Genomic DNA, 54,362 nt, shown 5'->3' on the forward strand with positions numbered 1-54,362 from the left:
AACGCCACTTGCCATCGGAAGGACCCCTTTCATTTGAATGAAGAATCTTGCGTCAGTTTGGCTGGCACCTCCAGTTTTCTACATTTTATTTCCCATCCCCAAAACCGGACGGACAAGAAGGGAGCATTTTTTTCTGAGACTTCTCTTGAAAAGAGTGATGTCTTTGAGCCAGCCTTGCAAAGACACGTCAGTGAATAGCACTGACTATATCTGAACGGGAAGACCGGAGACAACCCCACCAAAGTTGGGAATGTGCCTCAGCTGCACCTCGATCCCACCCTGGAGCACACCTTTGCTGCATTGCTGATTCAAATTGGGAAATCAGGACTTCAGGGTATGCTGTAGAAATCACCCATCCCTCCAAATAGGCAGAGTTGCTGTTACCAAAAGTCCCATCAGACTGAGTGAACCTATTCATGATGGTACATTTCAGCATGAAAGTGAAAGCCTTTCTGCGACTGGAGGATCTGCACAGGACTTCTTCCCCCTTCCCCTTTGTAAAATGAGATGAACACTGTCTTTTATGACCCACGGCATTAAGAGGGAGCTGTAAAAGGTGATAGACTGTGAAAGCCCAGGAGACGTCATATAATGTTGCCATAAATCTCTACGGAGAATGGAATAATGCGACTGTGAAGTAAATAAAAAAAATTGCAGGGGGTGAGAGTAAGCAAGATTTATAGATTTAATACATTTTATGATGAAAGGTTTTTTCCCCCTACCTTAGTCCCATTAAGCTATTTGAGACCACTTATTTAATTAAAACTCTCTTGGAAAGAAAATCAGTTGCTGCCACTGTTTGCCTTTCTTCTTGTTGGCAATAGCAGAAGGAAGACACTTTGATGTCAAAGCAGGCGAGACATTAGACTGTGGCATGTGTGTGTCAGGCAGTGGCCTGTGGCGAAAGATGACAAATCATTTTAGCATTCAGTGACTTGGCATGAAGAAACATACTGCCTGATCCTATTACAGTCACTGGCCTCTGCAAGGAAAACTCCTAACAACAGGGATATTTTAAGGTCACTGGTAAAATAATTACTTAGACCTAAAACATTTTTCTTTGCTGAGTATAATCGTTCGCTGGTCTCGCTGAGCAGTAAATAACAGCACCCCTCTGTGTCAGTCAGTGGGTATCAGGTGGTTTTCCTGGAGGCTTCTTCAATCTTTGGTCTTCCTGCAGACTGAAGCAGCTGAGATTGCTCCACTGGCTCTGAGCTGTTTTGCAGAAGACACGAGATTTAGAGCTCCTGTGTGTTCAGAGGCAGAAATAAATACAGGTTTCCAGCCACGTAACTCCATTGTGACCGTTTCTGTAGGAAATACTCCTCTTTTTATCACTAAGGTGCCCCTAAGTCCTTGCTGGATTTTTCCCAAAGACAGGCGATGTTTTCATCTCTTCTCCATTTCCCCCCTCCCCAAGAGAAGCAGACTTGATTAGTGTAGAGCCCTTGCTAACAGAGGCTGCTGCATGGCTACACAGCAGCCTCTGACTTGGCTGGGCTTTCCCATCCTTTCCCAGCTAATGGTCCTCCCATTTTAAGCTGCCCAGACCCATAGGTTGCTTGGATTCACCTGAATAGGGGAGGAGGGGGGAGAGAGAGTGATAGCTCGTAACTGCTACTGCAACGTCCCCAGTCAGTGAACTTACTACCTTTTCTAGCTGATGCCAATACCGGTGTTAGCATGAGTGAGTGGAGACCTTTACTGTAAATTTTAAGGCAGTCTTACATTTTGATTCAGCTTTTCAGTTTAGCTTTATATTGATATTTTGAATCCAGAACATTAACAACACATTGGTGGTGGGCTCCAAAAGCCCATTTAGAGAAAGGCTGTGAAAGCCATCCCAATAATGTCCATGGTTCAGTAAGGACTAGCTACAGAGCTCTGCAAAAATCCTTTTTTTGAAGACATTAGAAGCCGCCTTCTGCTTTAGAGGCAGAGGATAAAGACGGGGACTCGGGAGGAAGAAAACAGCAGCAAATGCTTTTCCCAGTCTCTGACAAAAGTGGCAGCTAAGGCTAAGGCCTGAGAAAATATTGGTTAATGACAGTCACACCCCTTTGCTTCTGGGTGATGTTGACACGGCCGTGACAGTCCTGCTGTGTAAGAAATGCCTGCTGGAGCTTTGAGAGGGCTGATGGCAAGGAAGCCGCGCGCAGGACATGGCTGCCGCGAGCGCACAGCCAAGCAGAGCTGTAGGGAGGCATCGGGGCAAAGGGAGGCCTGTGGCACCTCTTCCTCGGCCCCTCCACCGCTGGGCTGCCATCTCACAGGAGTGTTACCGCACCGGGGATGGAGAGACGCTGAGCACAGCTGTCCCACCGCCTCCTCCTCCTCCCCCCCGTTATGGGCCACCAGATGCCAGTGGCCAGAGACAACACGGCTGCGGTGGCAGTGGAAGCAGGGTGCCCAACAGCCTCTTTGGGGAGAAGAGATGGAGCTGGCAGACAGCAGGACGAAGGGAGCGGTTTCATGGGCACCGCTGATCGCCCGGCCTCCTCCCGGGTAGCAGCAGTGACCGGTCGAGGTTGGGTGGGGTTGCTCCCTTATGGCAAATCACCCTCCAGAGCAGGGCTCTTTCACGCAGCCCCCCTCCAACTTGCCTAGCAATAAATCCCCGTTGCTGCACGCAAGGGGATTTTCAACAAGGCTGGGACAGATACGCTGTGTTGGGCCAGTAGGCATTAGCTGGGCAAGGCAGCCTTGGGCAATTTGACAGGAAAGGGGACAGGGCTTTTTTGGAGCATTATCTGCCTAGAGTTATCATGGAACGAGCCTGGACTAGTTCCCAGAGATTCAAGAGAAAGAATTTTTAAAATAATTTTGATGCTTTCTTCCAAGCTGGTACGGTAAAGACTACTCCATCAAACACTGAGCTTGGGAACAGACTGTGAAGAACAGAGAGACCTGCAGTCTGTGACCTGTTACTAAGAACTGGAACTCCTCTCTCGTACTTGCTCATAACCCTCTCTTTCTGCCAAATTTGTTGAATGAGCAAATCTATGCTACAAAGAGCCACTTGGGCAATCTGAGTGATCTCCTAGCACTTTAATACACTATTTGGTGAAGAAGCACATTCAAAAAGGTGCCAACTGATTAATGGGCAAATAGGCAGTTGATGTGTACAACATAATAGAGGAAATAAATAAATATATATTTTTGAAGAAAAAAAAAAGAAAAATTTCTGTAAGGATTTGCCTTTGTATTGCCTCCACTCTGCTATGTGACTGTTTCTACCGTAAGATGTATGGATAATTATGACCATTTATCAGATCTTTAAACATAATTGAGTCCACTGCAGCAAGTGAAGTTTTATAGCAAATTCTTAAAATCTCATAACAATGAGCAAGGACCTGCAAACTGTTGCTAGAATTCCAGTGCTCTTTATACTATAAACCACTAATTTTTCACCTTCGTATTTAAGAAACGATTTTGCAGATCTTGGAGAACATTTAAAATCTATATCGAGTCTTGTTACAGACTATTAAGCCAAATAAAGATCTCTTCAAGACATGGTAAGTAAGTAATACTTTGTTAAGATATTCACACCTTTGCTATCACATGCAATTATCTCTAACAGGTGTTATATTGCAGATAGCATGCAGAAATCCTGTTTGTATACACTATGTTCCTAAAAGGTTACCAAAAAAGGATGGATTTGAAAAGTGTGTAAAATAGTATTTCACATTTGCAATAAATAGTTTAATTTTATCACTTCTTGTCCTTTTTCTGACCTTTCCTAATGGACATCCTCAGCAAATGTTGTTGCATCATCATCAAATAGGAGCAAAAGAGGTTCTTTTGCTTTACAAGTGTATATGGTAGACAAGAATTTGAGAGGTCTTATCTACAAAAATAATTTTCAGAAGTCCTTCTGTACATGCAGCTCTACTAATGATCACTGCTAATGGTGTATTTTGCATTCATGTTCTCTTGATGTGCTTTGGGTACATAAAAATCACACAGAGGCAAAAACATTTTAGCACTGTGTAACTAGACAGGTTTCTGCTAATGTCATCCACGGGCGTTTAGCAAGACAGTGCAGTGCAACAGATGGTAGAAATCCATCAAGTACAAGTTTTTTCATTTATTTGTGCTTCCTGCTCCTCTTTCCTCTTGATTTTTGTGCCCATTTATACTGGAAGAGATACTAATTCATATTGTGTGCTACTGAAGCTTCAAGCAAACACTTCAGTATCTTTAACAACAACAAGGCATAATGCCAATATCCAAAGAAATGCCATAATAACTAGGCTAACATGTGGTCTGAACAACATGAAAGAATTTTGTTATTGAAAAGAAGTGAATAATTAAAATATTGGGAAGAGGGCAGTATTAAAGAAGCTGCTGTCAGATTTTCTCAGGCGAGAATATATTGAGTTTTGCTTTATTTTTCTACTTACTGTCACTTGCTGCTGGAATTCCTGTATTAAATAAATGAGTAAATTAACATAAAATGTCCTCTGCCCATAGAAAGAACATGTAGAGAGCTGCTGTGATATCTTACAGCCTCTTTCATGACAGAAATTGCAATAATTAAAAGTTAATCTAGTGAAAGAGATGCTACCCTACTTAGCACCGCTCAGTGTGGGTTGTGGAAATATACTTTAAAGGAGGCTCTTTTATCTCTGGAAGTCACATGGCAGAATACTTCAGAGGATTACAAATGAATTTGTCTGCAGGATAAAGCCTGCTGCCCCGACAGATTAATTCTCCGAGTACTGTAAAACTGTATTCAGAAACACTTTGCTTTGCAACTTCCTTGTAATGAAATAAACATCATTTTTTATGTGGTAGTGCTGAGTTTGGTATTAGAAATATTATTATTACTGTGGCTGTTATCAGCCTCAACAATCCTTTTATTGCCGGAAGGCACAGACACACAAAAGCAAACTGATGTCACAGCGCGGGACTTGTCAGACGGAAGATGGGATCAACAAAGCAACCAGGAATAGGGTGTCCAGGAACCGGGCTCAAAAGCCAACGCCTGGATTGACTGGGAGCGCTTACTCTTGACTTAAGACCTACCTCTCCAAAGTGCTGCTTATCTTGTTCATCTGACACGGGCTGGGCGGGTTAGTTAATACATGCTAACATAGCTTCAGCTTAAGTGGATGCTAAGTGGTCAAAAGGGCAATGGCAGAAGGAAAGGTGCTTGATTTTGCTCTATGGACTGGTTCTTCTGAAGTGAGTGTCATTCTGTTTCGCAAGATGACCAGCGTTTCAAAACTTCTTGCACAATGTCAAGCATTCGATATTAGATAATTTCCTTGCTTGCCTAAAAATGCAGCTGATTGCGCAGCCATTTGCATAATCATCCTTTTATACACGCAGGATGCTGCAAAACTGTAATTTCTTTTCTTTTTTAATGAAGAAGTTATGTTAACAGAATTTTGTATTGTTGTGGACATTGAAGAATATTGACGGTTGATAAGTAGTCTGTACTTTATAATGTCTATATTAATGTCTCCTGCACTTCTTAGGGAGTTAGATTTGAGAAAGAGGGATCTTTTCTCACACCAGAATGTTTCTTTTATAAGAATACCAGAAGTGTTTATTTGTGTTAGAGTTAATAATGCATCTTGTTTGTACAACAGGCATGTTTGTCCTCTCAGTCAAGTTTTTTGAGGTATTGCTGGAAGCATCATAAACTCATGTTCTTTATGGCCTATGGGGGTAGGTTTTCAGTGAGTGGTGTTACATCTCTGAGAGTAGCAAACGATAACTCTTGTTCCCTGTGTGGAATAATAACAGCAATAATAGCAACAATAACAATAACAACAACAATAATAACAATAACAATAATACACGGCAATGGACAATACACATAACAGTACAACCGAACCATTCTGTTTCTCCCATTTAATAATTAATGAGGGCAGCTTTGCTTATTCTTTGTATTAAAGAAATTGAAGAAATTCTCTGTATGAATGTATTTTGATTTGTGTATATGAAAAACCACCTGTAAGAATGATGATCCAGATTAGTGCACGACTTTAAGAGAATAACACAGTGCGGTAATGACTGATGCAAAGCTGTGGTGCAATTTACCATATACAGCACTGTTAGAGGCATGATTAAACCATGCTGCAACTGATGGGAGAAACTATACCCTTCATCATCTGTATTCAAACTAAAGGGGGCTTAAAACCAAAATGTAGAGTCATGTTACCACTGAATGCAAATGGGACTGTAAGGATGGAGGATTTTCTTGAGCTGTGTCCTGGGCAGAGAGATTTGTGGGAGTATCTGCTTGTACGAGAGAGAAAGGGAAAGATGACAGAAGAGATTCAAAGAATGAGATGGAGACTAAGAACAAACAGAAAAGCATTTGCAGGGAAAAGGGTTTAGAAAAGGCAAGTTCTTTTGAGTTAGGTCTTGCCTGGAACAGACTTGGAACGGTTGTTGTTGCGTATTTGTGTATTTGTGAGAATAGGATTATTGGTATTTTTGCGTAAAAAAAGATTACATCGGGATGACCACCATCCGTTTCTTTTTATAAAGGGAACAACTCACATGAGTTCTTTTTCTTATTTAGCTAGTTTTAGTTCAAAAAAACCCCTAATAATACTTACTGCTTAAAAATGGTACTTGATACACACGTGAAAAGGATAAAACTGAGGACTTTACTCCGTGACCCAGGTGATCCTGCCAGGTCTGTATTAAGTCTAAGTCTGGCTTTCCTCCATTGCATACTTCAATGTTAAACATTTCCCTCAGAACTTCATTTGTTCTCTTTGCAGATATTGATTAAGAGGGGAAAAAAAGAGTATAAAAAGAGAAAGTAGCATCCAGGAAAAAGAATAGTGAGTTTAGTGAACCAACAGAGATAAACAACTAGCCTTGCCTTTTTCTATGGACAAGAAGTCCAATCACATCCACCTGAACTGCAACAAACCCTCTCATTCTCTGCTTTCTGCAACTTTTCACTTAGAAAAAATGCCTAAACAGCTGGGTAGCTTTTGCAAAATTTGCACTACGCTGTGTTTGTTTAGCTTGGCTCAAAATCAAAAGTCTCATTGCTCCCCCAGACACGAGGTTTAGTCTGTGAGCCAAGAGCAGATGAAACAATCCCTATGCTCGTCATGCTGCTGCTGAGCCAGTACATGGCCCAGAACACACACGGGCGTCGAATGGTGCTAGCCGGGGAATTTATCCTTCACATGCCTCTGGGTAAATCCATGCTTTGACTATTTTAGTGAGGTGACGGAAAACATTTCCTGCCATAGTGAGTACGGGCACATTTCCAATCAAGGTAATGCAGATGTAAATGCTAGTGGAGACAAGACTCCTGGGGGACCTGGCACTTTTAAGGTCACTTTGGGAGGTGTAAGAGAGTATTCCCTCTCTTTTGTGGAACTAGAACTGCTCTGGTTTCAATAATACTTCAGCATTTTTCACCATCTATGCAAGTGAGTAAAGGATTCGGATTACTTTTCAGAAATGCCTCTCTGCTGCACTGAACTTGCAGAGCATTGCCACAATGAGTGTGCCAAGCTGGAGAAGACAGAAGGAGACAAGGAGAAGAAAAGGCCACTCTAAACTGGGAGGCATTCCTATGCCCAGTGGAGTGATGTTCATACCAACTAGGTAATGCTGGACAGAAGATGAAGAAAACAGTATTTCTATCACATAGGGAAATGGTTGGTACCTGCAAAAACTTTTCCGTAAGACCAGCTTCACCTCACAGAGCAGAACGTAGCAAGAACTGGCAGCCTTGACTGAAGTCTGGTTTTGAATCTCTGTGCCCTTGAGCAAAAATAAAGAAAAACCAACCCATTAAAGCCACATCTTCCATTTTTATAGCAACTTCGGTCTGAAAGAATGAAGACCTTTGAAAAATCATTATTTAAACTTTCTCACGTGATCACATATTATGGGGAAGGAGGAAGAAGTCTCATGAATTTCAGTTTAGAGATGGATAAATTAAGGCACAGGGAAGGTACCCAGGTCCAAAGCAGAATTGTGAATACAACATAGGATTCCTGAATCCTCACCCTATGCTTTTCACTTATTATTCACAGTATTTGGTGGAGCTATTTTTGAAGTCTCATCAGGTAAAAGGATTCTTGAGTTTTATCTATAGGTTTGTCAGGGCTACAAAGTTTGTTTGGCTTTCGGGGAGTTAATTTTCAGGTGAAAATGTATTTTGTATTTTTATTTTCTGATTTCTGAGTTCAGGTTTGGCATCTCTGCCGTATTCCAACTAGGGATGAACATGTTGTACTATTTTTAATCGCACTCTGGATCCGTCCCTGGCTTGCTTCTAAAGATAAACGAAACCACATGCCAGTCCTTACATAAGTTGGTAAGGCCATTTCAGTTTTTTTGTTTCTCCCACTTAGTATTAAGTTACACACATAAGCACCTTCAAAAAACCTAGAAGCATTATTTATTTTATATGCAACAGCAGAATCTGCCTAGTTGGGCAGCTTGTTTGCAGAATCAGTTTTACTGTCAAACTGGACAATTGTAAACTAAAGTGCTCGAAGAGGAAATTTCTTTTTAATCCTTGTCATTTAATAGTTGTCATTTAATAGTTAATAGAGAATTTATATCCTTTATTCATTTGTATCTTCCCTGATTAGGCTGTGTTCTGAGTAGTCATATAAAGGTTGTTGTTTTTTTAACATGGTAAAGAATTCGCCATTCTTGTTATATTGTGTCAATGAGTTCTGCAGGTTGTGTATAGATATATGCTGTGTATATTCTGATGCTAATTTAGTCTAACAGAGGAGAAGACTATGAAGTGGTTTGAGGTTTTGATGCCGCCACAGATTTGTTGCGTGATTTGAAACACATCATTTGAGTCATTCCAAGACAAATAGGAAAGAATCAATATATGTGATATAGATAGAGTTTGGTAAGGCTTTTGAAATTCCCTCCTATGACATCTCATAAAAAAGGGAGGGACACACTGTCTAGCATAAACTACTGCAAAGACGATACAAGACTGGTATGAAAACCATGCTCAAACTATGGTTTTGGATGGCTAATTGTTAAAGTAAAGCATCTCATCTCAGAGGATCATTCTGCTTCTGATAATGTGCAATACTTTAATTAATGACTTGGCTGATGGAATAGGGAGTGCACTTATCAAATTCGCAAGATATGAAGGGTCATAGACATTTTTTTCAGAACAAGATTAGAATTCAGTAAGAATCGATGGACATGGAAGAAAGTCCACAAGTGAAGTCACACACAAGTTGGAGAAAGACTGGTTAAGCAGCATTCTGCTGCCATAAGAAAAAAAGCAAGGGAACTTTGCTGGGACGTATAAGCAGGTATGTGATATGCTAAAGGCAGTGCTGTTCAGACCTCAGCTGGAGTGCTGTGCCCAGACTTGAGCACTGTTCTTCTACAAAGATGAGGACCCACAGGAAGAAGCCCAGAGAGAATAATAGAAACAAATGGAGGTCTAAAAACCATCACCTATGAGGAAAGATTAAAATAACTGTGTTTATTCTTTGAGAAAACGGAGGGGATAGATGATGCCATCAAATACCCTGAAGATTGTTGTCTCCTGCATCCACTGAGATACGCTCATTACCTCTTGCCCTACATTGCAGCAAAGGAGATTAGGTTAGTCTCTGGAAAATATTTCTAACTCCAAGGTTAGTTTGGCACTGGAATGCACTGCTTAGGGAGGCTGTGCTGTCTTCCACCACTGGAAGTTTTGAGAAAGAGCTTCAGGAGCGGTTAACATCAATCCTGTCTATTTGCTATTATTTTGGGGTTTTTTAGTGGGTAGATTTGAAGAAAAACACAGATCTTACTGGTTTTAACGTTATATCAGTTGAATCAGAGAAAGCAACAAGAAGGTAAGAGCTGTAGTTTTAGGACTCCCATAAGCTGGATGCTTGTTTATGCCAATGTACCAATTAGATTTGCTTTCCAAATGCTTAGCTAAACATTGAAGAAATATGCCTGACTGGGGAATTCTTGTCTATGCTATGGTTCCCAAAACTGCTAGCACTGGTTCAGCTGAGCTAGTAGAAAGGGTAAAAAAATTTCTAAAATAGATAAGATTTATAGTCTCTGTACCTTTTTTTTACATAGCGGGTCATTCTTTGTTTCTTTTCACTGAGCTATGGGATTGCAATGCATGTGTGACTTCTATTAATAGATTCATCCTTTGGTTTGCTTGAGTTTATTGTTTTATAACATCTTCATTGAAAGGGAGGTGATAATTACAGTTTATTCAATATTAAAAAAAACAATAAAAGAAACAAGTAGGAAGTACCACAGGCAAGTAGAAAATAAGATTTAAAAGTTTATCTGCTTTATTTATCCATGAAATTGTTGAGACATCCTCCCCTACCACACACTTGAACATCTTCTATAAAGAGAACAACCATCTCATTCTTTTATTCCTCCCAATCTGTAGGAGGAAAAATTTGATTAGCTGGCATTTGTGTTTGTGCACATAGATGAGAAACTCTAATTAAAGTCACATCAAAGAAAAACGCTGCATTTGGCTTCTTTAAAGTCCTGCAGCCATTCTTGCCTTCAACAGAGAAGACTGCCATGGTCTGGGGCTACCTTCTGTGAAACACCTTCGTCTCTTGTGCTTTTATCTCCCTGAAACAGACTTCTTAGGTCCAGCGGATTGCCGCTCTTAGTAATAAAACAGCCACATTTGAAGACACGGTCTCTCAGACAGATGCAGTTCAGGGGGACTCTGTGCAGTGAGGGAACTGTTTGCCATGGTGTTTACCACATTTTGTACCAGTGTGACTGGAGAGAAGCTACGCAAGGGAGACTCTGTTGTTAGTATATAGATTGCTGTGGCCAAGTCTGTGCCAAGATACCTATCCAGATTTCTATCTAGCTGAAGAATGGAAATTTCTGATTTGGGGCATTTAACCACACCGAGGGGTTCAAAAGGAACAGATGAACTGATTTAACAAGCTGAGTGAATAGATTTGATGGGAGCAGCAAATACTGGTATTCATTAGAAACAATGCGGTTTCAGCAAAGTCCATCCTCCAGATTTTGTACATTGTGCAGTTTTGTTGAATGGTCCTGTCAGATTACACCTTTTTAATCAGAGATGGCACCCATAGCATATGTTATTTCACCAAAAGTGTAAACTGTACATCACTTTCCACTGGCAACAGTGACTTTGCTCATTTAGAACAATAGTGATGCATGGTTTTGTTTCTAAAAGGACTTCAGTTCTCCTGATTGCCAGGGACCTAAAAGCACTAAAAGGCCTTAATTGCCCTGATCAGCCTCATCTGGGACCCCTACTCAGGCACCTTCTTCCCATAGTGGGAAGGGACTCCAGGGCTCCACTTAAGCTCAGGCCCAGGCCACCAGGATTTGCCTGTGCTGTGTCTTGGGTGAGCCTGTCTTGGTTGGTCCCTGCTTGGATGAGCCTCAGACCTACATTATAGGTGTAGGCCTACATATAGGTCACCAGTTCTGTCTCTTGCTCTTCCTGACAAGACTTCCTGGATGGATCCTGGACTTGATTTGACATGTCATCTTGTGTGATGGTCACCAGGTGTATGACAAAGCCTGTTGCTATCACCAACCTAGTCCTGCTCTTGACTGTGCCCTCATTGGTGGGGTTATGCTTGGCTCCCAGCTCATGATGCCTGGAGGAGTAGCCCTGCTCTGATGTGCAGCTCAGGAAGGAACCAAGGGGTGGATAAAAGCACTCTTTTAAAGTAGATTTCTCCCTCCTCCTCCCCCTCCCCCCCCCCAAAAAAATGCTTACTTCTCTTATTTATGTCTCTGGATTTAATCCAAATTGTTTCAACTTTCAATTTTAACCATGTAAGTTATATTTTCTGTGGTTTGTTGCTGCCTGACTTTTAAAGTACTACATACAGCAAAATACAGGAGCACTTTGACAAAATAAATCTGTTGGTGATTAATTTTAGCACAGTCAAATGTCTTGGAACCATATTGCTTTTATTTCTTGAAATGCAAGATGTCTAATCTGGTTAAGACAGCAGATTGTCATGCCAAGTACAGTCATTGTACAGGATTAAGAACTATAGGATTACAGATCCTAATTATAGACTCTTGTCAGTTTACTATGTCTTAATACATTGTTTTCAACTTCTGATTGCACTTGTCATGTCTCTTTTGCAATCATGTTTTTAATGAACTTTCTGATGCATCTTCTAATTTGGCAAACCTGTATTCTGATAGCACTGCCTGGGTTCTATTGCATGTCAATATTAGCGAATTAAATAATTTTAAAGGTCAGAGCTCTTCAAACTGAGTATCTCTGTTCTATGAGGCTTTTCACAACAAACTTCAAATTATACTGCTATTTGAATGCTCCACTTCTTGTACTGCTTGGTTTCTTGGCTTTCAGATTGCTTCCAGAAAAGCTGTGGATGATGATTTTCTGTAGCCATTTTTGCTTCTTGAGCCACCTTGTAGTCAGTGTAGATTTACATAGTGAAAAGGAATTTAGAAGATATTACTATTTATAGGCAATATATTTACTTCACCATGAATGGCATTGATACGTTTGTCTTTTGACATCCTCTTTGTCATACTTATTTGCCCTCACTGAACTTCTTGCTTGGCGGATGCTATGGGGAATGTGCCACGGAGAACATTATTTGTCTGTGGCTATGTCCTGCAGGACTGGCCAAACAGGATTCTTTCACATTCAGTGGAAAGCTGTCAAGACAATTAACGCTTCAATTATTGACTGGAATGTGGCCTAGATTCCTTAACTGATGAATGGGACAAGATCTTGTTTACATTAGTTTTTTCCTAAAGTTCCTCACCATTGGAGCACATGTTTCAGTTCAGCTGCACTAACAACGATGAAAGTACATTGTCCAGCTAAGACTGCTGTCATGCGAAGAATATTTTTTGGCAATCTAACCGGACCAGTGGTAAAATGGACTCGTTTATAGTAGCTTTCCAACATTTTGCCTGCTGCTTTTAAAGACATAGGCATAGAAAACACAAAACAGTACAGATCAGGACTTCAAAAGGAAAAAAGTGAAGGCTGCACGTTAACTTCTGAAAAGCTGGAAAATTGCCTGAACTACCCTGGTTGTGTCAGGGTGGCAGTAATGATGGCTTAAGGACATAGGCAAGTCAAGATGAGAGATCGTAGTAGTATCCCTTTATCAGACAAACTGGTAGAGCTGGAAAAACACATCTTTTTAGCAGGTGAGCCCTATTTTAGCTCTATATGTGGCCTTATTTCACAAGTCTTGTGCATATGAATTACAGCTTAGTCTTTAATTATTACATACATTAGGCAGGCTCGACACCTGATTTGGGGCAGTACATGCCCCACGAGTGAAAACCACTGGATAATGATCTGGCATAAGTCTCATTTTCTAATTTTTAATTGTGTAATCCTGTGCCTTTGTTACTGTACACCATTAAATACAGAATTATTAACTTCCTTGTGTTTTTCAGGGTAACAAAACATTCAGACTTTAATAGCCCTGTCCTCGTCTGCCCTTGAACAGAAGCAATGTTTTAACCCTCTCTTCCAGGTGATGAGTGGAGGCACAGAGATGTTAGCTGATCTCTCCTGATGCCACGAGCGTTTGCAGCCTGTCCGTTTGCAGCCTCCCTTCTTGTGAAATGTGGTGCCTAACAGCACTCCTGCCCTGCGCTGTGTCAGCCGTGAGCCTCTGGTACCTTTCCAGCCAGGCCCCGAGGAAACGATCTAACAGCATTTCGTGGTCAGAGCGTTCACCACGGGCTGCCCTGGCGCTGCTTGGAGCGGAGGGATGGAGGCTGCCCCTGACCCACGCGTCCCCGCTGTGTAATGCCTCTGCCTGCCCTCAGCCTCGGGCCTCCTCTTGCCAGACCTTCTAGCCCCTGAAACCCAATTGTCTGTTGACTACCAGGAGTGTGAAGGAAAGGCCTCCCTCAGACTGCCTCTCAGAAGTATTTTGGGTCACTGGCAGGTGCTTTGAGAGCAGACAGCGAGGCCTAGGCGTTGCCACTGACTGGAGGTTGCCTGGGCTGGCCTTGCACCCCGGCTCCTGGGGTGGGACCCGGCCTCCAGAGGGGCACAGCCTCTGCCCCGGCCGCGGGGAGGCTGCCGTGCGCGGGGGGCCTCGCCCGCCCCCGCTCAGGGCACCTCACGTACCCCTGGGCCGCCGCTCGGGGGCGGTTACCCCCACGCCCGCTAGGGGGCGGTGCGGGTCGCGCACACTTGCCCCCCACCCCCCTGCGGGCGGTGCGTCCGCGGGGCGCATGCGCGGCGGCTGCCCAGCGCCCCGCCCCCCCCCCAGGTTGGCTGAGGGGACGCGGTGCGGCGGCGGCGGCCGCTCTCGCTGGGCTCGGCAGGTACGTGGCGGCGGGGCTCGCGGCCCCGGCCCCGCTGGCGGGAGGGGGGTGGCCGGACGGACCGCGACTCCCCGATAGCGCCGCCGCACCTGCCCGGTGCCGCGCTCCCGGGAGCCTCTGCCCGGGCGGGCGGAGCCGGCGCCGCCTGGGAGGGCTGCCCCTTGCCGGGGCGCGGTGGCTGGGGGCGGGCGGGCTTCCCCGCGCCGGACCCGCCGCCCGCCCGCTGTGGCCGCCCCGGGTGGGGGCCCCCCCCCCCCCCCGGAAGAGCGCGGGGGCAGGTGGCGGCCCGGGCTGTGCCGTTGTGGCCGTCTGCGGTGGGAAGGCGCCGTTGGCCCGGGCGCCCCCGGCTCCGTCGGGGTTGGCGTGGGTGCGGAGGGAGCAGCCGGCGGCAGGGATGCGCTTGGCCCTAAATCCAGTCGGGGTCCAAGCCAAAACTGGGCAAAAGTAGTTCTCGGGGGTCACCCCGGAAAGCGTCGGGCGCACCTGCCCCGGGAGAGCCGGCGGCGGCGGTGGACAAAGAGCCGTCGCACTCCCGGAGCCGGCGGCTCGGGGCAGCCGTCCTCGCCTCAGGGCTGCCTGCGCGGGCGCGGCGGCGGCGGCCCTTCCGAGGCGTAGTAGGGCCGGTGGGGAGAGCGTCCGGGGAGGAATGACTAAAATTTGGAGAGGGGGGTTGCGAGAAGAGGCTGCGCTGGTACTGAAGTCTTCTCCCCCGCTCAGAAACCTCTCGGCCGGCCGGGCGGGAGGCGCGGCGGTAGGGGAGAGCGCCGAGAGAGGCGGAGGGGGAAGGGGAGGGCAGGGCAGGCCCCCTCGGTGGGTTCGCAAACTTCGCCCCCCTCCGCCGAGGCCCGGGGCGGCGGTGCCGAGGGGTGCGAGGGGGAGCGCGGTTGGAGAGCGGAGGGGAGTTCTGCTTCGCGGGACTGTGGAGCTGCGGTCGCCTGTAGTGTCTCTGCTTGCTTTAAGTTCTTCGAGCAATATTGAGGTTAATACCTGGTCACCGATAAGTAGCCTTGTAAGCTATAGTAAAGTAGCAGGGATTTCGGTGAACCTGCATTTCGTAATGCAGTTACGTTAGAGAATAAGGCGCAGAAAGGAAACTCTGGTTACAAGTTGATGGCAAGTGATGAGCTGTGCAGAAATTTGTGTTGCCAAAGTGCTGGTGCTCCACTAGTTCCCCGAGAGTCGCAGGGCTCTGGAAGCAGGAGAACACCGAGTGGCCAAATCCTTAATGATACCCTCAATGCTCGTCTTGCTGACAAAAAGCAACAGTGTTTTCATTGGTTTGAGAGTGTTGTCCGTTTTGTTTGCAGATAGTGTACTAAGCTTTATATTGCTTGATTTGTTCACTGTGTTCATTTGTAGGCATGTTCTTCAGAAGTCTCAAAAACAGTGATCTAGATAGCTAAAATAATTAATCTTCCACAGACTTGCCATAACTGAAATTATCAGCTTCTCTTTTGAAGCAGATGTAAGGTTATTCAGTCTAGAAGCATGTATTGGCAGCTACCATCTGTTCAAATATTTGTATTCCTCAGTGAAATATAGGGCAAAACCTGAGGTCTTGTCACTTTAATTTTTTGTTTGTTTTTATTATAGATATGTTTAATGAGTTCTGGGGAGGGTTAAAGTCAGGCCTTCTGTATTTGTATCTTGGCAGTCATTCTTCTGCTGTGCCTGCTTCATGTTACCTGGTGAGCAAAGAAGGATAAATAATTTACCATTCTCATTATGCTTTTAATAAATAACAAATGGGAGTGCACCTCACAGCTGTGACTGAAATAGCCTTCTTGTTACACAAAATTTAAAAGGGAATGTTTTTTTTCCTGTAGGAAAACAGTCACAATAAGCCTTTTGATTATAGACTGCAGCTATCTTCTTAGCTTTTATTGACTTGATTTAAAATTCATGTAAAATGCCAAATGAGCTGGTCTCTCACTGTTCCACTTACGTTTATGGATTTTCCCAGAAAAGAAATGTGTACTTTGGATTTTTATTTTTAAGACCCTTTTTAATATGGCATTTAAAATCTTGTCCACTGTAACTTGACTAAAACTTGTGTTAGACACTTTAATTACGCTTAATAATATGCTAACCATTTTTTTCAGAAATTAAGAAAATGTTTCTTTAAATGCATTTGCAGATACATTTAGAAAGCTTTATATACCATGAAAATTGTGATAATTTTTACTTAAGTTTACTAATCGAATATTTTCAGTGTTAACTGAAAATGAGAGGGTCTTTAGGTCCAAGTCTTGGCAAGAATGACACTGCAGTCACAGTCACTTTGATCAGGCTTAAACCTGAGATGGGATTGTGAAGTTGTTTCCAAGATAAGACAGAACAATGCTCTGTCTTAAAAAGAATAGCGTCTGCAAAGAGAATCATATTTTGCAGTTAAATTAACTTGGTTTAGAGAGTCTTTGTGAACTGAACAGCATTCTTTAAATGTTTGTTTACAGTAAAAGTTTGCAGCATTCTACCTTGCAAAGCACTGATTTTTCTCTCTAGTAAGAGGTGTACTATCTACCAGACTCTAAATCACGTTTATTTATAGGTTTTGCAAGCACTTCATAAATATAGGTCGTTGAATCTTGTGTGATGCTTGTTTCTGTAAGAGAGACGCTTGCTGTCTGCACCTGTATTTTTCTAGCTGAAGATATCCCTATAATCAAGTTTTCAAAAGAGATTTTTTTAATCATCAGTTCAGCAAAACAAAAATTCTTTTAACTTCATAAAATCTTACTATCAAATAAACTACGTTTCTTTTAAAACAGTGTGAAATAGTGTTTCGAATGCCTCACATGAGAATAAAGAATAGAAAAAGACCCACATCATAGCATTACATGACAACACTAGTGGGCATGCAATAGAAAAATATTCTCATGTTGAACCAAGTGTGGTTTTGCTAGCTCTTAAATTCTGTAGACTTGCCTAACTTACAATTTACCTTCTATTTATCATCTCGCCTAATTTACCATCTGTGGTAAATATGTAGTGTAAGGTCACTCGCAAATAAAAGTAAAATGTGTAAAGGCTGGAGTAGTTCAATGTTTTCTTTTCTCTCGTATCTTACTGCCTCCAAAAAAAATTTGTTGCATATTTGGGGTCCTGAAGTAGAAAGTTCTATCATAATTGCAAAATTGTTAAGGTGGGAATTGTTTTTTGCAAACCTTAAGGGAATTCCTGTGCCAAATCTTGAATTGTGTTTGTGCAATGAACTGGCATCGATAACAGTGTTTAAATTTGCTTGAATTCTGTGGCTAAGCTTAAATATAAAACAGTTTAGGAAAACAAAAAAATCCACCCAACTTCTTTGTCCCGTGCCAACATCTGATGAATATCTCATACTGGATAGGTGTAATTGAATTGGTTTTGAACTTTAAATTGATGTCCATATACGCCTTACAACAATTTTACTTTTTAAACTGCCTGCTTGCATCTGATAGGTATAGGTATGGAGTAGCAGTACTTAACTGGACTGCTGCTTTAAAAGGTATTTATTAGTCCACTACTCTGATTCCCTACGGAGTTCTTTAGAGCTTAAAACATATTACATTCCAGACTGTATAATACCAAATATTTCAAAACTTTTTTTTTAAACCCACTGAGAAGAATGCAAGCCCAGTGGTGGGCTAATGTCAGTCCTTTGGAGGAGCTGCTACAAAAAATCCACTTTCCTATCCCCTCTCGAATTAACTGAAGCAGACGTTGGAGTCTAATAAATGAAGTACTTGAGACTTTATTACATTTTGAAAGGCCTGCTGTGTGAAGATTAAAACACTATAAGCTAATAGGCACCTTTTTTTGGTAAATGCTAACTAGAATTTACTTTTCATCAAAATGTTTAGAAACAGTAACTTCTTTTTCCTTATGTGATTTTTTTCACTTGAGCAGGTAACTGTTCTGTTGTGATGGTTCTCTTTACTATTGAAGCTAAAAATGAGATTTTTGATGTGCTGGCGTTACTTTTAAATGGGCTGTAACAATTAGGAGATTGTTCAAAGTTGTCATCTTCAACCTGTCTTGTATTTAAAAGCAGTCCGTGAAAGACAAACTCCAGAGTTTGTAGTAGGTGGTTTTCAACAGTACTTTTTTTTTTTTCCAAAAGAAAACAAGCCACAATAAATTACTGATTTTCAAGGAGCTTTTTAGTTTTTAGTTACTGCTTTGATTCAGACAAGTAGCTGAACCCCTCTTAGAGTAATAACAGGAAAATTAGATTAAGCATTTTGATTTGAGTACTGTTGAAAATGTTCACGGTTCTTGATTCCTGTTAGAAGCTATAGAAACGTGTTAAACTGACCGTTGTTAAACTGATTTCTTTGTAGTACATTTTTGTCTAATATTAGATAAAATGACAGATTTGAGCATAGTTTCCTCATGAAGTTATGTCGGTAGTCAGCAGTGCAAGTGTGGCAGTGGAGAGGTAATAAAAAGCTGCAACATTCTGAGAGCTTCCACCAAATTTGCATTATTTCCAGATGAAAGTATAAGGAAATTAATTTATTTTATTGTTTCATCCTGATTTATGACAGTACTTGAATTTTGTACATCATCCAAATTGCATACTATCAACAAAGACAAAAATAATCACGTATTTGGTAGGCACTAATGCTATTCCAAGCGTTCACCATATATTAATGTGGTAGAAGAAGTATTAAGAAAATTCATGATTTTGTTTAATAACTGTACTGCCCTAAAATGTTGGAATATCAGCTTTTGTTCACAGTAGCGGAATTACTACTAAAGAGTGCTGTGTCAACACTGTGGTTTTTTACACACTGTCAGCTTGGCTCCTATTAAAGCTCTTTGCTTACCATGTGCTTCATGTTCCTTCATAGCAAGGCTGTTCATTGCTGCCTTAGTCAATAATATGAAACCCACCCCACCCCCAGCCTTAACCAAGCGTGTAATCTTTAATGACACTGAAATTTAATGTGTTTTTTTTCCCCTCCATTACTTTGAAGAGTTCTTTCCCAAAAGAGAGCTGTTATTTTTAGGACTGACTAGCTTTTTGCATGTACGTTTGGTTTCATTAATGCATAATGTGTGTTCAGCTGACGTCTTGGTAACAACGTAATGGTGTTGCTGAGTCTTGAAACTGAGATATTTAATATGGGCTTCTTTGTCTTGTATGGGTGGTGTACCCAGCTTCTGCCTGCTCGCTGCTAAGTGAGAAGTAATGCTAGGAAAGAAAAAGTTGTGAATGGAACGTGTTTTACGCAGATGGTATGCTTACGAGTGCCCATTTGACAGGCTATGGGAAAAGTTTAGCTGAGGGACTTTATTTTCAGCTCTTCCAGGAATAACTTGTTTAACTTTTTTACTTACTGTATCAGAAAAAGCTTGTTCTTTGATAACTGAGAAGACATGCAAGGATTTATTTACTCATAAATTACTCTTGTCTGTTTAGGCTGAGATTGATATTTAATGTATAAGCAGAATGATAGTCTGGTAAATAAAATTCCATAATGTTTTGGTTTGGTTTTATTTTTTGTGACTATTAAAAAACACTGCAGCATATAGGCAGTTAGGTGGAAAAGCTGTAGGAGAGGAGTTAAGTGGAATATTTCTCATAGGAGTAGGAGCATGTAGGTAGGAGAGATTTCTTTTTTTGTTTGTTTTTTAAATTTTGTGGGGTGTTTTTCTTTTTTTTTTTAACAAACATACTACTTTGCTTATTGTAGATTGATGTGATGGTCCGGAGGGGGAGCTAGAAATGTATTTGAACATTTGGAAGATAATAAGCAGGCTTCTAATCATTTTTCTCTGTGTAAGCCAGCGTGATTTTCTGCACTTCATAACGTAGCTGAATTTGTGTAAATCATCATAAAAGATATGGAATGGCACATCTCCGAGCCTGTCGCTTACTTGATGTACTTAAAGTATTTGCTCCAAACAGATTGCCCTAAGATTTTTACAGAAATAGTAAAATACATTAAAAACTGACAAATAAATTTTTTCCTGAGCCTTTTTTTCTTGGAAATGGCTAAATAGTATTTTTTAAAAATCAGTTCGGGGGAAAAAAACTTTCATAGAAAATTTCAACCCAACGCAACTGAAAAGAACCAGTTGATGCGAAATGTGTGATGCGAAATACTGGTGATGCGAAATACTATGGTACCACTATTGAACGTCAAGTCAGATCGTGAGTTTTCAGTGGAACTATGAACATGTCTTTCAAACTTGAAATGGCAACTAGTCAACAGAAGGGAAGATATAGCAGAAGAGTTGTTCCTGTTTTTGCTCTCAGCTATGTTCTCAATCTTTGCTTCTGTGGCTGGTTTTTGATGCACTTTCTTAGGTGCTGTAGGCATAGAAAAGGCAAGGCATCCAGGCAGCCTTTCTACATCCCTTTTCAGAAGTCTGCATCTTCTGTTAATTGTGGAGACTGGAATCCAAAGAATTGGGAATGTGAAGAGACATCGCGGTGGTGTTGCCAATATAGTAGTATTGGGTATGGCATACTTGGTGGTCGCAAAAGAGGAGAGTGGTGGGAACAATGAAAGCGAATGTGTTTGTGTAGATATGAGCCTGACTTTGAGACTGGTGAGATGGATATTTTTCAGTTGGGCTGATGAACTTTAAAGGACTGTTTCTGCAATTTTATTTTTTCAAGATGGTAGTATTTTACTGTATTAAATGTAAAACAATGACATATAATCGTTGCACTGCAGACCTGAAAACATTTTTGAAATGTAACCTTGAAGAAATGTCCTGTAGCTCTGGCAATCCCTCCATTTATATTTGTTGACTCAACAGGCTTTATCATCACATAGAACATGTAATTAGAACGCTTATAATAGTTAAAAAGAACTATAGGGAAAACAAACAAGAATATTTTTCAAACTTACTTAAACTCAAAAATAAGCTGTTCGTCTCTCTTAGGGTAGAAAAGCTCCGAAGCACAAAACTGTGACAGTGTTTTTCCTGTGTAAATAATGTTTGTGCAACTGCTGTTGATAGTTCAAAATAAAACAAATTTCTGCATAAAACAGAAAAAAAAAACCCCAAACAAAAAACATCCCTTTTTATTCCTGTAAAGTCCTTTTTGTCCCTTAAGTCTGGAAGTTTCTTAAGAGGTGGTTGATTTTTTGTGGGAGAAATTAACAGAGACAGAGGAAAAAATAATAACATATTCTTGCTCTCTGAACAAATGAATTTCTTCCACATGTACCTGATAATGTGGTAAAGCAACTTGTTTAGCACGGATGTATACACAGTACAATACTTGAGACGCAAAATGGTTTTGAACAGTGTTCTTTGAGTTTAAGATGACCAAATAGTGTTGATCTAACTAAAACATTACTGCATATGCTGCATATAAGTTGGGGATTTCATTCTTCATGTTTTGCATGTGTTTTATGAAGTAGCTAATGAACTGGACATACATGTAAGTAGATGGCATCATCTCTTCATGGCTATGACCATCATCTTTCTAGATCTTCTCTCTGCCTTGTCTTTTCAGTTGTAAGATCCAAGCAGATTTCTCTGTAAAATGCTATGTATTATTTCATTTAGATGCTACAGTTCTTTTTTTGCATGTTAAGTACCTTTGCAAAGCTTTAATTTTCTCTCTTCTTTATTTATATAACATGGAAAATGTTTTTTTGCAGTGAATAATCACTGCTAAGTAATTCCTTCACAAATTTCTTCATACTACTTCCAGTTTATAGTTTTGAATCATGCAAAGATTTTTGTGATCTCTGATAAACTGCTGGAAAACAGGAGCTTTCTGTTGGGGCTTGTAAAATTCATGTGTTGTACTTGTTTTCTGTTGATTTTATGAATTAAAAAAAAAAATTAAAGGATATTGTCAGTTAAATTGACAATTCATAGTACACTTTTACCTGTAATATATTTTTGGTATGATACTTACTCACAATTGTCATTATCACTTAATCATATGATGTATTAAATACACATCATCATACTTCATGAGAAGTCTTATTGGCTAGTTCTATCATTTCAGTGAACTGTAACAAGATCAGATGTGTAATTTAACCAAAACTGCTATGGACTGTAGTTTATTTAAAGGTTCACTGATTTTTGTCTCTAGAAAATTTGCTTCGTTGAGATTAGAAGTGAAAGCTTTAGGTTTTAAATTTTTTTTTTCCTTACTGGTTCCCAGGTCTCCCCGTTTTTCATGAATGTAATATATTTGTGTTTTGATACAAAACAGCTCTAGGCTGTATTAAAGATGACTTTGTTTTATGATGTAGACCATGTTCTTGATTTTATCATCCCATTTAGATGCGGAGTCTGCTATTAGATCTTCTGGACTCAACAGTCCAATATGTAAAAAAAAAAAAACATTTTGGGTGGTTAAGTTGATACTCTTGCAAGATTAGTCCACAATTTCCATTACATCATGTAGTATTCTGAACATATTTGGGTGGGTTTTTAATTCAAGTAGTTGTCAGATATAATTAAATATTTCCTGTTTGTATTCTGATATTGTGATTATTTAATTCAGGGTTTCATATGATGAGGCTTTTATTATGGCCAGTGACCCTTTGGAAGGCTTTCATGAAGTGAACCTCGCTTCGCCTACTACACCAGATCTTCTTGGAGTAAATGAGCCAGGGACTCAGGAACAAACTACCTCACCCAGTGTTATCTACCGACCACATCCTTCTGTTGTGTCCTCCACACCAATCCAACCCAATGCATTAAATGTTTCTGACCTTCCCACACAACCTGTTTATTCATCTCCCAGACAACTGAATTGTGGAGAAGGATCAGGTGTCAGGTAAGTTCTGTGTGTCTTTTTATTTAAATTGCTGTTGTTTGCTGCATATAAACTGCTTGCTTTACTAAAGATATAATTTTAATATTATTTACAATGTTGTAATATTAAATTGTGTCCATAATGGTACATTCAACCACTACTGCCATTTCTAAAATATTTCTTCTTAATGTATTATATAAATAAAAAATATATCACTCTCTTTACAGCATCAATGTTACCGACGCAGTACTTTGTTCTACCTCTGGACCCCAGGGTGGGTCGTTCAATCACAATAATTCCCGAAAGGAGAGCAATAACGCAGAGAGAGAGTTTTTGCAGGGTGCTACAATAGCAGATGTTGCTGAAGGAAATGAAGATATTTTTGGGTTGAGTACAGACAGTTTATCTCACTTACGGAGCCCATCTGTACTGGAAGTAAGAGAAAAGGGCTATGAAAGATTGAAAGAAGAACTTGCAAAAGCTCAGAGGGTAAGGCTCGTTGTCTTGTCTCCTCCCACTTTTTCTCTCTTCAAAGTGGTTCTAATATTGCAGAATGACGGATGGGCCAGAAAGTCTGAGTCTACTCATTTCTTATAGAATTATTAGGATGTAATTATTTTATGTAAAGTTATTCTGAATGTGTGCAGTGCTAATGTCTTAGAATTATTACTTGATAGTGTTTTTTTCTAGTGCTGCTGCTGCTGCTGCTTAACCATAGAAAGCTTTTGCTGCAATATCTGGTTAAACAAGCTTTTTCTTTGAAATGTAGACCATTCCTTCATTCTGATGTTTCAGAATAAGAGTAATTTTCTGTCATTCCATTGTTACTGTATAAGTATTTATAGATGCTGATTATATACCTCTCGAGTCTTCTTTCTTCTAGAGTATAAAAGTGTAGCATGTGTCATGGTATATAGAAATGCTTTAGAACAGGGGTACTTGTGATGTTTCATAGGGGAACGCCTGCATAGGAAAGAAGTGATAAAAGATGTCACTGGTGTTCTTTAGAGTACTGTTATACCACACTTCAAATTGAATATGGATACCTTTGAAGACACCGTGGCTCAATTCATTAATATTTGTAAAGCGCTTTGTCTTGTTTGGATGGATGGTGCTATATAAATGCAAAGCCATTATTTATCATTTTAACATCTCTCTGTGCTTAAACTTTTGAGTAGATTTTGTGCTATTTGTATCTGTGCCCTTTCCTCTCCTCTACATGATTCCATTCTTGTTTAGCTTTAAGCTCATCTTATCTTGTTTGAACTTGTTTTCCTCTGTTACCTCATCTTGTTGAATGTAGTCATCATTTCTGTCATAGTTGCATTTGCTCTTGTTAATGTGAATCTTAAATATGGATTCTGACATCACTACTTCTGTTGATTTGTTTTATTGCTGAGTAGTTGCTTCCTTTGCTAATGTGTTTGTTCGCTTAGCATTTGACCAGTGAAAGGAAACATTAACCTGAGCTAAGTTTGAGGACCTTGCATGTGAATATATAATCCTTAAACTTGAACCTTAGAAAATAAGAACAAATTTAAACTTTAACTTTACAAAAGCTCTTCCAGCTCCTGATAGTATACCAAAGTACAGGTAACGTATTTGAAAACCACAACTCAGATCTGCTACTGTTACCTTGGAATTATCTGAAAATCTTTCAGGTTGCTGAAAGATTCAATTATTCAAGATTGCTCAGAAACACAGGAGTCATAGCAGTCTTTACAGACTGTACCACAATAAACTCTATTCCTTGCGTATTATCTACTTTCTTCCACTTACTGTATGAGGACTAGTTTTTTTCTATCCCTAATTCATCTCTGATTGCTTTCTTCCAAAAGTTGTGGCTGTTCACATAGGGCTGTGCCCACTCTGCGATATTCAGTATGTCACGGAGTCTTTAAACTTTATTTCCAAGTATATTCACTTTTGTCGATGAGTACTCGGTTTAAAAATCTGTAGGGATATAATTAATAGGTAGTGCCTGTGTATAGGTGGTTGTTTTTTGCATAATGGTTTTAAATTCTCTGTAAGTCTCTGTGCTGTTTATTAGGAACAGTGAGAAAAAACGAGAATTACAATTTGCACTTCAATTTTGTGAGCATATTGAGCCTGGAAACCTTACAAACTATGGACTTTCCAGGAATGAACAAAGTAAACACAAATTTGCTATCTTGCATTTTTCATTTGTTCCAAATTTCTTCACCAAGCTGTATGCTATTGTAATATGCATTAAAGATTGATTTGAATTTTGTTGCATTTGTGATCAGAAAGGGAACTAGAAAGGGAATAGGAATTTTGAAGCTTAGGGATCCACTATCTAATATTTTTTCATGTCTTTGCTTGGAGTACAACTTTTTTCTTAATATGCTCTCAGTTTTTTATATTAGAGAATATATGTATGGCATATACATATATGGACAAGAGGAAATGGCATATACATATATGGACGAGAGGAAATGGCCTCAAGTTGCGCCAAGGGAGATTTAGATTGGTCATTAGGAAAAATTTCTTTACTGAAAGAGTGGTCAAGCATTGGAACAGGCTGCCCAGGGAAGTGGTTGAGTCACCATCCCTGGAAGTATTTAAAAGACGTGTAGATGTGGCGCTTAGGGACATGGTGTAGTGGGTATGGTGGTGTTGGGTTGACAGTTGGACTCAATGATCTTAGAGGTCTTTTCCAATCTTAATGATTCTATGATTCTATATGTATGGCAATATGTAATTGTTAGACATTTAAGTATGGTTCCTGAAGAAATTATTCAGGAATAGAATAAAGATTTAGTCTTTTTTTCTCCTTTATGTATGCCTTGTATTTCCTAAGACTACAGACTTCACTCCTCAAAATGAACAGCATTGCTGGCAAAATTGTTAAAAAAAAAAACAAAAGTCTTTCAAAAATTTATTTCAATCTAGATCGGTTGCAGCACCAAATCATGTCATAAGATTGGGAGAAAGGTTGGGTCAGAGGTAACAGCAGGGCAGCATTCTATACTAATGGAGCATACAAGACTGGACATACTTTTGCCTTAAAATGCCCCCTTAATTAAAATGACAGATTTCTCACTCTTTGTTGAGACCATTCAGGTAACTTTTGCTTATTTTTTCACTGAAGACTTAATTTCGGGCTATATTTTGTAAAATGGAGCTGAAGAGCCCTTGCTTTAGATATCTGAACCTTTCTTCTTCTTTTGCTACCCTTTTAAAATAGCATTAGGAAAATTGAGAAGGTGTTAAAAGGTTTAGTGATTCAATGCCTGGGACCTTATGTCCTCATGTCTCTATTTGCATTTTTTCTGCCATGTTTGGATTGAGCTGTGTCGCCGTGGTTACTGAAGGTAGATCAACCACATGTAGATAATATCTGAGAGAATAGTGATGGTATTTTGATATATGGTATTTCTTGATGTGCAAGTTTAGTGGAGTCCTTGCAAAGGAATACCTTTTGTTTGCTTTTCATCTTAAGTAACCAGCATGTTGCGTGTATTTTGGATAGCTCGCTTGTACTTTCTGAGCTGTGGCAGTTCATAGTCATGTTTTCCTCAAATTTTTGTGTGATTTGGCCCTCATCAATCAGACTGTCAATATAATGATGTCATTGATGACTGCAGAGGGGAACTTAGGTTTATGTGTTGATATGTTTTCTCTTGGAATGTTGAAATTATCAGCTGTCGCTGATGGTTAGCCCCCTTTTCTGATGAGGAAAGAGCAGTCTACCAGAGATGTTGGTTGCAAATACTGTGTTTGGATTGAGAATTAATTCTATGCTTCCCACAGTCTTTAGAGTAAGATCTGTAGGCTTGTTGGTAACAAAACCGTGTTTGACTTTTTATAGTAGAAATCTGAATTACTGATATTTCCCTAGTAGAGTGAAATTGAGAAGTTTTTTTCACACTGATACAGTGATTCTTGTGAGAGAGGTGACAGTATGGAATGTGGTATTGTAAATGTCAATGTAGTTTAAGAACCTGATCCTCAGATCTAGATTTTTCTTTTAGAGGCTTCAATTTCTGTCTGCATTTTTCATCTCAGAAACAAACTGAGTGTTACAATTTGATCTCTTGTCTTCAGATCTTGTGTGTTGAAACAGGATTTGAATTAGATTTTTTTTTTCCATTGTTCTGCCTGTATCGGCAAAGAATCCAGCGTAACAGAGGCTATTGCCGTTATTATAGTGTTTCTGTGCAGGCTAACACTGGCAGTTAAATCTCTTTATTTTCCCACAGTAAAACATGACATTTTAAAACTCTGCATGGATTAATGAATAAATAGATTCACAATAACTATCCAAGAATTCCAGTAGCACTCTACAGTACATTAAGCATTTTTAAATTTCTGTTGTCATTTGCTTATAAGTTAACGAACAATAAAAATGAGGATGCTCCAGAATAATACACCATCCCAGAACTCCGCTGAAGAGTGTAGTGGTTTAACCTGGCAGGCAGCTAAACACCACACAGCCGCTCACTCATTCCCCCCCAGTGGGATGGGGGGAGGGAATCAAAAGAGTAAAAATGAGAACACTTATGGGTTGACATAAGAACAGTGTAATAGTTGAAATAAAATACAATAATAATAATATGTAATGAAAAGGAAGATAACAAAAAGAGAGAGAAAATAAAACCCAGGAAAGACAAGTGATGCAAATGATGCCCAGCCAGTCCCTGAGCAGCAGCCCCCCAGCCAGCTTTCTCCTAGTTTATGTACTGAGCATGATCTTATCTAGTGTGGAATATCCCATTGGCCAGTTTGGGTCAGCTGTTCCAGCTGTGCCCCCTCCCAGCTTCTTGTCTATCTCCAGCCTTCTCAGTTGGTGGAGCCTGAGAAGCTCAAAAGGCCTTGACTCTGTGTAAGCACTTCTTAGCAATAACAAAAACATCTTTATATTATCAACACTGTTTTCAGCACAAATCCAAACCATAGCGCCATACCAGCTACTATGAACAAAATTAACTCTATCCCAGCCAAAACCAGCACATTCTCCACCCCTTATTCCATACCATTTATGTCATGCTCAGGTACCATACCATCCAATGCAACCTCATTAATCACCACCTTGCTTCCCATCCTTTGATATGATACAGAGATATCATTCCCTTAGTCTATGGACCACCCCTGTAAAATGTCTTTAAAATGTCCACAAATGTCCATTGAGTTAATTTAGTCCATGACTCTGAACTCCATCTGTCACAACAGTCCTTCGGGGCAGGAGAGATGATGTGTGGTGTTGAATTGTTGCATGTTGAAGCCATTTCTTGTTCCATCACTTCTGCGCTTGTCCAGTTCTATCATTGCTGTACTTTGCTTGGTTTTCATCGAAATTCATTCTTCATTAATCTGGGTGATTTTTACTGTAATACTGTTGATTTGGTATATAGTGACCATGTAATGGTGACATACAGTATTATATAGCAATTAACATCATACAATTCAGTTCATTGGCTATTCTCACACAAAATCAAATCCCCTTGAGGTACACATCGGACTTCCCCATCCTTTCGCGTTACCCACCAAATGCACCCAGGTCCTTGAGAAAAGCAGTCCCACGAATTCCAGAGGCAGGAATAATCCAGACTGTCTTCCCCAGCATATTTTTTATGTGCACTACAGGGACTTTATCCCCTTCTACAGTACATAAGGGTTTTGATAGGGCAGGGCCAGCTCAAGTGACAGATCGCCTAGTGTTGACTAACCAGATGGCTTATGCTAAATGTGTATCCCAGTGCTTGAATGTCCCACCACCCATTGCTCTCAGCATAGTCTTTAGCAGTCCATCGCATCGTTCAATTTTCCCGGAGGCTGGTGCATGGTAGTGGATGTGATAGACCCACTCAATGCCATGCTCTTTGGCCCAGGTGTCTTATGAGGTTGTTTCGGAAATGAGTCCCGTTGTCTGATTCAATTGTTTCTGGGGTGCCATGTCGCCATAGGACTTGCTTTTCAAGGCCCAGGATGGTGTTTGGGGTGGTGGCATGGAGCACAGGATATGTTTCCAGTCATCTGGTGGGTTGCTTCCACCATGATAAGCACATGGTGCTTGCCTTGTCGGGTTTGTGGGAGTGTGATATAATCAATCTGCCGGGTCTTCCCATACTTACATTTCAGCCATCGTCCTCCATACCAGAGAGTCTTTAACCACTTGGCCTGCTTGATTGCAGCATGTTTCACATTCATGGATAACCATGGTCAAGTCCACCCCTTGATCACGAGCCCATCTATATGTTGCATCTTTTCCTTGATGGCTTGAGGTGTTATGGGCCCATTGGGCTATAAATAATTTACCCTTATGTTACCAGTCCAGATCCACCTGAGCCACTTCAATCTTAGCAGCCTGATCCACCTGCTGGTTATTTTGGTGTTCTTCAGTGGCCCGACTCTTGGGTACGTCAGCATCTACGTGACATACTTTTACAACCAAATTCTCTACCTGAGCAGCAATATCTTGCCATAATTCAGCAGCCCAGATGGGTTTACCTCTGTGCTGCCTGTTATCTGCTTCCATTGTTGTAGCCACCCTCACAGAGCATTTGCCACCATCCATGAGTTAGTATAAAGATAAAGCACTGGCCATGTTTCTCGTTCAGCAGTGTCTAAAGCCAACTGGATGGCTTTCATCTCTGCAAACTGACTTGATTCACCTTCTCCTTCAGCAGTTTCTGCAACTTGTTTTATAGGACTCCATACTGCAGCCTTCCACCTCCGATGCTTTCCTACAATACCACAGGGACCCATCAGTGAACAGAATATATTGTTTCTCATTTTTTGATAGTTAGCACGTGTCACCTTCTCCTCTGGGGATATTCTGAAATCTTTGCCTTCTGGCCCATCCATGGTCACTTCCAAGATTCCCGGGTGATTGGGGTTTCCTATTTGAGCCTGTTGTGTGATCAGTGTGACCCACGTAGCATCAGTTGCATGATGTGTAGAGGCGACCTTCCCTTTGAACATCCAGCCCAGCACCGGCAGTCAGGGTGCCAGGAGGAGCTGTGCTTCAGTACCAGCCACTTCCGAAGCAGCTCTAATCCCTTCATATGCTGCCAGTATCTCCTTCTCAGTTGGAGTATAGTGGGCCTCAGATCCTCTGTATCCCCGACTCCAAAACCCCAGGAGTTGACCTCGAGTCTCCCCTGGTGCTTTCTGCCAGAGGCTCCAGGTAGGGCCATTCTCCCTGGCTGCAGCGTAGAGCACATTTTTAACATCTTGTCCTGCCTGGACTGGCTCAAGGGCTACTGCCTGAACTATCTCCCGTTTAATTTGTTCAAAGGCTTGTTGTTGCTCAGGGCCCCATTTGAAATCGTTCTTCTTCTGAGTCACTTGATAGAGAGGGCTTACAATCAGGCTGTAATCTGGAATATGCATTCTCCAGAAGCCCACAACGCCTAAGAAAGCTTGTGTTTCCATTTTGCTAGTTGGTGGGGACATGGCTGTTATTTTGTTGATCACATCCATTGGGATCTGATGACGTCCATCTTGCCATTTTATTCCTAAAAACTGGATCTCCTGTACAGGTCCCTTGACCTTACTTGACCAGCAAAACCCTCCTTCAGAAGGATTCGGACTATTCTCTCCCCTTTCTCAAAATCCTCTTCTGCTGTGTTGCCCCACACGATGATGTCATCAATGTATTGCAGGTGTTCCGGAGCCTCACCCTGTTCCAGTGCGGTGTGGATCAGTCCATGGCAAATGGTAGGGCTGTGTTTCCACCCCTGGGGCAGTCGGTTCCAGGTCTACTGGACGCCCCTCCAAGTGAAAGCAAACTGTGCCGCCCAAGGGATTGAGAAAAATGCATTAGCGATATCAATTGTGGCGTACCACTTGGCTGCCTTCCGGCACAGCAGCACTCAGTGGCAGCGTGACTTCGTTCAGGCCACGATAGTCCACTGTTAGTCTCCACTCTCCATTGGACTTTCGCACTGGCCATATGGGACTGTTAAAGGGTGAGCAAGTGTTGCTGATCACTCCTTGGCTCTCCAGTCGATGAATCAGCTCATGGATGGGAATCAGGGAGTCTCGGTTGGTGCAATATTGCCGCCAGTGCACCGTTGTGGTAGCGATTGGTACCTGCTGTTCTTCAACCCTCAGCAACCCCACAACAGAAGGGTCCTTCGAGAGACCGGGCAAGGTAGACAGCTGTTTGATTTCCTCCGTCTCCAGGGCAGCTATACCAAAAGCCCACCGGTACCCTTTTGGGTCCTTGAAATACCCTCTCCTGAGACAGTCTATGCCAAGGATGCACGGAGCCTCTGGGCCAGTCACAGTGGGGTGCTTCTGCCACTCGTTCCTGGTTAGGCTCACTTCGGCCTCCAATACAGTTAGCTCTTGGGATCTCCCTGTCACTCCAGAAATACAGATGGGTTCTGTCCCTTATAGCGTGATGGCATCAGGGTACACTGTGCACCAGTGTCCATTAGAGCTGTATACTTCTGTGGGACTGATGTGCCAGGCTGTCGAATCCACCCAGTCCAGTAAACCTGGTTGTCCCTTTCCTCCACCTCGCTGGAGGCAGGGCCCCTCTGGTCCTGGTCATAGTATTCGTTACTCACTTCTTGTAAGTATGAATCAGAAGTCCCTTCATTAAGAACAGGAGTAAGATCAGCCCTTCTACTCTGTCTGGGGAACTGCCCACTGGAGACTGGAGCAGCAATTTTCCTGGAAGAACCCCCTTGTGTGATTGTTTTTCCTTGCAAGTCACGTACTCGTGCCTCTAGGGTTGAGGTAGATTTTCCATCCCTTCCTCATGTCCTCTCTGTGGTCACGCAGGTAAAACCACAGGGTGTCCTGTGGTGTGTACCCTCTATATCCTCTCTCTTCAGCAGCGGGACGCTGGTCCGTACAGGTGGGGACTAGGACCTGTCCTCTTTGAGTTGCTGTTTCTCCATGGCCGAGATGAGGGAGGAAGAGACTTTCTTCATATTGCCAGAGTTGGCCAGCCACTTCATCCACCGTTGGTCCCTCTCCATCTTTCCAGGTCATTACTGCCAGCATACTGCGCTGATGCGCTCCATACAAACTTCCACCACATGGGTCGGACGAATGCTTATCAGAAATTTGTTTTAACACACTCAGGTCAGATCTATCGTTATCTCAACCCTTCGAGCCCCACGTTGGGCGCCAAAAAGGACTGTCGTGGTTTAACCTGGCAGGCAGCTAAACACAGCCGCTCGCTCACTCCCCCGCAGTGGGATGGGGGAGGGAGTTGGAAGAATAAAAATGAGAACACTTATGGGTTGACATAAGAACAGTGTAATAAGTGAAATAAAATATAATAATAATAATATGTAATGAAAAGGAAGATAACAAAAAGAGAGAGAAAATAAAACCCAGGAAAGAGAAGTGATGCAAATGAAAAAAAAATTGCTCACCACCACCAACTGATGCCCAGCCAGTCCCTGAGCAGCGGCCCCCCGGCCAGCTTTCTCCTAGTTTATATACTGAGCATGATGTCATCTAGTGTGGAATATCCCATTGGCCAGTTTGGGTCAGCTGTCCTGGCTGTGCCCCCTCCCAGCTTCTTGTCTATCTCCAACCTTCTCAGTTGGTGGAGCATGAGAAGCTGAAAAAGCCTTGACTCTGGGTAAGCACTTCTCAGCAATAACGAAAACATCTTTATATTATCAACACTGTTTTCAGCACAAATCCAAAACATAGCCCCATACTAGCTACGGTGAAGAAAATTAATTCTATCTCAGCCAAAACCAGAAAAAGATTATGCTTTCAAGCTTTTCTAAAACAAAATTGCAGTTGAATTGTAAGGCTACTGGTTTGCGATTGTTAAAGATGGGTTGGTTGTCTGAAGGTGTTTTAACAGTTCCTTGCTGTCTTTGAGTGATGAAAGTTTTCAGTTTTCAGACCTCTGACTGATGCTGTTGTAGTGTATTGTAGGCATAGAAATTTTCTCAGGCAAGTAGAAGACTTCATGCAAGCAAAACAGAAGCATCTTCACCCACAGCATGAGATGATAATTCAATAGTTTGTGAAATGTTCTTATTTCTGAAAAGATATTCTGGACCTTCTCTCACATTGAACACCCTTGTAAATGTGGTTGCAGTGGACTAATTTTTATGTAGCTTGTTTAACTTGGGTGCTGAATGAAGACCAGTCAAATAGAAATGTATTCTAATATAAATACAAACATTTTTGGCAACTTCAGAATTTAGCAGTATCCCTGGGTTCTGATCTTAAGTGATATCTGTAGAAAATCTTCATTCTTTCTTTGATCTTCTGCATCTAGTTCTGACTTGGTTAAATTGCTGAACTAGATGCAGGATGATTTTCTTTCTAGAATTTAAAATATGAATAGTTTTGAAGCAGTAATTTGCATTCCTTATCTCACTGGTTCTTTCTAAAGACCCACCTTGTAGTCTGTTTGTGAAGATCAAAGTGAAATAAGCGATAATACGACTCTGATACAGGATTTTTTTTTTTTTTTTAACTTTAAGGTTTTTTCCATGCAAGTTAAATTTTTTTATTGCCTACTTTGGTAACTCTGTGTGTTGTGTTTTATAGTGGCTCATCTTCTTCATGTAGTTACTTTTTCAGAACAGTAATGTGGGAAGGACTGCAGCATGGATGGTTAGTCTAGCAGACGCAGTTGTCTTTTTTGCCCCTATATTGTGTATGACTGGGAAGTCTCCAGTAATGCCTTTAAGACACAGGCAGTAGTAATGTTTCTAATAACTGCTAAGCTTTTTGCTTTGGGCACTCTTTATTTCTGCCCTGCTTAAAAAACCCGAGCTATTAAACTTGCTTGGCAAAATAATGTGTTATATTATGTTCTTCCTGAATCATGTCATGGAAATTTGCCCAGTATTTGACAAATGTAGCTAAGCAGCCATGCGTGGTAGATTGCCTGGTGTTGTCTCCTTTTTTGTTTTCATTAAGTAGCTGTACTTGTCTGCCTAAATTTTAATCTAACCCCCCTAATCTTTCCAGTTATAGGCAAAACTGTAATCATTTTACTTAAAATAGTGTATTGATAGTGGTAGCCCAAAAGTGAACTTGGGGTAGTTCTACCTTCATTGTGAGTTGGATAACTCTTGACCTGAATATTAATACAACCTCCTTTTAAGATATATTGGTGTGTGTGTAGCATTTTCGTTACAAATTAGTGAAGTAAGCCAAAGAAAATGTATTGATGTATTCTCTGCATTTACAGGAACATGTGAAAATTGAGCTTTAAGCATTTTGCATCAGAATCTTTCATTTCCTTATTAAGAACTATATTTTATATAGGAAATATTTTAAACCAACACAAAATTAATTAAATTTTGTTTCCCCTTTCTTTCTTTAACGTCTTCTTTTTTCCAGTATTTTTTTTCCTCTTTGGCTTTTTGTATTTCTTTTTCCTTCTCTTCCCTCCTCCCTCTGTAGCTATTTTCCTGCTGCCTTTTTTTTTTTTTTTTTTTTGAGAAATACCATGTTTGGAAAAAACTCATCATTTAAGTGGTACCTTTCAAAATAGTTAAAAGGTTGCATATGGAAGGCAAAAGATCAAAACAGCAAACAAACTAGACTAAAAATCAATCAAAATGTCCAAAGTTAAAACCAAATAAAAGAAGGAAGAAATAATGCCTTTGTTACTAAACGAGTCTAGGACAGTCCTTAAACACTTGTTGAATTTAGGAGCTGTTGTCCTAAATCCTTCATCTTAGGATTCTTCATCTTAGAGGAAAATCTATTGTCAGTTTCACTGCAGAAATTGAGAGCAAGACCTAATACCAGCGTGCTACAAGGCAAGATGTAGTTTCCCACATCGTTGTGTACAACATGACTCAATCATGAAGACTTTGGGAGAAATACTAACCACCTCCCAGAAACATAAGGGGAGCTGCCATTTGGGCCTTTTTATGACTCTGTAGTGACTGACCTCCCAGAGTTTTCTGAAGGCAGCTGTTTTCTTTACTGGTTTCTGGAGGTTTTCAAAGCAAATCCTTGCTAGATTGTACTGGGAGTCTTTAACATGTCAGTGACAGGCTTGGGTCCTGCATTTCAGGAGCGATGGTAGTGTAATAGCTAGCTTGGCAGGGGGAAAAGAAGAGAAGGAAGAACTAGATAGGGATGGGAGGGGAATTATGGCCAGAAAAAAATACTTGAAAGGTCAGAGTGGGCTGTCTGCTGCTTTTCTTTCCCTTACTTTTTCTCTCCATCATTCTCTTTCTTGCAAGAGATTCCAGGGTTTAATGGTTGGGAAAGGGGAGAGGAACTCCTCCTTTCAAATTCCTTGTCGAACTTTTTGTAGTTCTCTGCAAATTACCCCACTTTTCCCTCAGACTTGGGACAATACAGATGAGATTGGGCATGTGTAACGCTTATACTGCCAAATCTGTGTTAAAATCTTACTGTAGAAGTGGTGTGGTCAGGCCTTCCTCACTCATATTTTAGTTGTGTAGACAAATAACATTTTGAATTTCAAGTTGCTTTAACTTGATTTATATATCTGCATTAACAAGAGCAAGGCTATAATTACAGTATGATTTTGGAATTGTATTAGTTGTAAGGAGATATGCAGGAGAATATTCATAGTGAAATACGCTTTAAGATTCTTTTAGAACTGGGGATTGTCTTGAGACAAAGCTTTTTTTGAAATTTTTTTTTTTTAAAAAAAGGATTACTTTCTTTAAGTGTCTATTAAGAAGTGGGCAAACAGAACTGGTATTCTGTCTATCCCAATAATTAATTTGATCTATATTTTAAGTGACTTTAGTCTTCTATACTTTCAGGAAAAAAAGCTTTTTTTACTTCAGAGAATTTTGCAAATGCTGATGTCTAGGTTAGAGATACTTTAGATTGGCCTATTGGTATATTGCTGTATAGCAGGAAGAATAGCTATATGTATGTGCAGCATTAATTTAATTACATCTAGTATTAAGATTAATATTTTGAAAGGCTTTGTTTAGCAAAGGTTGTATGTTCCTCTGATGATTTTTTTTTTCTTTTTCTCCCCCCTCTCTGTGGTATTAGCTTTAAAAGGCCAAATTACTACTCTAAGTCAGAATAAATAACTTTCAATTTTCCATAGGAGCTGAAGTTAAAAGATGAAGAATGTGAAAGGCTTTCTAAAGTGCGAGATCAACTTGGACAGGAATTGGAAGAACTTACAGCTAGTCTGTTTGAGGTTTGTTGGAGTCTTCGATGTGATATACTTAAAGGAAGCTGAGCCAGATGTTTTATGTAGAATCAGTATATTGTATGCTGAATTTTTCTGCAATAAGCTTATAAAGGGATTTGTGTCCTGAAGACCCGGGTGTGTTGAAGCAGAGGCTTAAGAGCAAGCAGTAGACTTTTCACTTAGATGAAAGAGACCTTGTTGAGCTTGTCAATCTGCCTAGACACAAAACGAAGAAAATAAGGAAAATATATCAGAAAGCTTAAAACTATTTAGGCTTATTTTTTGGCATAACTATTTTGAGACAGCTTCTCTGTCTGACAACAAGGCTATCTAGATAAGAGCTAAATTTGGGGTTGCCATGGTGACTAAATAAAAAAATAACATAGTTCTAGATCAATGGAGGTAGCAAGTACATAACTTAACCATGCTTTCAGCTTTTGAATTTTGGGTCTGGCAGCATGCTACTCCCACAAACTTGAAAAGAAACATTAATACTGAGTGATGCACCAGGGTGGAACCTGGTTACCAAGTGAGAAGCCTGAACTTTAAGTGGAACCTTTTCATTCGAGAAAAAGGCGGTAGTGCCAGCAAAGATTGTGCGCTTGTATTACATAGAAAAAAATTTTAAATCCATACTTGAAGCAGGATCAGTTCTCATTTTATCATAGGAATATATATAGGAATGTCTACAGGCTAAATTGTGATACTCATAACTGTAAGAATAATTTTCATAATCCAGAGATGATTTATATGTTTACCAAATCATAAGTATTGGTTTTCAGCATATGCATAAAGGTACAACTTTAGGGATGTTTTACAAACAGTATTTAAACCTATGATGTTGTATTGGTGTAAAAGTGCTATTAAAACCTTGAAAATACTGACATTCAAAAATCAAATTACAAACTGCTCTGTGCGTTGGCAACACATTTTATTTCATCATCCCAGTAGGGCAAGTTACTGAAAATATTAAGCAGTTCCTGTGTGTAGAGGATAAATGGGAGAGTGGAAAGGTACTTTTTACCATAAATACTTGTGTATGTTGCGGGGGGAGGAAAATGTGGGGCAGGTATTTTAACTGTAGAGGAATAAAAATAAAATCATCAGTGAAATTTTATATTAATGACACTTTATAACTTAGAACAATTTGTTAAAGCTGTGTTTGAAATATAGCGTATTAGTAATAATTGTTTGAGTTTTAATTATTCAGAACTCCCAACTGTTGTGGGCATGTCACTTGAATTTTCTTTTGTGATTTGATTTCACTTAAGAGGCCCTAACAAAACACAGTGTTGAGGTTTCTTGATTTTTGCACTGGGATCTACAGCCCTTGACTTCACCTGCTATTCTGAATCCCACTAATTGCAGTGACCATATAAGTGGATATGCTGAAGCTTATATTAATGCATCTCAGTTAGAGAATCGAGACTTGTTTTGCACAGCTGGGTGTATATATTGCATTATTACACTGTAATAGCACTGTAACATGCTTTGCTTTCAAAGGGTGCATCACTAAGCAGAAACTGCATGGTCAATGTTAAATGTATTTGTACACATTGTATAAATGTGTATGTTCCCATTCCTGCATGTGTCTGTTGTTACTTAAGAGAATTTTACAAACCCATATTATACAGCTGTGTTGTATGCCAGTGGGAGTCAGATCTTTTGGTATGATGATGTATGAACTTTTTTGTTCTATTTATATAGCGTCCAGATACGTGGTAGGCGCTTTACAGATATGAGAAGGATCATATTCTAAGTAATTTAGTCGGTGGCCCTGATCTTTCAATCTTTGTTGCCTTCAGTAAGTACCAAATAAGAACAGTAATTTGATCACAGGCGCAAATTGCTGGATCAGAGCCTAAACAAATACGTTATGCAGACAAAAGGCTTAGAGGTATGAGCTAAAAGGATGTTTAAAAAATTCCCAGTCCTTTTACGCTTTCTTCTTTATTGGCTTAGCCTTGTTTCTTTACTTGGATTGGGTTTTAGTGCTTTTTCTGTTCTACTTAAGAAATGTTTTAATCCATGAACTATTTTAAGCTGTTGCTTTGTCTGTTTTATTGATGGTAAAAATTTAGACTTCATATTTGTTGGACCAGTTCCTTCATGCAAAACTTACAGTTGACTATAACTGGTTATTCTGGCTAGAAGAAGGGAGAAGTTCTTTTGAATGTGCTACTGTGCTCATATTACTTTTGTTGCTGCTGGTTGAGTCTTTCTTTTGGTGGTCAAGGAACTTGACTTGTCAGCCACCGAAGCGTAACTGGAGCCTGGCGTCCATGACAGGTATTGTTCCTGCTGGAGGGGGTTGGGTGGAGTTGCTGAATTTCTGAATCTGGGCTCAGGACCAAGGGGAAGAAACTTGGTGGGCCAGTGATGAATCCAAATGATAGATTTGTAGGTATTTTTTGGTATGTAACTATTTAATTTCAGATTCTTGCACAACTTACTATTCACAACTAGTCTCTGTGAAGCAAAACTATGTCCTTAGTTTTTGGTATTTTTACTGGATCTTGTAAATTTGTGTGAAGCATTTATACTAGCTAAACGTTTTTTTATAGGAAGCACACAAAATGGTTAAAGAAGCTAATGTCAAACAAGCTGCAGCAGAAAAACAGTTAAAAGAAGCACAGGGAAAGGTGAGTTTTTTCCGACTTGCTTGTTTTGTCTTTTCACATGGTTATAAATCTAAAGTGTGAATCATAAAGCTGTAAATAGAGCGTTACCTGTATGCATTATTAAAATATATACTAAGTTGTTTTGTGTTACCTTGACATATTCTTAGCTAACACCTGTGGGCACAGAGCTGGTGTTTCAGCATCATATCAGATAGCAAGGTGCATAGGAAGCCAGTGTTACTACAGTATGCGATTGCATAGGCATCTGTGTGTTAGTATTGTTGGAAGATGAAGTCTTGATTTGAACCAACATAACTGGAAATTTTGTTAAATGATCTAACATAATTCATAGCCTAATATGATATTTTTGTTTGTTAATGACTTTATTCCTGCCCCCAAGATCGATGTCCTCCAGGCTGAAGTAGCAGCATTGAAAACGCTAGTACTGTCTACTTCACCGACATCTCCAACTAAGGAGTTTCAGTCTACTGGAAAAACTCCTTTTAAGAAAGGCCATGCAAGAAACAAGAGTACAAGCAGTGCTATGGGTGGCAGTCATCAGGACCTTACCATGATGCAGCCAATTGTAAAAGACTGTAAAGAGGTAACAGTACAAGGATTGTTCTCTTTTTGCTGATAAGCTGGCTTTATTGTTTTGTTTTACTCACAGTGAATCTAGTATGTATTAAATCTTCATGTAATACTGACTATTTTAGAGGTATTTTTCATTAATGAAAGAAAACTTTTCATACATACTAATAGGTGGTGATTTTTCCAAGTCTTGTTTACCTTTAAATCATTAAGGGAGGATGAGATAAGATTTGAAATACTGGAATCAATAATTTAAAGATGGGAATTTAAAAAAAAAAAGAAAAATGCAGTATAACTGAATGATAAGTCCTGGAGGCTTTTTACAAAGTCCATCACCAAACTTTCATAAATGTTTCATAAACTGTCATAGAAAAAAGGAAGAGTCATTTTATAGATCAATAATGGGTGAAAGAGGCCAAGGAAAAGATGGAATAAATGATTTATTAGAGAATAGGAGGAGAGTTACCACTGGAGTCCCAGAGGGGCCTGTGATTTTCCTTAATCTACTCATGTAATTGAAAATGAGTAAATAATGAGGTGACAGGTTGGTGCTCAAGTCCTTGGAATGGTAGTAGCAAAAAGTGACCGAAGAGTTGAGAAGGATCTTGTGATACTGAGCGGTTTGTAGAACAGCAGATGAAATTCAAAATCAATAAATGAGAAATGAGGCATCTAGGAAAAAATGTAACTCTAGCAGACAGGCAGTTGTGGACTTAGAAATATCTATATTGTGCTAGAAAAAAAAAAAAGTTGTGTACTTGTGGATAATTCTCTGAAAACACCATCTCAGCGCTCAGTGGTGGTCAAAGACCCACAGAGCCTTAGAAGTTGTTAGGAAAGGAATAAATAGCAACAGAAAAAGCATTATACTGCTGTATAAATATGTAGTAAATGTGTGTGTCTATGCATGCAGCTATGATATCTTCATCTCAGAAAGGACATAATGAAAATATGAGGAAGTGTGACATAGATGGTCAAACCTGTGGAAGTATTTCTGTGTAGAGAGACACTTGAGGCAGAACAAAAATCTATACAATCACAGGTGACATGGGGAAGATGAATGGTGAACAAATATTAATAATTTCTTGTAATAAGAAAACTCTGGAAGCTAAAAGGAAAATCGTTTTCAGTCAGTACATAATGAACCTTTACAACTCATTGTCACGAGGTAGCAAGATTAAAAATATAAATGTGTTCAAAATGTAGTCATGCAAAGTGACAAAAGAAAAGCCTGTCAAGGTATATAGAAGATAGATATGACATTTGGCTTAGGAAGCTTCTTTAACTACAGATTGCTAGAAATTGTGAGACTGTAAAATTAAGACACATCACTGTCTTTCCCCTCATACTGTTCCGCAGCCAGCTCTGTGACTGCTGGCCATTGTCAGAGGGGTAACAGGCTAACTGGAACTGTAATGCGATTCACAGCGGCCATTTTTATGCTTTGTTTTGTCAGTCATCATTAAGTGCATTTATAATATATACCTTTTTACCATAAAACTAGAAAATAAAGGCATTTTCCAGTTCCTGTTTCATACTTGGGCTTAGGAGGAAAAAAAAAAAAGCTTTACATCCTGCCTGCCCAACTTTCACTGGTGTCCAGGATGTTTTCCGTATTAAAATTGAATCCTTGTTGCTTTTCAGAAAGATGCAAACAAAAGGGGAGAGCTGGGATGGAATCCAGTTACTTTGTAAGCATCACACTGAGGTCATGACTCAATGAAATTTTTAAGTGTCGGGCAAGAGCGGGAGAGGGGAGAAATCCATTTTGGCTCAATTTCTTGTGAAGAGAAAGTGGTGAATGTGAAGGACATGCTGCAGAAGGTCCAGTTTGCCTGACATTTTTCTTTAGTTCAGTCTCCTTTCTGTTGGCTGCATAAGGAGACACTTCGAGGCTGATTGAGGCTGCTCAAAACAGGTGACTATTTCTTCCAGTGACAGCCCAGAGAATCAGTAAGAAACACATGAATTTTCCACCCACTGGGACTTGAGTCTTTCTGTCTCTCTTCTGAGCAGGGATATTTAACGGAGTGCAACATGGGGTGAAGAAAGCAAGACTGCCTCTGGCAAGGTGGTTAGGACATTGTTTTAAGCAGGGGAGACATGCCTTCCACTGCTTTCGTTATCCAGTGCTTTGTGGTTTTGTTTACTGCTTTTGTTTATTGTTGGTCTAAGGTAAATGTTTTTGCATTTCTGGAGGCTGGGTCTGAAACCCTAGTTCTGTCCCCTTCTTGCTAAATGTTCTTGCCACTGAGTCTTTGCCTGTCGTTCTTCTAATTTTGAGTGACTCGGCTTCCAAAGAGGGGCTGAGAGTACCCTTGCTCTCAGCAGTGTGGTGTGGGGAGTATAGCTTTGGACCCTTATGGAGAGTCTGCCACCCAGAGATGAGCATTTCGAGATGTTAGATGGAGTGGAGTGTATACTCTCAGGTTTCTTTGTGGGGTATAGACAGAGTTAGAGTGGCTGTCTGTCTACTCTAAATTGCAGTAGAGCCAGAAAGGTGCCAACATCCCAGAGAAATATTTCCTAGCACGTGGGACTAACCTCTAGGATAAATAGACATGTCTAATTAATTTAGGTATTAACAGGATTTAGGCAAGCTGAATAGCTGCCTGGATCATAGGCAGGCAGGTAGCACCCACTCAGCGTAAATGCTGGTAAATGCATCAGTGTTGTTCAAAGAGCTGAAATGTTTCTCTGATGTTGTATTTTACTATAAAATGAAAGCATTAAAAATTTAACTAGAATTATTATTACAATTGGCTGTTTATTTAATTGCAGATAATCAAAACTTTGATCTAGTGAAAGCACAAGTAAAGGCAGGGAGGAAATACACATGTAGCACAGTGTAGATTGGAAAGGAAGAGCATCAAGCTATATTCACTGAGCAGTTTTTTCAAGGCAGCTTCTTTATAAATTGCAGATTTGGGTGAAATTTTGAGTTAAATCTAGAAAATAACTGAGTTAATAAGAAATGCATCTTAATTTTTAGAATCATATAGTACAAATCAAAAATGGCTTTTTTCTGCTGATATCTCTTGATTGTATTCATTTTAAAGCCAGACCTGAGATGGGTTTTAAGGTATGGGAAATATTCCTTTAGGGAGCAAGTTACACCTATTGAATTTCATTTGTACGATGAGGTTGGTGGCTTAGCAACCAGAACATTTATGGGCTAGCTTAATTAAGATGGTTGTTCCTGATTGTACTTGGGTGTAAGGCAAATAGCTCTAATGGAAACCAAATTTGCCAGTCTAATTTTTGTAGGTTCTTTTTCAAGAAAAAAAAAACCAAACCAAAAATGACATTGGTTCAAAGCAGTACACTGCTCTTTTCAGTAGGATTAAAAATCAATTATTTTAATTTTTAGCATATGTTATTTTCCCTCTTTCATTATCTCATCTATATTATTTGTTTTTAATATGACAAAATTTTAAAATCACATCCTGGCTTATCTTTGGCCTGCAGCGTACATCCCTTCCTATAGCTTTAGGTTTGGGTTTTAGGAGTATAGGTCTGCTATAGTACAAGAAAGGGATTTAACAACCACTTGGAGGGGAAAGGTGCTGAAGTCTGTGTCAGCAGAATGTCAAAACCAGTCTGAGTATAGTGTTGCATCTGAGGAGCAGGATGGTATTGCATATCCCATTGGGGACTGGCATTAGTCTTTTACGTTGGATTAGGGGTGTGCATTGGAAGCACTCACCCCCACTCTGCTTGGTTCACGTCTTGGAGCAGTATTGGTGCCCGTGAACAGGATCCTTCTCAAGTAATCCTAAACCAGATGATGTGCTCTGGGAGTATCTCGGTGTGCTCCAGCTGTTAGTGGGTAGCCAGCTACCCCCGTGTCCCATAACGCAAACGTGGATTTTGTTAGCAACCTAGTACCAGTCTCCTAAACGCCAGACTGGATAGGTGCCTTCCCACTGCTAAACTGATCTCAGCATGGAGATGACAAAACAAGGTGTTTTCAAAGCAGGAAGAGATGGTTTTATCTAACACAGAGCATGCTTACTCCTAGCATGATTTAATGGGTTGTTTTCTCCATTGTTTTTTGTATTTCTCCATTGACTAGAGGAGCTGTGGGGGAAGCTGTGGGGGCTCATAAATCATGCCCAGTGAATATCCATGCCTTCCTGTTGTACCATGGTATAGGAGAGAGTTTGGGCATAAAGATGAACAATGAAGAATAAGAGTATAGTTTTAATTGATTTGTAGATTGGATTCCTGTTTTCCTGTGTTAGTATATTTTCTTTTAGCGTTCTGATAGCAGTGTGTTATATTCAGATGCAGGGTGAACGTATAAGATGTCTAGGATTGCATTTGTTTTCTTTAGATTTCTCTGCTTTTCTGTAACTCACAGAAATGGAGATGGACTAAAATACTGTTATGAAGATGCAGCAAGAAGAAAATTATTTTTTGGCTTTTTTCGGTTAAACAATCAGTTAAGTTTTTCAAAGCTATTCTTGAAGCTTAGGAAATGGGGGAGGGGTAATTAGCTTGTCCCTGGTGTTGTGGTGACCAGTGAATGCATTACCTCTGTGTCTTGAAAATGATATGTTTTGATTTGCTTATATTTACAGTCTTAGGAAAGTGGATTTAAGAAGATGTTCATAGCTGGGGCACGATAGCATTCCTTCACAGTGCAACGGAAAGCATTTAGTTTTAATGCTCATTATTTACCTGTGGATATTTGCAAATAATAGACACTAGTGTGATAATTGCAGTACTAAAATATGTGAATCTTTGTGTGTGTTCTAGGCTGACCTATCTTTGTACAATGAATTCAGATCTTGGAAGGATGAGCCTACTATGGACAGAACATGTCCTTTCTTGGACAAAATTTATCGGGAAGATATTTTTCCATGTTTAACCTTCTCAAAAAGTGAGGTAATGGAAATAGTCTAAATGTGGTCACTGACGCTTTTCCCTTAAATACATTACATGAAGCCAATAGACTGTATTAAACATGTTTTCATATGAAGTTTAACCATTTTTGTTCATTAGAGTGTGACAGTTTACAGTGAAGTGCTGACGTTTAGTCTGGAGTATTGAAATGATAATTTTTTCTTCACTAGTTCATTTATGCTGTTCCAGATATGGCCTTTTTAGGTCTGCTCCTTCAGATGTTACTCCTGTCTGGCAGAATCTGATGTTTGTAGGAATGGATGGTGGGTTTTTTCCTGATATTTCAAAGATACTGCTGTGTAGAAAGTGTCCAGTCACTGTCTCTTGTTTATATAGGGGGCAGTAGAGACCAATATATTTAATTTTGTGGACCAGTTTTCTCTCATATCAATCAGAGCAGGCTGTGAGCACAGTCTGGGTGTTTTCTTGAAGAGAAGTTTGAGTTACAAGAATTAAACTTCGAGATTTGATATGATTCAACAGGGGCAGTTTGGGAATATGGTTTTAGAAGACACGAATTATGAGACTTTTTTTTCCTTGTATTATTCCCACATACTCTCCCGTACAGAGGAAAGACTGGAGTTTTACCTATTCTGGGAATAATGTGGAACCGATTCCAGCTCCAATTGCTTTACTTAGTTTTTGTTCTCAAGCAGCGTTTACAGGCTGTAGCTGTGATACCAGTCTCTAGGGGAAAGGGACCATATTCTTAGATATTTATTAAAATAAGAATAACAAATTTTAAAGCCGTCAGACTTGATTTTTTTTTTCCCCAATAAAATTAAACACCTCACATGGAAAATGCTGTGTTTTCTTCATAATGTTTATCTGTTGTGTGTTCTTTTCCCATGCTTTTCATCTGCTGTTACTTGCTGGCCATAAGCATGCATGATCTTTTAGTTAATTGTATAGTAGTTCATTATGGTTGGTGTACAGCATCATATGAACCTCTCCCACTAAAAAGTTTACTTGGTTACTATGGGAATTGAATTGCTTCTGCAGTATGTGTAAGTAGGCCATCCTGTTGTCTTTCCCAGCAACTTCATTTTGTTTTTTTTTTCTGCTTCAGTGGTGATATAATTACTGTAGATTTGTATTTCCTCTTAAGGAAAGAATGAGGCTTCTAGCACTTGTCAGTTATATCAGTTATTGTTTCCAGATGCTGTGCTTAGTGACCAAATTCTTTTTTCACTTGAATATCGATAAACTAATGTGCAGTTAAACCAAACCATGGACTACACATATATTGTGTTTTTGAATAATTGGAAATGCAGTTATCTGAATGGTTGAAGTATTACATTAACTCTCAGTAGCCTCTTGTGTATATGTGTAGTGTTTTGCTTTTAGGAAATCGCAGGGAAAGAGTATTTTTTATGAACTACTTTAATAGTAACATTCTGTTTCTAAAATATTCAAAGTGCAATAGAAAAATATCTTTATTACTCAGGTAGGAACCATGGCACAGAATTATTTCACTAATAACATAAATTGCACCTTCTTTTAAATCAAATAATGGCTATTACTTGTCCATACTTAAACAGTAGTCTTGGGCAAGTGTTGAGTCCAATCAAGCAAAATGAGCAGAATTTAAACAGGAGACTGGAAATGGGACCTCTTGCTCATGATGAAAGCAAAATCTCATTTGTAATAGAATTTCTGTTTGGTGAGTTGATTTTTTTTCAGTGTTCCTAACTTTACGGAAGAAGAAATATGTCACTGCTTTGAGGCAATGGATAATGTAGAGCTGTTCTTAACTGCTTTCTAAATTTCTCTTGCAGTTGGCCTCAGCTGTTCTGGAAGCTGTTGAAAACAACACTCTGAGCATTGAACCTGTTGGCTTGCAACCTGTTCGATTTGTGAAAGCTTCTGCAGTTGAATGTGGGGGACCAAAGTATGTTAAGCTAACAGACAGAGGGGGAATCTTGACTCATTTGAGATAACTCTTGGATTGAGAAAACTGCTATCAACTGATCACCTCAGTCAAATTTGTGTATCTTAAACTTTATTTCCTAAAATCTAAGACTTCAAGATTGCTGTTACAAAATTTTATGGGGAAAGTAAGCAACTAATAAATTAAGCTTTAAAAAAGATGAATATAGAACAAACCTTTAAGACAAATTCCCTTTTTGGGAGAGCTATTTACTTTACTTATGATGCATTGACTGCAAAAGTAACATTCACTTGTTTGGAGAAGACCATCCTGATACTTAAAACAGGTGCTTTTGAACTAGGGGCTATCACCTGGAAAGCGTCATGAAAGAAATAGGTATTGAAGTAGTACAGGCTGAATATTGGACATCTGGAGTATTTGTGGCATAAGAAATTTAGGACATACATAGCACACTGACAAAGGTAGCTGAAGGATTTGAGAGGAGATATATAGAGTAAATCCTCTGAATTTGAGCAGGAGGAATGTAATGAAGCGGTAGTGAAGGTGAGTTTGAACCTAAAGCAGGAAGTATGCTTGAATGACAGGAAGGTTATTTTAGAAATTTTTGAATGGTCCTAGAGTAATCTGAAGCAAGACTTGTTGTCAGGTACTCATATAGACATTAAAGTCAGGTGGGAGGGACTTGCCTGAGACACTGGGGCTTTGATGGATGTGGAGGAGAAGGAAGGGATTTGTAGTGTGCTTTAGTGTATGTCAGGGTTAGAGCAAGCAAGGTCAGTGTTAATCTGGAGCCTTCCAAATCTTGAGAAAGCCTTGACTTTTCTGCGGGAGATCTTTTGGACAAGTTGACAATTCTCTCTGTAATACTTGTTTTGACAGAGCTCAATTTTCTGATAGAAAACTTGCATCAAAACGTTTTCATGTGTCTCTTAAGATTTTTTTTTTTTTTTCTTTCTCATTGCTATTGTTTTTTAGTTCTTGTTTTTCCTCTGTTTTTGAGTGGAAGAGAAGATATATTTAACACATTTTAAAATGTTTTACTTTCTCTTTAAAGAAGCTGTATAAAATTAAAATTGTATTTTATAACTTAGTATTTGATCCTTTCTAGCCTACAAAATTCAGGCATTCGTATATTCTTCATCTTACCCGTCACCAGAAAACACGCTTTTTGAGCTGTAACAGCCCCTCATCAGAAGGGTCCACCACCAATAATGGAGCTACTCAAGGGGTAGTGACTTCAAGTCCAAGATACACCACTGTCAGCTGCATTACATGAATGCAATAGAGAATCAGGACAGCCAGAAGCTACTGAAACGAGTTACCTGTCATTAAAGAGCAATTGGCAAATTGATTTAAAGTCATTGGGGTTCAAGCAACTACGTCTTGACATGATGAAATATTTACTCAAAAACAGGAGACTCGGTTGCATCATTCAGAAGTTTCATGAGATTTTTAACTTATTTTCTCCAGTGTAAGATAAATTTTTAATAAGAATTTACGTAATCCTTAAGTAGTTGGCTAGGTATAGATTAATGTTTTGAGATGACTATGCAAAAATTGTAATTTAGTTACTTTAGATGTATCAAAAGGCCAGGCGTACTCCTTTCTCCCTTTTCCTGCTGTCATGTAGTGACAAAAACTTTTGTGGTATTGCATGTAGATAAGTGATAGGTAAGGAATATGCAGTATTTAAGTGTAATTTGACAGCATATGTGCTTTGCCTTATATATGATTACTGGCACTGAATGGGAAACAGGTGTTCCAGTTTTCACTGAATCAGAGTAGCAGTTTCACATTTTTTATTTTTATACGGTGCAAAGCACTATTTTTATTGAAACCATGTTCTTAAATAGGTAAGAAAATATAGACAAACTGTAAATAGATAATAACAAAAACTAGAGTAATGTTTTTAAAGGAATTATTTTATTGTACAATTGCCTGGGGGAGGGGGGAACAGATGCATAAAATAGCAGGTAATAGCCCAAGAGCAAAATAAGAAGCGGAGGGCGGAGAGCTTGTGATAATAATGAAGAAAGGTTCTTGATATACAGAACTTATCGAATGGTGCCTGTGATGGTGTGTAGTAAGTGCTGCCTTAACGAAAGACAGCTGGGTTTCCCCACAGGATTCGAATAATTGTCCCCATGGGGAACAAAGCACTAAGCTGCATGTGTGCCGAACACCGCTGAACTGAGTCATTAGTAGTAACTGTCAGGCCAGCATTTAACCTGGTGTGATGGAAGATAACATATAGAAGGTAATTCTATAGCCAGAAGGAAAAAAGGGCTTTATTTTCCTAGCGTTGAAAGTCTGTCTGTCTTCTCACAAAAGCTTGACTGAAATTGTGATCAGCTTGCTTCAGCTACTGTAGGATTTCTTGGATCAATGGATTGCTGTCAGTCCTCATAAATTGTATGGAAAATCATATACACTCTTCAATTTTCTCCTGTCTTACATGGTTCTGTGGACCAGCTGCAGGCTATTTAAAGGGGCCTCTGAGCCACTGTTTGGAACCACAGAAGCTTAGTAATTTTTGTTTCACTTTTGAAAGGCTGCTTGTTCTCAGACTCCCTAGTTTTGTGAGGTAGAAATGGAAGGGAAAAGAGCCAGCAGCTTTTAAAATCAATGAAACAGTGATGCCATGACAACCCAGTTCATCTGAGATGCTGCAATATAGAAATTCCAAATAAATAAAATTCCCATTTTATTTACATTTATTAAGATTTACATTTACATTTATCAAGATTATTAGCAGTTTCTTCAAGAGATTCAAACCTTCTTTTTCCAAAGAATGTTGGAGGAAATTTTTTAAAATTCTTTGCCTTTTCCTGAATTGTTTTTTGGGAAGAATTTGTGGTGACTACTGACCTTTCCTTGTTCCTGAATACGACATATTTGCAATACACCAGAAATAGTAAATTTGATTATTTTACCATCACTTTTTATAATGGTAATGGAAAGAATTATTGCCAGGCAGCCTATTTTCCTTTGTCTCAAATTATTTTATACTCTGAATATAAAATACGATTTCAATTTGGGCATAAATGCAAAGCTGGTCTTAGAACGCATCTGAGAGAGGCTTCAGAGAATTGACTGCTATTCTGTAGGGCTGGTACTTTTTGTGATGAAATGCAACATCAAGCAGAATTTTTAAAAAATCTGTTTAAATGTTGGCATCAACAGATAATTTAAACAATGTTTATTTCATGTATGAAGAGTTAATTAAAGAAATCCCACTGTTCCAGAGTTGTCAAGCCAGCTTGAATTAGTGAATATGGAAGTAGATGACCAGAGCTGAAGAAAGTTTTAAAAATCAGAAATGCATCATGATGCACTGGTATTGAAACAAAATTAGTCCTTGTGGAACTAAAATAATTGACAACATAATAATTGCAACTTGTAAAATGAAGGCAGAGACTCGGGTATCTGTGCCAATATGAAGCAATTACATTAACACCTTAAACACATGCAGGTGTTTAGACATTAATGTCAGATTTGTTTCGTAAATCATGCAAACTTTGTTTTGTAGGAAATGTGCTCTCAGTGGACAAAGTAAGTCATGCAAGCATAGAATCAAATTAGGAGATTCAAGCAGTTATTACTACATTTCTCCTTTCTGTCGTTACAGGGTAAGTAGATTTACTATGATTTCATTTTGAGTAGTAGTTATTTAGTTATTTTTCCATACCATTATACAAAATGATATTAACCACCATTATTTTTATATGGGTTCAGATCACTTCTGTGTGTAACTTCTTTACATATATTCGATACATCCAGCAAGGACTATTGAAGCAGCAAGATGGTGAGTAGGAAATTGTATTTGGCATATATAAATAGAAATGTACATAGTGCATGTGCCTAAAACTTTATATCTGTGCACAATAGCAGTGACCTGACATTACAGGAAAGCTATCTGTTGGTAGTCATTGTTGTAATTATGAGAATTTGGTGATATCCCACACTCCAATAAAGTTTTTTTTTTTTAAGAAAAATTCAAACGCAGTGATTTTTAGTCCATCTAAAAACCTCTTATGTTATTCAGTAAGAAATGTTATGAAAAATTCTGTAACGAGAGGATTTAGTCACAATTTTTCTACACGGTATCCAAAAATCCAGGCGCTCTGACAGAATATGGAGATACTTTAAACAAAAAAACTTCAGTTTGGTTTGATCTGGGCGATTTTTTCTTATTTCAGTTGGTGTTTTGGTGTATCTTCTCATTTTGTCTATTGAGAATTCAGACAGCCCTTCTTGTCAGACTATCTTTTCAGACTATGGCAAGGATGACAATGTTTTGGGTTAAATTGTAAAAAAATAAGCAGGAAACCATACTGTAATTGTTTGTCTGAGTGCAGCTGAGATGTGAGGTCTCGGTCATTGCTGTGGCATGGCAAAGTCTCTTGATTAGGGCTCTGGTTATAAATGTATCTGACAATGTAAGGCTTGATTACCCTCCGCCCCCAAAAGTATATGTCTTTTTTTACTGAAATGCTTCAGGCTGTTTTATTTTTTTCCCCACCAGAGTTACCTGGTCGCTTTGTTCCTGTCAGAATAGCATATCCAACAACTGCCTATTTAAACTCTGTATGCGCAGTAATTTGGAAATTTGCTTAACTGTGCTATTCAGTTTCAGTATGTCCATACAAAAGAAGACGGTTATGAAGATGTACGCAGTGTATACCTAGTTACTTAATTTTGGAATTTAAAAATATATTGCTTGTTGGAGTTGTAGTTATTGGTCTTCATTTGCAAGACTATTTTACTTGTTTATCACTATAAAAGAAAATTATGATCGTTTGATTGTATTTAAACTGTACACAATTGATTTAATTGTATTTCCTGTCCAGGGCAAAGAATATTGCCCAACAGCCTTCAGTCCAAGGTTTTTTGAAACAGACCATATCACAGATAGCAGAAAAAGTGTCATTAGCTCTGTGTCAATAGTTAATTAAAGAAATTGCTTTCACTTTTAAAATGTAATTTTTTTTTTTTAAGTTCAGTTGCATTTTTGAAAGTTAGAGTAAAATAGCATTGTAATGTTTATGGATGTCTGTGCTTTTCATTCTTCCAGTCTTCGAGTCTGTGTGAATTGGCTTCATCCAGAATTTGGCTAGAATTAGCTCCACTTTGATCTACCTCACCTATAGTCATCTCTTTGATGTTTCCCAATTTCAAGAGCTCAGTATTTTAGCTACACCCAAATCCTTTGTTTCCATTTCTAACCTGAAATATTCCTGAGGTGATAAATAGAGAGACTGTTCCTTACGAAAAATAATGCTGTTAACTTTCCGTGTCAATGGGAATTATTTTCATGGAATTCACCAGAAATTCACTTATTTCATACACTAAATTATGTTTAATAAAACCTTCAGATGGTGGTGACTTTTATGGATGTACTAGCGTTGCAGAAGATCTTGAAAATGTGTTATTTAAGTTTTAATTTGGTTTATAGTTAAAAGGCTTTTACTTTGACTGTTGTGGTTTAACCCGGCAGGCAGCTAAACACCACACAGCGGTTCGATCACTCCCCCCTCCAGTGGGATGGGGGGGAGGGGAAGTAAAATTCGTGGGTTGTGATAAAGGCAGTTTAATAGGACAGAAGAGGAAGGGAAAATAATAATAATGATAAAAGAATATACAAAAGCGATGCACAATGCAATTGCTCACCACCTGCCGACCGATGCCCAGCCAGTTTCCAAGCAGTGGTCGCCACCCCTTGGCCAACTCCTCAGCTTATATACTGAGCATGACATCATAATGAATGGAATACCCCGTTGGCCAGTTTAGGTCAGCTGTCCTGGCTGTGCCCCCTCCCAGCTTCTTGCTGGCAGGGCATGAAAAGCTGAAAAGTCCTTGACGAGTGTAAGCACTACTTAGCAACAACTAAAACATCAGGGCGTTATCAACGTTCTTCTCATACTAAATCCAAAACACAGCACTATCTCAGAAAATTAACTCTATCCCAGCCAAAACCAGGACATTGACCAAAAGAACCTATATAGTTTCAACTAAAAATTGTTTACTTTGCTATTGAGATAAAGAAATTCAGTTAATTTTTTTTTCCATTAAATAATAAAATGTTTTCAGCATTACCAGAATTATTTATTCTTCACAAGAAGTTTTGAAAGAACTTGAGTTTGGTGTTTCAGCTCAATTGTCATCTTTATTAAAAACATTTTGCATTTGTAGCTTTATGTAAATATTTCAACAATACCTTTAGAAGAATGTAGGCACTCATGATAATTGTCTGCTTAATGAATTGCATGTATTTCTACTCATGCACCATATAATTTTTGAGACAGAGGTCACTTTTGTAAAAGTGTTTTTTTGAAATATGGTTGGGAAGACCTTGTAGTTGTTGCTCAGGTTAATAACCTTTGTAGTCATTCTACATCATGATCTTGACTGCATGGAAATTATTTTTGTCTTGAATAACGATGTACTCAATTTTGATTTGTATTGCTGTGGTGTCTAGAAGCTTAAGATACGCACTAGGCTTATCAAGTTTAGCAAAATACAGATGAAATTAAAAAAAAAGGTCTTTTTTCCTCCCAATTTATTGCTGCTGGCAGATTACTGGTAGAAAAAAGAGGGAAGAAGAAAGATTACAAGTGAAAAAATTACAAGAAAATTATAGATTCTGTGATGAAATAATTCTTATCCAACAAGTTCTACTTTTTTTCCGTGCAGTCTTTTAATTTTACAGAAAATGAGTCCAGGAGCAGGGCAATTAAAATGAGAAACAGCAATTAATTGAAGCTGACAAGAAGTACTGATGCTTTTTTGTTCCCCAATTAAAAAAAAAAATCATCTAAAATTTGGGCAATTTCTTATAGGAGCATCATTTAGAATTTCTAAAATAAAAATTTTGTCACAACCAAGCACAAATAGCCCTCATGCATATTAATTCTGGTTTTATTAGATGTTTGTTACTTCTAAAGTTCACCTAAACTGATGTACAGTGAGGCAGCCTGTATACATCAGTAGAAATAAAATATGAATTCAGTATGTTTAATGATATTTCTGTCTTTTTTAGTGGAACAGATGTTCTGGGAAGTTATGCAGCTGCGAAGAGAGATGTCACTAGCAAAACTTGGCTATTACAAGGAAGAGCTCTAAATCTTTTTACTCTTGCGCATGCATGAACTTCATTGAATATACATAATTAAAATTGCTGAATCTTTTTTTGTCACTTGATATTTATTTCCACAAAGTGGGTCCAAGATCTTTCTCCTTTTGCAGATTGCACTAAGAAGTACTGTGATTGTTTCAAACTGACTTATGCTGTATATGCATACATATAATACTTAGTTGAACAAATGTTGTAAGCACTTGCAGGTGTATTAGTGATTGTAATTTACATTTAAAAACAAAACTTCTGATTAAAGTGTTAGACTGAAGCAGTGTCTCTCTTCTGTTCTTTGTGATGCAGAATGATGTGAACCTCCCTGATCAGTCATTCCACAATGTAAAACTGAGATAATTCTGTGAAGAGGGAATAAATGCCTGACATTTTCTTCATGGTAGTGTTCAGATACATGTATGTATCTCTCTAGGCATGTATGCCAATACAGTTAACAGACAAGTAGGAGAACCTGGAATTCTTTGAAGTGCTGCTTTCCTATATTATTCATTTTTAAAACAATGTAAGGAGAGAAACATATATAGTGAAGAGTCAACAGCATAATAAATATGGATATCTTCTCTCTAAAGTAGAGTGCTTTTCAAACATCAAGGAACAAAAAAATTACTTTGGTCACTCTTTGGTTAGAAATCTGTCTTGATCCCTATCTGACTGCTAAAAACTTTCTCTTCCCCTCTAATTTCCTTTCATTAGAATTTTTTCATTCCTTTAAATGATTTTTTTTTTTTCTCCTGCTTTTTTGGGATTTCCAGTTTCCAGTGTTGTATGCATCAATTTCCCACAGCTGTCCTTGAAATTGGAAAATATCCATTATGTGATTTCTTCAACATGCTGATGATAATTTCCATATAATGTTAGCAGTTTCTTCACACACACAATTCGCTACAAAGAGAACCCAAAAAAGGATAATAGCTTCTTAAGGAAGATGTTTTTTCTGTTCAAGTGCTACTTTTGCACTTCAAGTTCAATTGGTCCTTTTTCCCTGGGCATAGTCTAAGCTGAAAGCAGTTGATTAGGTTACAAGGAACATGCTTGTGGGTATGTGGTAGACTTGCTATGTAAAAGCCCTTTTTGAAAAA

The 54,362-nt window shown here is 39.3% G+C and overlaps 1 protein-coding gene across 1 annotated transcript; it reads left to right on the top strand.

The window, feature by feature from the left end:
• Positions 1–14,203: 14,203 nt before the first annotated feature.
• Positions 14,204–53,539, top strand: RAB3IP (RAB3A interacting protein). Its single transcript, XM_075149807.1, has 11 exons — positions 14,204–14,292; positions 22,766–23,041; positions 23,248–23,509; positions 36,036–36,131; positions 38,690–38,767; positions 39,147–39,350; positions 44,099–44,227; positions 46,024–46,136; positions 49,666–49,765; positions 49,872–49,941; positions 53,176–53,539. The coding sequence occupies exons 2-11, from the start codon at positions 22,791–22,793 to the stop codon at positions 53,256–53,258; spliced, it is 1,386 nt and encodes a 461-aa protein (XP_075005908.1). The 5' UTR covers positions 14,204–14,292; positions 22,766–22,790; the 3' UTR covers positions 53,259–53,539.
• The last annotated feature ends 823 nt before the right edge of the window (positions 53,540–54,362 follow it).

The sequence above is a fragment of the Calonectris borealis genome, chromosome 1, assembly GCF_964195595.1.
Source record: "Calonectris borealis chromosome 1, bCalBor7.hap1.2, whole genome shotgun sequence".
Classification (NCBI taxonomy): Eukaryota; Metazoa; Chordata; class Aves; order Procellariiformes; family Procellariidae; genus Calonectris; species Calonectris borealis.

What these genes read in the sequence shown, in the direction of transcription:
- RAB3IP (XM_075149807.1), top strand. Translation starts at nt 22,791, where the DNA reads ATGGCCAGTGACCCTTTGGAAGGCTTTCATGAAGTGAACCTCGCTTCG. An exon ending in TAACCTTCTCAAAAAGTGAG is followed by an intron (nt 44,228 to 46,023) that starts GTAATGGAAATA and finishes TTTCTCTTGCAG; the next exon opens with TTGGCCTCAGCTGTTCTGGA. An exon ending in GTTGAATGTGGGGGACCAAA is followed by an intron (nt 46,137 to 49,665) that starts GTATGTTAAGCT and finishes TTTGTTTTGTAG; the next exon opens with GAAATGTGCTCTCAGTGGAC.